At 50.6% G+C, this 70,754-nt stretch overlaps 3 protein-coding genes across 3 annotated transcripts; 2 read left to right on the top strand and 1 right to left on the bottom strand.

The window, feature by feature from the left end:
• The first annotated feature begins 37,705 nt into the window (after positions 1 to 37,705).
• On the top strand, positions 37,706 to 37,934 carry LOC117185062 (odorant receptor 65a-like). The gene has a single exon (XM_033384727.1). It carries the CDS (start codon positions 37,727 to 37,729, stop codon positions 37,904 to 37,906), a length of 180 nt encoding a protein of 59 aa, XP_033240618.1. The 5' UTR covers positions 37,706 to 37,726; the 3' UTR covers positions 37,907 to 37,934.
• LOC4814064 (odorant receptor 65a-like) lies at positions 37,934 to 39,094 on the top strand. Its single transcript, XM_033384728.1, has 2 exons — positions 37,934 to 38,488; positions 38,556 to 39,094. Exons 1-2 carry the CDS (start codon positions 37,965 to 37,967, stop codon positions 38,989 to 38,991), a joined length of 960 nt encoding a protein of 319 aa, XP_033240619.1. The 5' UTR covers positions 37,934 to 37,964; the 3' UTR covers positions 38,992 to 39,094.
• Positions 39,095 to 39,747: 653 nt separating this feature from the next.
• On the bottom strand, positions 39,748 to 68,118 carry LOC4814125 (serine/threonine-protein kinase minibrain). Its single transcript, XM_033383257.1, has 4 exons — positions 66,413 to 68,118; positions 42,727 to 43,420; positions 42,479 to 42,607; positions 39,748 to 42,297 (listed from the first exon to the last, which is right to left on the bottom strand). Exons 2-4 carry the CDS (start codon positions 43,178 to 43,180, stop codon positions 41,462 to 41,464), a joined length of 1,419 nt encoding a protein of 472 aa, XP_033239148.1. The 5' UTR covers positions 43,181 to 43,420; positions 66,413 to 68,118; the 3' UTR covers positions 39,748 to 41,461.
• Positions 68,119 to 70,754: the final 2,636 nt, after the last annotated feature.

Raw genomic sequence — 70,754 nt, 5'->3', positions numbered from 1 at the left:
TGTATTCGGGGGGTAATGATCCAATCGGTGCCAATTCCAGGGACATCTCCCAGGATTGAACCCCATCGAAATGCTTCAAAATGGGGAATACCCATTGAAAATTCGATTAATTTATGATGCAGATATCAGAGAGAGATCTTTTACCCTGTAATTCCCATTTGGCATTCCAGGGTATCTCTGACTTCGTTCACCCCCGCACCCAGCAAAGAAAAACCCCCCTCAATATTCCTTACAATTTTCTGTTCTTTTTTTTCTTCCCTGTTGAGGTTTTTCGGCGGGAATGAAATTTGCGTTGTATGTAAAAATGTTATCGCGTTTGCTGCGACGCTTGTCGGGAAATATTCGACATATCCCCACCCCCCTCTGCCACTCCCTCTGCCTAGAGACGGAGGAGAGGAGGAGGCGGGCAGCCACTCAATGGCCCCGTAATTGGGGCAACGTTCCACTGTGGCAACTGTAATTGTTTTGCTGTTGAATATTCTCGCTCAACCCTCTTGGCCTCCTTAATGGGTGGGGAACGTGGGGGGGCTTGGTGGGGGGGGAGGTGTAACTATAATTTTCCACTCTTTTGTTGAACATGGTCGAAAAACATTTGGTGCCTTGCATGTTGATTTTTCCGGTGAGTGAGGGGGGGGGGGGGGGAGAAGGGGTGAAATATCAACACAATGATTGACCCTCCCCAACCCCACCCCTCCCCTCCCCACCATCACTCAGGGGGCACACACTTTGCACTGATTGTTGTTTGGTCAGTGGATCGCTCTCCCTCCCTCCCTCCCTCTCCCTCTCTCTCTCTCTCTTGCCGTGTGTATCTGTATCTCTCGAATGCCGAATAGAGATACCATCTATCCATCCATCCAGGCACCTGTTTTAATAACTCAATTTTTATGGGCTACAGGTTGGAGCCGCAGCCGGGAGAGGACTCCAATTGGGACTCCTTTCTATCCTTTTGGCCGATGCCCGATGCCCGATGATTAATGCGAATTTCCATTTTCCCAACGAAGAGTGGCGTGGGGCGAGGGGGAGGGGGAGGGGGAGGGGATTCGCGAGAGCGCCCATTCGTTGCCCCCCGAAAGAAATTCATTTCATAATTCATCTGTAAAATCTGGGATTCTCTGGGACGGCGACTAAGACTCTGAGACTCTGAGACTCTGAGATGTGGCATAAAAATGTCCATAAAAACGTTTTATTACCATTTGCACAATCCATATCCTCATTCCCATAGACATTGGCCATTGCCATTGCCATTGCCATTCCCCCGCCTGAGGTTCTCTCTCTCTCTCTCCCTCTCCCTGTCTCTGTCTCTGATTTGCTTATTAACGTGGCTCGAGTGTGTCATAAATCTCAGACAGAAATGTGTGCCTCTTGTTTCAATTTCCTTGCAAGATAAAACAGATTTTCATGCCCCCAAAAAAAGGGAACACAAGAGGAGTGCGTATACGCAATCATCCAAGGGGATGGCAACGGAATGGCGATGGCCATGCAACAGATACATGCAACAGATGCAGACACACACACACACACACAGACACTCGCAAATCTCCGGGCAGATACGTCTCCCAGAGGTGCAGTTCTGCTCATCTCGAATGCAGAAGAGCAGAAACGAATGCATATCCATGGGCCATAATTCATTCAAACGATCGATCGATGACAATCGTTTGAGGGGACAGCGCAACAGCGAGCCAGAGGATTCGCCCCAGGAATGGGAATCCCAGAATCGAGAACGGAGAATCTCCAAAGCCAAAAGATCAATCGATGGGGCGATGAGGCGATGGGGGAGAGCGGAGCGGCGCAAATGTGCGATTGGGGATCAATCCACACACAGAGCAGCAGAGCAGCAGAGCAGCGGAGGATCTCTCTCTCTCTCTCTCTCTCTCTCTTTCTCTCGCTCTGCCGTTTGCGGGGCCATAAATTTGTGGCTGAATTTTTGTGTAATTTCTATTTTACAACCAGAGGCGGCGCAGAGTCGCATGCGAGTGATTCATGCGAGTATTCATTCATACGAGTATTCGTGAATAAAGTGGCATTCCATCTGCCTGCCATTCGTATCCATCAGATACGGCAATCCGTTCGATGCCCATCAAATGCTGCTTTTGCTGCGGCAGAAATCTAGAAAATATTTACAACGTACAACGCGTCGTATGAGCGATGTTTATTTAATGGACGGCAGGCGGGGGGGCAGGGGGGCAGGGGGGCGGGCGGGGCAGCCTTCTGCTGCATTTGCATTTTTCGGTGGCAGAGAGGGGCCGCCGCGGCCGTTAGATTTTACATTTTCCCCATTTTCCAGCCATATGTTGATGCATATATAATGCATATCCCCCCCTGCTAGCCCCCCTGCCCCCTGCCAGCCCCCCACTGCTGTTGCCATTTGAGTGATTCGCTGTGGGCGTGGCCTTGCCTCTCGGACTCTCGATATTTATGCATTTTTCAATGCCATTACTCAGCTGTTGTTCCCGCGGCAGTTTCTGCTGCCTCGACCCACGAATACACAGATCTATCCGGGTCTATCCGGTAGATCGATCGATCTATCCGATCGATTCTCCCTCTTAAATGCTACCAAATTTATTTCGAAAATTATGTCTATGGTCTCGGGGACCGCCATGTTCGACCGCCTTTTTATTGGCTTTTATGAGCACAAATTATTTATTATTTGCCGCTTAATTTGCTTCCGAACTACGGACTCTGCGAACCGCTTCGAGCGCTTTTCCATGCCACAGTCGGTGGCGGCGGCGGCTGCACGGAGGCCACTTGGCTCTCGATTGTTCGGTTTTCGCTTTCGTTTGCATGCAACAGGCACTGCCATTGGGGCGCCTCTACCTCTCTGCTACCAGGTGGTAATTGCCCCCAAATCGTGTCTAATTACAGCTGCTGCTGCTCCTAGGGGCCACATACTGAACGAATACGAATACGAATACAATTAGGAGTGCGAGTGCGAGTGCGAGTACAGTGCCTGCAAATATGTGGGTGTTTCTCATTCTTTGAACCCATAAAATGCCTCACAGGAAAGGGGTCTAGATCGCCTTTTTCTTATGAATAAGTCGGGAAAGGGAACGATATTCAGGGAGCATTCGTTGCCTTGGACAGTGCCTGAAAAAGCCCTCTGCCTTCTGTGGAAAACTCAATACTTTCAGTGGAGTGGATAAGGCCAAAGGGTTGGGGGGGGATTCCCCAAAATACTACCACACCGTCCGCCAGGAGTATCCCTTCTGCCATTCATGGGATTTCCATTTGTTTCCTCTTCGTTTTCTCCGGCCAAAAATTAAATTTCCGATTTCCCCAAAGACTGTGGCGCCTCGGGGGCACAGGCGGGCGGTGGGGCATTCAAATAACTATTGCACTGAATGTGTAGACCATTGGTAGGCACTGTACTCTACTCTCTGTCTGTCTGTCGTTTCTGCCTCGCTTTGCAGTAGTTCTTCGACAACAAACAAGATTTCTTGGCCGTTTTGTTCCGTTTTGCCACAGATCGAAAGCAAAAATTCAATAAAATTGCAACGTTTTTTGTTGTTTTTTGTAGTTTTTGTTGTTTTTGTGTTTTTGAGGCGCTTCCGGGCTTTTTGTTGCTGCCTTTTGTTGCATGCCTCTCCGGCTGTATGAGTGCTGTGTGCCACCAACTGTGGCAGTTGGCATTTTTATTGTTGTTGTTGTTGTTGTTGGATAGCCTTGTGATTTTTTCGGTTTCGTTTTCGCTTTTTTTCGAGAGAGATTTGCGCCGCTTTGTCGGCCCTGATAAATACACAAACAATTTTCAGGTTTCGTCTGCGGAGATCTTTGGAGCCGCAGGACACAGAAATACCAGATACCCAGATACCCAGAGAGGCCAAGAGAGAGAGACGGAGAGAGAGAGAGACGGAGAGAGCCTTGGCCATATTGCCGTTGAGTCAACACCGCGGTGGCAGCCGCCGCTTGCAACCAGTGGCTTCGTTCATTGGCACTCTGCCTGCATCCCCGTGGAAATATTTCACGTTAGAAGCAAACAGCTTTGACAGTAAACAGAAGGCAAAAGGGACCACACCTTGGCTTCATTGGGGCTCGGCTCCCCCCGCCGCAGCCCCCTCCCGGGGCCCGGCGACAATTCATCAAACAGCAAGACAGAAAATGAGCAACGGGGGTCGCCCGTTGACACTGACATACAGGTTGCCGCGTCGCCAACGTCGTCCAACCATCTCTCATCCCATCTTCGGGTCCAACTGCTGCTCCTGGCCCCCACCTGCCCCCCACCTGCCGCTCCTTCTTGCCTCTTCAAACTCCTCTCCTACTGAGTGATGACCGCGACAATGGCTGAAAACCGAAAGCCCCGAGACGGTGCGATCAAAACTTCCTGGAAATTAATTAAAGATCTAACTGCTGGATGGACACTTGGAGAAATTCGAGTAGAGTTTGCACTGCCAGCCTGGGATTTTTCAGGATTTTCGAACGAGATTTAATGACTCCTCCTGGAAGGGGCACAAATTTGACTTGTTTTCGTTGGAAAAAGGTGCTAGAAAACTTCAAGTGCCATTCGACCGGGAATTTGGATTAGTTTTCGGTCAGATTTGTGTTGATTTCCATTCGAAAAACCATCTTGCAACAGGAAATGGATGATATCTTCCGATTTTGAGTTCCATTTGAAAGAGAAGGGGTTTTAATGCCTCTTGCAGCTCTTTTCTCTATGGATAATTTATCTCTCTGTGTGGCTGTGTGTCTCTCTGTGCCCCCCGCTCCTCGTGGCATCAGTGTCCATGGCGGCTCTAACGAAGAGGCCAGGGCCTTGTGGTCTGGTCTTGTGGTCTGGTCTGCTCAATAATTATCGACGCTTATCAAAGACACCGTTACAGATGCTCGCACATGGAAACAGAAGAGGAGGAGGAGGGGGAGGAGGAGGCACTAGGCACTAGGCAGTGGCCGTAGACGATGGCTGGGGCCAAAGTCAACAGCCAACAGCCAACAGGCCACCAAGTATGGTCACTGGACACTGGACACTCCACTGGACGGTGGTGGGACATGTGGCATGGACTCTGGAATGCAGTGACTGGGAGACGCTTGCTGGATGCTAGATGCTGCTCCTGGAAGAGGCTTCGGCTATGGCTTTGGCGGCTGCTGCTGCCGCTGTTGCATCTCTCCCCCCTCCCGAAGCCTTTGTTCATTTCGGTGCGGTGCAATTAATATTCAACGCCGTTGGCTGATCATAATTTACGTGCTGAGTTTACGATGCGACTCCGACTGCCGCCTGCCGCCTGCTGCCTGCCGCCTGCTGCCTGTTGCTGCCTCGTACTCCCGATGGGGGCTGGGGCGCTGGGAGAGGAGGCGTTGCCACCGCCTGCCAAAAGGGGGGCGTTCACATCCATGGAAGAAGCAGGAGAAGGCTAGAGAAATAGCTCGACAAAAGGGCATACACGTGTGCCTCCTGCCGCCCACCTCCTACCGCCTGCCGCCTGACGACAATCGTCGATGCCACATGCGCTCACGTTCACCCTTGCCACAATGCCCCGAGGGCCTCAAACATTTTGGCCCTGCTGTGGAATTAATTTCCCGACTATTTACCCATATATCAAATTTTGTTGAACTCCCCGACCCCTCGGGGGCGGTGGCAGGGGCGGGGGGCGAGGAAGAGTCAATAAAAGTCATTCGATTGGTCATTCGATTCGACTGCAGTCGGATATTGAATGGAATTGAATGGACTTTTCGGTAATTGACAAACATTTTGGCAAGACAATAACTCCTCCAACACGGCTAATTGAGAGAAAGAGAGAGGGAGAGTGGGAGAGAGAGGGAGAATGGGAGCTCTATGGAGAGGTTGGAGATGTAATTGGGTTCACGAGAAGGGATTTGTATCTCCATCTGCAAAATCCCTCGAGCTGCATCCCAGGGAAGCCATCGAGAAGGTTCCTCTATCCATCAGAGCCTCAGAAGCAGCCATCGATGAGGAAGAAACCATCCAGAAGTTCTCTCTCTCTTTCTTTCCATGGGTTTCGATGGATTGGGTTCTCCTCTCTCTCTCTCTGGGTCTCTCGGTCTCTCTCCCATCTGCACCTCTCAGGGAAGCCCACCCATCGTCAAGATATCCGTCAGATGTTGTTGGCCCATTTATGAGGACACCGAAATAAGGTTAAGAGTGACACCCAAGAGACCTACATACGCGGCGAGAGTGGATGCGGAATATCTGAATCTCGAGACTGATTTGCATTTCGTCGGCCTAACGACTTGAGGCTGCCTGCCACAGATACAGATACAGAGACAGAGGCAGAGACAGAGCTCCTCGGTCTGTGCAGGGCATGGCTTATAGGACAGTCATTCAGTCTGTCTGGCAGTCTGTCTGGCAGTTGGATTTCACATGGATTTATGCAAGCCATTCGCACCGCCTTGCCATTTCATTTTTGGTTTTTGGTTTTTGGTTTTTGGTTTCTGCTTCGAGCCTCCTCCCGACTGCAGTCCGACTTCGACTGCTGTTGCGGCTATCAAAAAATGATCGTTTGGGGGGCCTCGGATCTGGGTCTTTGGGGAGCCAGAGAGGCAGACAGCCAGCCAGCCAGCCAGCCAGCCAGCCAGCCAGCCAGGAGAGTCATTAAAATATATGACACCCACAGATCCGCAGATCCGCAGATGTATCTCTGGCTCTCCCTCTCACCTGTTCTCCCTCTCCCTCTGTCTAATTAGACACACGTGCCTTCCCTTCCCCTTACCTTTCCCTTCCCCTTCCCCTTCCCTGGCTGGGCTGTGTCCCTTCCCTGGCTGAGGTTTCGTCGGGGCTGCTGCTGCTTTCTTCGTGTGGGGTCCAATTAATTTTTTGAGGATAGAGCAATCAACAAGTTTTCTTCGGTTTCGGCCCTCAAAAGTGGTTCCTCCACGATTCCGCGGGTCCGTTCCGTGGCGTCGCTGCCTTTATGGCTGTTTTTCAACATGTTGCAGGTCAATTTGTTGTCCTCTCCACAACAGACAAAGGCAGAGAGACAAAGAGAGACAAAGAGAGACAGAGAGAGAGAGAAACAAGATGTATAGAGTATTTCGACTAGAAAATGCCCCCTAAAATGGGTAAAATGATGGGAATGAATGTTGAAGGAGATTTCTGTTGGGTTTTCTGGTTCTTAAGAACGTTCTACATAATCTTATGAAATATATTGGTATTTGGGGTCTTTGAGGCAGTGGATGGATCTGGATGGATGATCATTGGTACCCCAAGGGTATAGTTACCCCACGGGTACCCTGTAAACCAAAGACACGACACCCTGTGTGACGTCAGGGCTCGTCATTCGATGCGTGTGGTCCTCCGATTAGAAGAGTGCCCTCTCCCTCCCTCCCTCTCCCTCTCTCTCTGCCTTTCGTTGCTCAATTAGTAGTGGAGCTCCCCCGCTCTCCCTCTCTCTTATTGTTGCTTGTGTAATCATAATCATTAATTAGTTAGTCGCCCGCCCCGTGCCCCTTCGCATTGACACTTTTTCCCCCGTTTTTCGTACAGGCAATTTTCCTTTTTTGGGACTGCTGCTGCTGTTTTCCTTATTTGCAGTTTTCACAATTGCATTTCACACACACACACAGTTCGTTGGAGTTTTCTTTAATTAATTCTGATGCCACATGCCACAAACACACACACACACACCAGCACCCGCGCCATCAGCGCACCGTGTGCCACTTGGCCTCCTGCCACGCTTTTGTTAGCCCAAATTTCGAGTTGAGCTAATTAGGAAAGTGTGCCTAGAGTGTCGCGCCACAGTTTGTGGCATGCCACGTAGTGCTGCTGCAAATGCAAATTGGCCAAGACAGAGCGCAAGGATTTTGGCCAACATTTCGGAGCAGGGCCTGGGCCACGGCTGGGCTTGATAATGATGTTAACCGCATGTCAATGGCTTAACTAATGGTTAAAATTAGCTGCGAATGCAATGCTGCCATAAAATGAACTCTTTTTTTCTGTGCAGCTCGGCTTACAAGGGCTCTCCACATCCCTCCAGTCCTCCATCCGCAGTCCTCCATCCCTCCATCCCTCCATCTGATGCACAGATCCGACTGTCAACTCGCGTTTCGTATCTCGTGAAATGGAAACAACGCGCCGCCGGATGCGCGAGTGTGTTAGATTTTCCAATGCAAGTGCAATGAGAACGTAAATGTTGCACGCACACAGACACACACACACACAGACAGACACTCCATGGAGCTCCACGGCGCAGATTGGGGCAGGTCCATAGAACAGGAAGAATGGTCTGGCCATAACATATATCTATGTAAATGCCGACAACAACGAGAGAGCCAGAGAGAGAGGGGTGTACCTATGGAATGTATTAGGGGGCCCAGCAGAACGAACCAGCGAGCGAAATAGTTTTGCAAATTTTATGCACGAGGAGGCGGAGGCGATGGCGGAGGCGGTGGCGGCAGAGGGGAGCTGCTGCAGCACCAGGAGGAGCAGCACTGGAAGCGACAACACCCGCTCGCTTTTGTTGGGGACACACATGTTGTTGTTGTTGTTGTTGTTGTTTCCAGCCGAAAGCCGAAAGAAAAATCAAATGAAATAAAACACTTTTACTCCCGCACAACTCCCCAAAGAGCCGCGATGCAACCTGCGAATACAGTGGAAGCTCTCAAGGAGAGTATTGCGACTAAAGGGTATCCCTTACCGAGAGTAGAGTACAGAAGAAGGAATACCCTTAGGAGTACGGAGTGTAGCATGCAACAGCTATAGAAAGAAGCTTCATTGTATTCTTCTGTATCCCACATGAAAGTATATCTAGAAAAGCTAAAGGGCAAGCCCCTGCACACTCGCCACGGAGAGAGGATATCTACTGAATGGTTTCCTACAGGTTCTCTGAGTTGATCGATGACCCAGCATACCCCCACATGATTCCCCACACATTCTAGGGTACAAACAGTAGAAAATAATCAAGGCTTGCAGCATTTGCCGCCGACGCCGCGTTGGAATAAATTTTGCCATGTTGTTACAATTTCTTCTGTTCTGTTGGCAGCATAAATTTCGTAGATGGCACAAACGGATGCAGCAGAAGCAGCAGGTTCCCATCGTGCCGGAGATCCTCCTGGCAGGCAGCCTGTACGCATCCTCCATCGCATCGCATCCCAAAATGGCATCCTCGAGAGAGAGGTGCAGAAACATGCAAATAATTAATAGCATTATAAGATGCACTCACGAAATCGCGCACAACATCCCCGAGTCTCGAGCGGTGTAATAACTCAACGGCAGAGAGCCGAGCATTGGGCATTGGGCGATGGGATATTGGGGGATTGGGGGATCTGGGATTCGGATTCGAGTGCAGGTCCAGGGTTCCAGGGTTCCAGGCCAAAGATTGTGTCGCCTTTAAGGACAAGGACAATAAATGTTTTTGGGAAAAGCCAAAGAGTCACGCTCTGAACATGGCCTAGGAAAATTACATAATCCAAAGGCGAAGGTGCAACGCGCAAGGCGCAAGGCGATGGCGATGGCTATGGCGATGGCTATGGCGATGGCGAAGGTGTTAATGCAAATCTCCAAATATGCTAATGAGTGCCTGTCCCTGTCCCTCTGCACCTCTAGCCGGGGCTGCAACATGAACTGTTGCCGTTGGCCAAACATAATTGCCACAGCACGTAGCACCACACTACAGGCTGATGCTGCCGCTGTTGCTGCCACTTTTGGGGTCAGCAACCGCCAGACACAAATTGAAGACAATCAATGCAAGGCAATGCAGCGGCAGTGGCAGTGGCAGCGGCAGTGGCAGCGGCTGCGGCAGCGGCTGTGGGCCCCTCTTGACATTGATTTATGAACTCATGGAAAATTAGGTAAGACCATTTTTGGTCAATGTCTTTCTTGCACTGAATTTTTCAATAAAAACAACAAAAGTAAAAGCCCAAAAACCAAAAAGCCACAAGAAATGCACTTCAAAAAATGTGACGTGACAAAAGTGAAGGGGGGAGAAAGGAGAGTGAGATATTGGGCTTTCCAAAAAGTTGAAAAAGCCTCGAAATACTGAATTATAGAAAGTGAAATATAGAGTTCCAGAAGAACGTCCCATTTTACCATCAAAGATGGTAATAGAACACATGTTCGTGGAGTGAATTCTGGTACTATCTATGGTCTGGTCTATGATGTTTAGTATTTACTAGGCTGGTATTTTTTATATGGGAATTATGGCAGTATTTAGAGACCTAAACCCCAAGAGATATGTATCCTATCTAGACATGCAATTCGCTTTTTAAAGCCCTTTTGGATCCAGTTCCCAGTTTCCTTGTACTATTATCTTACGATGTATATTACTAGTATTTTTCTATGATTTATTGTTATTCATTTGGTATTATTTCAAAAATGTTTCGGGTATTATTTACACATTTTTGCTAGTTTTATTTCTGGTATATTTTTCTAGTCATTTGATATTTCAGGTAATATTTATAAAACTTTTTTGGTATAATTTATAATATTTTTTTGGTATAATTTCAAAAATGTTTCAGGTATTATTTACAGATTTTTTCTAATTTTATTTCTGGTATATTTTTTAGAGATTTTGTTCTAGTCATTTGATTTTTCTGGTATTATTTCTAGATCTTTTCTGATATTATTTCTAGACCTTTTTTGCTATTATTTCAAACAATTTTCGGGTTTTATTTAAAGATTTTTTGTTTTTTTCCTGGTATATTTTTCTAGATTTTTTGTTCCAGTCATTTGATTTTTCTGGTATTATTTCTAGTACTTTTTTGGTATTATTTATAGTATTTTTTTGGTATTATTTCAAAAACTTTTCTGGTATTATTTGTAGCATATTTTTCTGGAATTTCGTCCAAAACTTCGTCGATTTGAAGAGGGATTTCTCGAACAGCTCGTCCTTGCCGCTCGCTGGGCACCTGGGAGGGAGTGCGGTACGAGTATGCATTCAATTCGAAGCAGAAACGCGTTATTTATGTGTTCTATAATCGCTGATTGTACTGCGTGTGCCGTGTGCTGTGTGCTGCAGAGTGCGGATAGCTCCCTGGATGGCAATCTGTAGGATGTGGGCGATTTAATAACCGCGATTCATTGCGGTTCAATAACCGCATGCGCATCTGCACTTGTCGTCCCATCCAGCCGCACGGCACTGTTCCATATATAGCGATCCAATGAGAGGAAAAATAAATGAAACCAGCATAAGAGGTAAAGTCCGATTCATTACCAAAAACGAGTTAAAAAATTGTGGTGAAAAAATTGCATAATTTGTGTGACATTGACTGCGGCCCCGACCGGCCCCCGACCGACCCCCGACGGGCCCCCGACCGACCCCCGACCGACCCCCGACCGGCCCCCGACTGTCCTGTCCGCCCAATAAAATGTCATTTTGCGAGCGGAATAAAGTGGAATAAATGTGGAATCCAGAAATGCATCCAGCGTCCTGCGGTGGGACATCCCTGACATCAATAAATATATATTCATTTTTGTATAAAAATGCACGAATTTTAATTAATTGATAAATTCGGTAAAGAGAACGAAATGCAGCAGCGAGCACAACAGTGACTGCTAAAAGGGTTCCGCCATGTGGGACAGAGCCGAAGTGCGGCTGTCAATTACGAGGATGTCGACGACTCCTTGGACTCCATTGGACTCCAGTGGCAGCCTCCGTCTTCCGTCTTCCGTCCTCCTCCATTCTCCTCTCATTGTATTCCCATAGCTGTGCAACTGCTCTTTTTTTTTGTGGCAGCTACGGTTCGGACGTTGCTGGGGCGTTAATATTCATGAATCGAAATAATTTGACAGTTTGGGGCAACATGCGAGTATGCTGCGGCTGCTGCTGCCGCTGCTGCTGCTGCTGCTTGTACTCGAGAGGAGAGTCCAGGGTCCGGCGGTGTCCAGGCAGGCTCTCCTCTGATCGATATTTATGTCTGCCGCATTTCATTCTGCGAGTGTTTTTTGTTGCCACAGATTGCTGCCTCCTGCCTCCTGCCTCTTGCCTCCTTCCTTCTACCTCTTGCTGTCAATGCACTGCGTGAGGCGTTGGTGAAAAGTACTCGAAATAATTGACAGCTGTGGCTGCCTTTTTTGTTACCGGTTACCGGCGCTTTGCTGCCACTGCCACTGCCACTGCCGCTGCTGCTCGTTTTTCGCTTTTAATTGTAGAATTTTTACAACTCCCGTGGATCATCAGACGTCTGTCGGAAGAGTCGGTAGAGTCGGTAGAGTCTGTAGAGACAGTAGAGCCGGTAGACTCGAAAAGTCAGGCTGTCAGACATTGTAGGCACGCGTGTGCTCATCCATTCGATGGCTCTCGGGGTCTCTGGTCAGTCATTAAGTCATCGCCGGAGATGGAGCCAGCATCTGAAGCTGAAGCCGAAGCCGAAGCTGTAGCTGTAGCTGAGGCCTGGGATAATCCCGAGATGAGGCTTCGCATTGCGACTCTTTTATGGGACGCCGTAAACTCTCCACAGGTTGACATTTATTGCCCTCGATGCGCGGCGCCTTCTTCCCCAGTGGATGTGGAATTTTGATTCGCAGTCTAATCAAATCATAAAAAATCTATCTATCTCTTATCTAAGGCCATCTTCGGCGGACTCGCGGATCTCCTGTGGCAAAAGCGCACTCATTAAAGGAGTAAAGACAACACTCTCTGTTCGGAATGTAATTGCATCACCAAGACCGGGGAATGTCGAGAGCGTTACTCTTTTACGATTATTAAGAGAGCGAAAGATCTGCAAATGCACTTAGATGAAACGATTTTCGCAGGCAGATAAAAGCCAAGCCGATGAGAGCATCTTTGGAGGGGCCACCAGAAGGAGGAGTATCTCTGGGGGAGTATCTAAAGGAGCATTAGAAGGAGGAGTATCTGATTCGAGGAAGGGGTATCTGTGGGAGAGGCATCTGCAGGAGGAGTATCTTTGGGAGTAGGAGTATCTGCAGAGGGATTATCGGACGAGGGAGTATTTGCAGAGAAGGAGTACCTGTAGAATAGTATCTAAAGAGTATTTGAAGGAAGAGTATCTGTGGGAGAAGCATCTGCAGGAGGAGTATCTTTGGGAGTAGGAGGAGTATCTGCAGAGGGATTATCGGACGAGGGAGTATTTGCAGAGAAGGAGTATCTGTAGAATAGTATCTTAAAGAGTATTTGAAGGAGGAGTATCTATGGGATAAACATCTGCAGGAGGAGTATCTTTGGGAGTAGGAGGAGTATCTGCAGAGGGATTATCGGACGAGGGAGTATTTGCAGAGAAGGAGTATCTGTAGAATAGTATCTTAAAGAGTATTTGAAGGAGGAGTATATATGGGATAAACATCTGCAGGAGGAGTATCTTTGCGAGTTGGAAGTGTATTTGTAGAGGGATTATCGAACGAGGGAGTCTCCAAAAAAAGGAGTATCTGTTGAAGAGTATCTTGTGGATTATTTGAAGGAGGAGTATTTGAAAAAGAGTATCTAAAGAGTATTTGAAGAAGGAGTGTCTGTGGGAGAAGCATCTGCAGGAGAAGTATCTCAAAGCATATACTTTAGTATTTTTTCTGGTATCTTTCTGGTACTATTTACAGTATTTATCTGGTATTTTTCTGGTATTCTTTTCAGTATGTATTTGTGGTCATATATATTGTATTTATCTAGTATTTTTTCAGTATTTTTGCAGTATTTTCTAGTATTTTTCTTGTATTTTTATTGTAAGTGGTCCAGAGAGATCTGCAAACGCACTTGGATGAAATAGATGAGGAAGAGGACTTTTCATTTGTAGAAGGAGTACATATCCCCATATTATGGAGGATAATTAGATTGAAAATAATTTCGTTTTCGTGTCAGATAATTGAATGAAATTGAAAGAGTTTCTGTTTCTGTTTCTGTTTCGTTTCCGTTTCCGTTTCGCTCCCCAAAACAATCCCATGACTCCACAGACACATCCATTATGGCATTATATTGCATTATTTTTGCATGGTTAACCCTGGTAATTGAAACTCGCCAATTAATTGAAAGTTTAGCCAAGAGTTTTGACAGACAGTTCCGTAAGTTTCGATCGGGGGACGGCCAGCTGTTGCTGCCTTCTCCTTTTGCTGCCTTGCTGCTTCTTTTGGTGGCTAATTGTTTTAATGAATTTGTTTGCGGTTTGCAGCAATTTGCATGCAACTTGTTCATTACAAAAGGCGCCCCAACAACAGCTGAACGCACACCGTGCCACGCCACGCCACACGTGTGTGTACTTGCAACAAGAAGGGGAGACGTCGAGCAATCAAGCAACACCACTGTTTGTCACTGAGATGGGAAGCCGGCAGCCGGGTAACCTGTCATGTTTTGAGGCTTTTCCTCCCGGACATGACATTACCGAACGAGCTGCCAAAACGAGCTGCACACGCAAATTGCTAATTGAAAATAAATTGCACTTTAATTTGATGAGCAGTCGGTCTGTCGGTCTGCCCGGCCCTCGGTCGGGATAGGATGGATGATAAATGGATGCAAACGCCACAGAATTTGTGCGCTGACCACAGAAATTGGTCCCCTCCTCGTCCTTCGATCGAGAGCAAATTAAAGATTCGTCATGCCACTTTCACTGTGCCATGACGACACTCCTGTGACTGTGACTGCAACTGTGACTGTGGCATGGGGTGGGGCAAGAGCAACAGCAACAGCAACGGCAACACCGAGTGGCTCATATTCATATTCACATACGCCTACGCCCACGCCTCCTGTGCGGCACTCATAAATTGCAACCTATTTAAAGTGGGGGCAACACACAGTGGCAGTGTGGCAACACAGACCCCTCCCTACCACCCTCCCTCTCTCTCTCTTTCTATCTGTGTTGCAATAATTTGTATGCCCTTTGGAGAGGAATCCACATCTTTTGAATGAAGCCACATTCGATTCCACCCGATATAACCCTTTATCCATAGTAATCTCACGGGAAAATAATCCGAAATTAAGTATTTCTAAAAAAATACCAAATTGTTGCTTAGAAACCAAAGTTTTCATAGGCTTTGTATCTGAAAAACATCAAAATGGGGCCATCATTTAGCGGAAAGCAGGCTTCCAGGCTCGTCTTTGGGGTAACAAACGATTCAAGCCATTGCAGAATAGACTTTGGCGGATATTTGATGCAAATCGGTGAATATATATGGGATATATAGTGGACTGCCACTGCAATCTTCGAGGGTAAGAATCTTGTTTCTTCAAAAGTATCCTAGAAATGTGTGTTTTCCCTTTTTGGGAGGGTATCTATGGCTTCGGCTGTATGGATAGCCCCTGCTTTCTTGTTGGCTCTAATTGCGCCACTATTCTGCAGAGCAGAGGGTGAGGGGGAGAAGCGAAGAGGGGGGGATCGAGACCATGGGTCCATGGGGGCCTGCGACTGAGACTACGTCTACGAGTGGTCGGTCTGGCTGGCAGTCAATTTAGCTATTTTTTGCGTTTATTTTTCGTTTAATGAAATTACAATAAACGCCCCGTCCGTCCGGCAGTCCGTCCGTCCGCCAGTCCGTCCGTCGTATGTAAAAGAGGGAGCACCGCATGGAGCAGTCTCCCCACATCTGCATGCACCACATTTAGTTGAACGATCAGAGCAGAGCAGAGCAGCGGCCGAGGAGGCACCGCCACAAAAGGCGCCCATTAGTGCGTTGGCGTCATTTCGTTTCGTTGGTGACTTGGGCTTTGGTTTTGGTTTTGGTTTTGGTTTTGGCTTTGGTTTCGGCTGCTTTGGCTTTTCTGGAAGGTCTAGAAGGAGGCTGGGGGAATGGCAGGTAATCCCCATTATTAGCGCAATTAGTGCACAACTGCTGCGGCTCTGCGGCTCTGTGGCTCTGCGGCTGGGCCACAGAATGGAGGAGGCATGCAGCATAGAGGCATAGAGGCATACTCGTAGAGGCTGCATTGCTGCCTGCCTGCAACCTGAGTTATGTGTATCCCACACTCATTTAGCGCAAATGCCAATGTGTTTAGCACTGATTGGAGGAGTCTATTGAATGTCTGAAAGGAACTGAAGCAACTGAAGGAACTGCCTGCCGGCTGCTAAAAGGAGCTAAATAAATTGATGATTGAAAGAAAAAGGTGCCTCTTGCGTGGGTCTAGACGGTAGTAGATGGTGTTTGCCTCCCCCCCCCCCCCCTCATTACCGCTTGATTAATTGCAGAGAAGGCCTCTCTTTCTCATTAGAAAGCACTCCCGATTACCCTGTGGAGTGCGGAGTGCGGAGTGTGGAGTGGAGTGGAAGTGCATTTATGAGTGCAAATTAGAGTAAATGTACGCTTAAATATAATAATCAATATTATATTCCATTAGGTTAATCGCAAGAGAAGTGATTTGACCGCCAGTTGAGGCGTTTAAGGCTGCCTTTCCATGCATGAAACAAACGAGCCATAATCGTTTATAATTCGCTCCGATAAGCCGCAGCGCTGCTCCACCACTCCACCGCCGATGGATGGATGGATGCCACACCACAAAAACAAACACCTGCTGAAAGGAGAATACTTTTGCGATTAACATTCCTCGCATCGCAGCGAAAGAGTCTCTCCTCGGGGATGGATGTGGATCCTCAGCCACATCCACATCCACATCCACCTCTGATGTCTGGAGGGACGGATTCGTTATAATCGCTGCTGTGCTGCACTTGAATACCAAAAGGCTAAGCCCCGTTGCTGCTGTTGCCGCTGTTGCTGTTGCAACCCACCATCTGGATGGCTGGCTGGCTGGCTGGCTTGCCACCTCAATTACAAGCTGCTCCTGACAGGCAGCGCTACGTGACACAACCCACAAGCAGCATGCCGCATCACCCCCCCTCTCTCTCTGCCAAAGGAGCGGCAGAGGGAGAGCAGTGGAAACACCTGTTGCGGTGGCTACTGTACCACCGACCGGCAGACCGGCGGACCGACCCACGCCGTTAATCGCCTGCCCCACCGCATAACTTGTTGGCGCTCGACACACACAACGCGACACGGCGCGACAACGGGATTTTCAAACACTGATAAAAAGCGACGTGGTTCAGTGGTTAGACACCGGGTGGGTGGTGGGTGGGCTGCCGCTTGCCGCTTGCCGGTTGGAAATCAAGAAAAACCATATTTAATAAAATGACAGTTGCTGTCAGACGCCGTCAAAAGAAATACCATTCTGTGCAGCACCAAGAGGGACGGGGACAGTGGCAGGGACGGGGATGGGGACGGGGACGGGGATAGGGACGGGGAAGGGGACATGGCTGCCCCAAGGCACGAGCGGCGGACACCCCCCACAATCGAATCAGAAACCACAGACGGAGGCACAGGCACAGTTTGAGGCATAGATATAGCCATACCCCCGACCCCTAGCCCCTCCCCCTCCCCCCCGGACAGCCGCCTGAGTCGCTCATAAACCACAAGTCGTCCCGTCCCGTCTGTGGCTTTGGCTTTGGAGAAATCCAAAACAATGCGAATGACAATCAACGAATGATTATTGAACGAACGAATGAACGAATGAACGAATGAATGCTGAATGTTGTATTCATACTCGTATCTGTTGTTGCATTTTGTCATTCTGTCTTGTCGCCTGTAGCCTGTAGCCTGCTGCCTCTTGGCCATGTCTCTCTCTCTTTTGCATTGGGCCGTATTCCTCCCCGTACTCCCGCCCGTACTCCTGCCCGTACTCCTGCCCGTACCCGTACCCGTACTCGTATTATGGCCAATTAATATTGGCGTGGGCGTGCGCCCATGTTATTTGTGTCTGTCTTTTTTTGCCTTTTCTTTTCAATCGCGACTTTTGATGAAGGAAATGTTATGCAAGACAGGCGACAGCAATCCCCCTCCACCCCCCCACCCACTTAGGCAGAAGGAGGCACTTAAGAAGAAGGTGTTCTACCCATAAACAGTGGAATGAATGGATGTGGCAGCCACAGAGGCAGCCACAGAAAGAGGACTCGTGCTTGTGTGGAGGAGATTGATTGGCGGGATAAAGCTCATTTGATGAATTTGATGACTGCGATATGCTAATTGAAACGGCAGGAGGGGTAGGGGGACGGGTAGGGGACGGGTGGGGGACTGCAAGGGGGGTAGGGGAGATGGTTCGAGAGTTATGGGATGGATATTTACGATTACAGACATATTATTGATGGGATATCCGAGTACCAGAGGATAAACGATATCCATTCACATTTCGATCTCTCTTTGTCGTGAGCCGTTCTTGCCGCTTTGTGGGTTCGGGGTTCGGGGTTCGGGGGCTTCTTAGAGGTGGAAACGGGAACCCTAGACCCTTCTTTACGGGTTACACAGGTATAGGTGGATGGATAGATGCTATATGGGTCTTTAAGGGTTCTTTGATTACCGCTATAATGGATTGTAGTTACTTGGGGAAAGATTCCCACTTAGGTAATGCCTTGGGGCTTATTTGCCTCTAAAAAATAATAATTACAATTGATATGCACTCAACAAAACGCAATGCCACTCCCTTTATTGCTCGAAACTTTCTCGAAGAAGCCCAAAAATATGCAAACGACCTACCGACATATTTAAGCAGCGGTTTAAGGATCATTTATAAGAAAAACATTGCTCGAAATCTTATCGAATAGCTCCAGATGGCTATAGATCGGATGCAGATGAATGGAGACACTTGTAAGAACTCCCAAAAGCCGTGAATATCTGGAGAATAAACTATGGAAAATCCTTGGGAAATGCTAACTTTAAACGCTATAACTAACCGCCGGATAAATGACAGTGAAACGGCGCGTTGAAGGGCAGCAATTTGCCGCATCGATTGGGGCTTTTAATGGGGTATTTCCATCTGTTGTTGAAAGATCATTCGAGACGCCTTTGGAGGTACAGCATTCGCTGCCGCCAATGTAGGTTAGATCCACAGATACGAGTCGATTCTGTGCTTTTGTGGCAGCAACTAAAAATTATCATAACCGAAAATTATGGGAAAAATGCAGCAGAGAAAAAGATGGAAATAGTACGTGATAGATGGAGGGGGGAGGCGGAGGAGCAGTGGGCAGTGGAGGAGGCCGCGTGGAAATGTCTAAAATTTTGCAACAAGCTGGAACCAATTGCTGTGTGGCAGCCACAGCAGCAGCACACACACAATGCAACACACAACAAAAGCAATAACAATGGCAATGTCAAAGCCAAAGCCAAAGCCAGAGCCGAGGCCAAAGCCGGGCCGCAGCGGAGTTGCAGCTATGAAAATTGCGTTAGAAATCTGCAATTTATATCGCAGAAGTGCCCCAGCCCCAGCCCCAGCCCCAAACACACACACACACCCCCCTTCCAGAGGGGCAAGAGGCAGGCATCGATCCAGGCAGAGGATGCCTTTCGAATGCTCTTTCTCCGGCGTACCCCAGTGCCGGCATACCCTAATTTTTGCGCTGTGTGCCCCTTGAAGGAGGCGGCTGCAGCATCCACATCGTTCGATAATCACAATTGTTTGTTGCAGCTTGCGACGCAGCAGCAGAGGGAGCCTCAACGCGCATTCCTGTCGTCGCCAAGAGGGGGGATCGGGGGGGGGGGCATTGGAGGTTCGTTCTGTTCGATGGAAAACACACAGGAAACATTGGAAAATTGAGCATGGAAATGGACGAAAGACGACGCCACACACACAAAAAAGAAGAAGAGGGAGAAGAGGGAGAGGGAGAAGAGGAGGAGGACGACAGAAAAAACGACGTAAAAAAGAACGAATGAATAAGAAGAATGGCCAGCAAATGTGCAACGGAAAACCTCTTCATTCAGAGGTCTCATCCTCATCCGTTGCTGTCTCTCTGGCTGTCGCTGGCTGCTGCTGTCTCATTTCGTATGCGCAAGGCGTTGGTGGCATGCCACCACAAGAGGTGGGGTAGGCAGGCAGCCAGGCAGCCAGCCAGCCAGCCAGCAGCAGAAAGAGGAGCCTCTTTCTAGAGTCTAAGACTACTGCCAATTTGTTGGCAGATCCCCCGAAACTGGAGCAATTATTGCTGCCTTTCTGTGGGGCAATGCATCATGCATGCAGCAAGCAGCAAGCAGGCGGGCAGCGGGGCAGGGTGGCAGAGTGGCGGGGCAGCATGGCATTCAAATCGATTTGGTACGCATCTTCCTGCAACATGTTGCGGAAACAACGAACCAAACGAACGACTTTTTTGTGTGTGTGTGTGCTGTGTGGCAGGCAGTCCAGGGACCTGGCCCCTGCCGCAGAGAGCGCGCAAAATTGATTTGTTGCCGGCTGAGTGTTAATTGCCACTCCACGACTCCCAGAGACTCCCAAGACTCGGCTCCAGGACGCCGCCTGCTCCTCCTCCTCCGCCAGCGAAAGAAGGAGGCGGACACACGACATGAACTAACTGTAACTCCTGCCGCCTCCTCCGAAGCCAAAAAAAAAAAGAAAACTGGGCCACTAGACTCGCTGTGGCATGGAGTGGAGTGGAGGGGAGTGGAGAGTGGGGGCGTGTCCAGTGCACACATGCTAGGGGCAGGGGGCAGCAGGGGACAGGGGGAAAGCTGAATCCTATGCCAATTTATGAGTGCACTCATACTCCCATTCGCGTTCGTACGTGTTTGAATGCGTTGAAAACTCACAAAAATTTCTAATGATGATTTATGGGCCATTGGCCATTGGCCATTGGCTGGCTATCAAATTAACAAGATCATCGCTTCCGGCCAGCAATTGCTAGTGCCACAGAGCATGTTGCAAGCAGCAACAACAGCAACAGAACATCCAAACAGATTCGATTCGATTCGATTCAATTGACTTGCGCATTAATCTCGAGTGTTTTCCTTCTTCTGTTTCTTGTGGCTGGCGGATGGGCCATTTCTCAGTTTGGTTTTGGCCAAAAGCGCAGCGACACGAGCTTTGATTTCACGTCAAAACTCATGGGTGTACAAATGCATCATTTTGATGGTCATCATCAGTCTCTGACTATCGGAAAACAATCGACAATGGCAGCGGGGAGCGGCAGGGGGATCGGCAGGGGGAGCAACATCTAACGGGGCAGAGACGTACGTACGTTGGCGTTGGCCAACAATTACCCAAGAGGCAGGGAGTCGCCGCTGCTGCCGCTGCTGCCTCTGCCGCTGCTCCTCTTTCTGTTGACTGCTACAAATTTCAAGCGTCTCCATGAGAGGCAGCCAACGACAGCAATCTACAGCTGAGGATCTAACAGCAGGAGCAACAGCCAGCAGCCAGCAGCCAGCAGTTGGAGGAATCAGAGCCAGAGCTGGAGCCAGAGCTGGAGCCAGAGCTGGAGCTGGAGCAAGGAAGTGGCTGCCAACCTGTTTGTGCAGCACTTGACCATGCAACATGTTGCCGAATTGACAATTTCCAGGCAACCAGCGGCAGCAGCAGCCAGCAGCAGCAACTGTTGTTGTCAATTGTCAGTGTGTGTGCCCCCTGCCCCTGCCACTGCCCCTGCCACTGCCACTGCCAAAGCCAAAGCCTGGTTTATGCAAATTGCAATGAATTTCCATGGCCATGGCCATGGCTCTCCTGTTCTCTCCGTTTCGAGTTCAAGTTCCAAGTGGGCGTTTGATTTCAATCGCAAAACATTTTCACATATCCCCATGGCACCCCCCCCTGCCCCCCTGCCTGGGGGGGGGGAGGCTTTGGTGTCGACACAAACGGATTCGCGTCCTGTTTTTTCTTTCTTATTTTTCGTTCGTTTTTTATTAACGATTTGCCATTTCGATTTTATGTTTAGTTATATTTTAGGCCGCGGCGGTCCCCTCGTTATTTTTCATTGGATTGTAGCTCATATTTGGCCTCTTGATCTGCCACCAATATTCCATTGGCACTCTCCCCGCTCTGCCCCTCCGTTGATGGCGATGATCATTAAGGAAAATCATTTTTCACTGCACGTCGCTTATTATTCGTCGATCGGCTGATCGGCTGCTGATCTCTCCCTGCCTCTCCCTCTCTCTCTCTCCCTCCCCTCCCTCCCCTCTCCCTCTCTCCTCGAAGCCCGCTTTCAATTTGTCGATTGCCATGTGCTGATATATCCACCCCCCCAACCCCCATCCGTCCTATCCGTTGACAAGACACCATTTCGGGGGCCCCATTGCCACTGCATTCCATTGGGCATTCTTCTGGGGCGGTGGCCTGCCTGCCTGCCTGCCTGCTGCCTGCCTGCCTGCCTGTTTATCTATCGGATGCATCGCCCACGCCTTGTATCTCCGGTCCTCGTCTCTGGTCTCTGGTCTCTCCTTATCGCGTAATTCGATCTTAATGCTCATCGTGTTTATTGTTTATATGCCCCTCCTGCCCCTCCTGCCCCGCAAACCCGAAAATTAATCTTTTCGTGCCTCAAGTGGAGGGTTGGAGGAGGCCAGGCATAATATTCCATCGATTTATCGTTCGGTTTCCCGCTTGTTAGCTGTCAAGTGCGTGTGTCGATGGCATTAGACACATCACATCATCAGCCACGATGTCAGCCGCGATGTCAGCCACGATGTGACATTTCCAATTGGCCACAGATTTGGGTACGGGCAAAGGCAAGGGCAGTGCCACTCGTACGGGTGTGCGTGAGCGGACTACCTCCAGGAGACGGACAGCGGACAGTGGACAGCGGACAGCGGACAGTGGACAGCGGACAGTGGACAGCGGACAGGAGTGCCAGACGGACAGCCAGAAGTGTGTGGGGGATTTGGTAATGATAAAAAGTGTTCAAAAACACGAGTACACATTATTTGTGGTCAAATTTGTGGGGAATGAACAAAGCAGCGACTGAGCGAATGGGGAATACACTTCTTCAAGGATTCCCATAGAAAATTATACATAATTAAAGGGTGTTTAAATTCTAGAAAGATCTGCTGATCTGGTTAGAAGGTTTTCAGCAGGAAGAGCCATCTCTTAGGCACGGAGTAACTTTGGAATTTAGGGAAACTTCAAGCAGAGAAGGGCAGTAGGGGTGAGTGGGGGCGGAACCTAAGAGGCTTTCGCCATGAGAGGGAAAACCTCCTTAAGAGATTCCCATTCAAAGGAGACGTTTCCCTGGGCTTCTTAACTGTGGAACTGCTCGAGAGAGAGAGAGAGAGAGGCCCTCTCTTTGCATCTTTTTATCGTTCGACATCGAGCAAGGCGCGTGAGCTGGGGGTTGGTCTCTTTCAAGGCTTGCTAGCTAGTAGATCCTCTAAAGATTCCTCGCCCAACTCCGATAGCCCCACCATAAATACTCCAAGAGCTCCTTCACTCTACAGGCTACTGCCCCTACTCTAGTCCCCCCCCTTGAAGCCCATCCAAAATCGCAGGGATACCCTTTCCTGCCGCAGGAGTCTGCCTCCCATCAGAGGTATACCCCGTCATATCCAAAGGGTAATCTCTATGGGGAATAATTATGCACTGGATCTACAGTTTCCACTGCAGCTCCCCCCCTGCCACCCCTGTGCCCCCTGTGCCCCTGTGCCCCCCTCCACTGGAAGATTCAAAGGCACTGCACGTCGCGCTCTGCAACTCCGTTTGGGATCGTTAAAAATCGAACACGCACTCGAACGAACAATCGATTCACATTGATCTATGTGCGTCCGCTGTGGCTGTGGCCGTCCGCCGTCTCCCGCCTGCCGTCCGCTGTGTGGCACATTGCATACGAGATATGATTTACGATTGAGCCATGAGGAATGTCACGATTTAATAGGCTTATCGGCACCACGTCTTGGAATCTTTCAAGCCCCAAAAGGCCCCCCCACCCCAGCCCCCCTGCCCCCGAACATGCCTCTGCCTCCGCCTCTGCCTCTGCGTGCGGTCTAATTATTTTATGACAATCTTTGAGTGGCGAGGCCCCCCACTGGAAGGGGGCGGGAGGGAGGTAGGGCTTGGATTTCCACGGGTTTCCACAGATTTGTTGCCTAATTAAAATTTCAGGCTTGTGGCTCTCTGCCACACATAAAAATAAACAAAAAACGAAACAACAATAAAATGCGCCGCTTTTGAATGTAAATTGAATTTTGATTTATACGAAAAATAATAAATAAATGTATAAAAAGATTGAATGCAACTCCCCTTCCCGTCTCCTCCTCCTCCCACTCTTGGGGCTCTGCAGGGGGTGGGGGGAAGGGGGGCGGCCCTCCACCTGACACCAACACTTGCATTTTTACGATATGCTGCTGCCCCCATCCTGTGGCAGGCTCTGGGGCATGCTCGTAGATCAAGTGGAGAGGCCAAAAGTTTATGGCACCCAAGCACCCATGCAGCATGCCACATGCCGTAGACAAAGGGAGGGCGGGGGAAGGAATCGTTTAACTTTGATTTCGAATTTTCTGATTTATTTCCCTCAAGTTTTCATAGAGCAAAGAGAGTCATGGAAGCGCCGTAGGTCATAAATTTCCCCTCCTGGGTGGAGAGAGAGGGGGGGGGGTAGGGTTTGCCGCCTGCACCGCTTTCCCCCTCTCCCCCTCTGCCCCTCTCTGTGGCCTTCGTTTTTGTCTCTTTTTTGATATGAACGGTAAAAACTCACCATAATTTTTAATTGCAGATATTTATGGCCTTACTGGGGCGTCGTAGCCCCCCCCCAGCCCCTCCAGATGATGGAGAGCCCCAGCCTCGGCCCCCTCCTTCCCTGGACGATCGATGACGGCGTTAGCGGTTCTTTTGTGACCATCAGATGACCATTTTACAGCCGATTTATTTGCGTCCAACGACAGATAAATAGCCAGAGAGAGAGGGAGAGCCCCAGAGAGAGCGGGAGAGAGTCAGTGCAGTGGCGTCCCAGGGTCCCCCAGTGCCTCAGGCCCCGAGGGCCTCAGTGGCTATTAAAATCAAATAAAATCAATGCCTTACAAAATTTCGACTCTTTAATGAATCGTCGGCTGTCATAAATCAGTAATCCCATACGATGCAGCCCACATATCACTGTATCTCCGCATCTGTATCTCTGTATCTGTATCTCCGCATCTGTATCTCTGCATCTGACAATGCTCGTAAAGGCGCCTGGCTGTGGCATTTATGTGTATAAAAATGTTGAAGCTTTTGCCTCGAATGCATCAAAAGTGCACGGGGGGTGGCAGGGGGGAGGGGGGCTGGGATGTACAATTAAATGCCAGAAAAACAATCAGAAATTTGTATAATTGCTCGGCAGGACTGGCTGTCGTAATACGATCTCCGGGGACGGCTTTCGCCTAACATTTTTAGATAAAAAAAACCAGCCAAAAAAGCCAAAAAATACGAGTATTTGCCGTAAACAAGGCTGGGAGAATGGCAACAGGAATTTCCTTTCAGCCGAAGCCCCCACCACCCCTCCCTTTGGGTCTCATATTTCAATTTCGATTTTTGAAAACGATGTGCGATGTGCAACAAAGCAACAAAGCAACAACAAAGCAACAAACAAGAAAAAAGCCAAAGCGGGCAAACAGATAAACAGGCAAATGCCACATCGAATGCACACACACACACACACACACACACAGACACACACATATGTATATGTATCTACAGTATATGCATAAAGTCTGTGTATCTATGCGTTGGACATGGGATGCGACACGGAATTGGAGCTCAGCTCTCGGCGCAGGGAGGCGGGGAGCGGGGGAGCGGGGGAGCCGGGACTCGGGATCCTGGACTGCCGTTCGCATAAGTGCAACGCAACATTCGGGGGCCCTGCCCTCGGCCCGTTGTCGCTCGATGTTGTCGCTGCTAAAAATGTCCAAAAATGAGGCACAAACATGCGCATGAATTTTGTAACTTGCCACAACGGCAGCAGCAGCAGCAGCAGGACTAACAAGCCCCTCATTCCCAGTATTCTGTCCAGCGACAGGCCCCTGTCCCCCCCCGCCCCCTGTCCGCCCCCCTGTCCTCTGTTCTGCTCTGATGTTGTGGCCAGGAAATGCAGCGCAAATAAATGAGGCAGCAGCAGCAGCAGCAGCAGTCTCTTGACCCTCGTCCGCCAATATTTTAGCCATTTGTAATTTTATATTTTGTTTGCAAAAAGAAGAGGCAGGCAGGAGGGCAGGAGGGCAGGAGGCAGGAGGGCAGGCGACAGGGACATGGCGACAAGGCAGAAGTGCGTTTGAATTTTAGATTTTTTGGCTTATTGGAAATTCTATATCAGAAACAGGAACATGTGTTCCCAGGGTTCCCCCTCTGTTCCCTCTGTTGCTTCCGGGGAGGGGGGGGGCACGAGCGAGCCCATTGTTGCAGCTGCCGCCGAGACATAGATGATTAGAGTGTGTGGCATGGGGCAGATTTGCATAAACATGCAACGTGTCTAATAGACAGCCTCGGCCTCGGCCGCGGCCACACTTCCGGCCCAAACTGGCGGCTAATACCGAACGAATCAAAATTCAATTAGCAGCCGCGATGGACACGAAAAGGGCGTTGCCTAAGCCCGCGCCGCATGACCTTGGCTTGGCGCAGGGCAAAGCATTCGAACTTGAACCTGGGCGAGGATCCTGGGCAGTCGCCTTTCTACCTACCGCATTTCGGGGGCACCCGAGGAGGAGGAGGAGGGGCAGCATCGGTTGTGGCGGCATCTCTCTCGCAAGTGGCGTTCTGTCAAATATTTTCGAACAGTTTCTCTCCGTCTGGGGATCGGAGGAGGACGAGGAGAAGGACGAGGAGGAGGACTGCTTCACGACTTTTATTTAATGAATTTCGCAAATGTTTTCAAGGCAGCATCTCACGCATGCGAATGTCTCCCAACTCCGACTCCGTCTCCGACTCCGACTCCTTCGATGCGATGCGATGCCATCGATGAAAACTTGTCCTCTCTCTCTCTGTCTCTCTGTCCTCTCGCTCTCTTTCGCGGGTACACAATGTGGAAATAATTGTCTCAATTCCTCAGATTCCTTTGGATCTGGAAAATGTTGAAAGAAACTCTGAATGGAGCCCAGGAGCCCAGCAGCAGCAGCAGCAGCAGCGGCGGGTGATTATCGGTATCTGGATGGAGTCTGGAGGCGCCTCTTGGGAGACGCGTTGCTTGAACTGTTTTGTATCTGATAGATACGCACGGATGGAGTATTGGGAGTATGGAAATTGATGTCATTTAATCTTCCTCATTCCTCCAGTGTCCCCCCCCCCCTCTCCATTCCATCAAAAATCAAAAGGGGAATACATATATTCCATTGATTTGCTGCTCTGCCGCCGGGTACAAGCGTAGTTCGTTCCTTGAATTCCATTCCCATTCGGATACCCATCCCCCGATGGATCCCCCGAAAGCAGCGGCTACGTAAATTACTAGAAGATGAGCGATGGAGGGGGGGCACGGGGCACGGGGGGCGGGACATTCCCCCGCTCGAACAGAATGAATTGCCAAACGCAGATGACAATGAACGGAGGAGCCCCATCGCCATCGCCAGACCCTGAACCAGACCCTGAACCAGGCCTAAACAGTGCCTGTACCTGTACGAAACAGTGCCTCAAAATACAGAAAATACAGAAAATACAGAGAAACAATCGTCGTCAGTCAATTCCAATGCGATTTGGGGTATGCGCGACAGGTATGCCTATGAAAACCGGGCTCACTGCCAGCGACAGAGCCAGAGATGCGCTCTCTCTCTCTCTGTCTCTCTTTCTGCGTTGATTCGACGGCTAAAACTCCTGGCGACAATTTTTCAATTGTCTGCCGCAACTTTGGCAACCATGGAGGTCGTCGTCGTCGTCGCTGGAGTCGCTGCAGAGTCGCTGGAGAGTCGCCACAGTCTTCGCTGTTGGCATCGCCATGGCATCGCATTGCTCACATAATCGACGAATGAAAAGCGCCGCAAAATTGCAACTTGCATATAAAAATCTGTTTTTGGCTTTGGACTTGTTAATTGCATTGCCAGAGGGGGGTGGGGCAGGGGCAGGGGGGAATGAATGGAGACCCAAGGCATTTAATTGTGCAACGGCTACTGTTTAGCCCGAAGGTTGCTGGCTGGCTGGCTGGCTGGCTGGCTGCCACCTTGAACCTGACGACTCGCCAATTGTCTGGCTTTGTTTGGGGACAGGGGACTGGGGACTGGGGCGGGGGGCCTGGGCTCCCGGGTCTCTGGGTCTCGCATGTGCGTGGGCAGATCCAATTACGCGTACGCGTACGCTTTCATACAATAACAAAACCCTAACCGCCTTGACGCCTCCCTCCCGCAGCGTTTGCTGCCTCGCCGCCCTCCTCTCACGCTTCGGTGCGGCCCCTTTCGGAGGGGGAGGAGGGGAGGGGGGCGCCCGCACCTGAAGAGCCCCGAAAGCGAAGCCGAAGCCAAACGTCTCTTGCCTTCTCCCTCTCGCTGGCAAAACAAAAACAAAACTAATTAATAAATTAATTATGCCATTACAATAATACACACACACACACACACACACAGAGAGGCAGGGGCAGAGAGAGAAAACCCGTAGTCGTACCCCTAACCGTGGAGGAGTCCAATCTCAATCCCAGGCCTCCTCCTCCGCTCACGCACTTTAATTATGAATATTTTCATGCTAAAATATGCATGCACTTGCCGTAGGAACAGGCCAGAGATGTGGCAAGGCAAGGGGTACCACCAGGGGTATGCTGGAATATCGATTAAAGCAGACAAACAGAGTTCCATTTAGTTATTGGTGGAAGGAAAGCATCAGAAGGGATTTTAGTGGATTGTAACCTCCGTCTCTCTGGTTTTTCTTGCAGAAAACTCGACGAATTTCCATGGAATTAAGGGCAATGAGTATTCACCACAAAAACTATCATTGCTTGTTAGTTTTTTTAATATTTCATAGCTTTAAGATTAAAGATTGGGAAATCAATGAAAATCACCTCTGAAAAGGCGCCACTCCCTCTCCAGTGTCCCCGGAATATAACGACTGAGATCAGATGTGGAAGATTCACCCACCGAAAGAGGATATAAAGGGCTGTGCCAGGCATATCTGAGCAGGTCCAAACTGATCACCCTTTCGACCCCTCTTCGTTTCGTCCTACCGGAGGTACCCAGTCCTTGGACCTCTTGTCAGATATCCAGATCATGGATTGTTTAGGGACATCCTGTGGTAGGCAGTGCAAAATCTTGGTGCCTCATGGCCCACTCCTGACGAGAGTCTGCCCGTAGGATTAGTGGGAGTCCTGGCCATGATCCTGTGTGCACAATATCCCATTCATCGAGGTACCAATGGGTATCATCGCCTCGAATCCAATCCCCCTAGTCGGGGCATACATATTGTAGTTTTTAGTTGTTTCGGTGGTGGCTCGGTGGCTGTTGTTCCTCCAAACGGGAGTTGACTTAATTAACCGCCCCAGGTGAGTCGAGGTGAGTCGAGGTGAGTCGAGGCGGCTGCTGCTTGCCACAGCACTCGATTGGTGGGGGATGGAATGACGGGCAGGGCAGGGCCAGGGCAGGTTGCTTCGTGGCTTCGTTTTGACATGGCTCTGCGTTTTCTTTTATTTGGCAGCTAATTAGTGACATTTGAATTCATTAAAAACAACAAATATGGGCAATTTTATGGAAATTAACCCAAAGAAAACACAAAAAATACGAAGCCCGAAGCCCAGAAAGGGATTCAATGGAATCTCTATTGCATTTTATTCCAAGTTTATTCTCATGTTAACAGTTCTATTATCCTTGTGGCGATATCTGTGTGGAGCGACAGGACGGAACCCTGTCCCTCCCCTCCCCTCGCCGTCTCCGTGGAACCTGTGGAACCCCTGGAAATGCGGCGCTGCTTGAATGATAAATCGCACCATTTACGTGTGTGCGCCCAGGCAAATATATCAGCCGGTGAAGGTCATAAATATTAATTGTGTTTCGGCGAGGGGCACGGGAGGGGCGCACCAAATGTATAGATAGGCCGGGCATAGGCCCGGCATAGGCCCAGCCCCAGCCCCATGGCAGACCACAGCAGACCCCGGACCGGTGCTTATTTTGCATGTCTATCCCTCTCTCACCTGTGTTGTTGTTGTGCCTGTGGCGAATCGAGTGTTTGTTGTGTTCCCTGTGAAACCGGGCTCTCCCGTTGCCGCCCCCCCGCCGTCCCCCCGCTGTCCCCCTGCCATTATCAATCGATCGAACGCGAGCTGCATTTGCTTAGCGGTTTTTTCCTGAATCGAATCACAAAAGGGGCGCTGTGGCAGGGGGCAGGGGGCCAGGGGCGGGGCAGGGACTGGGGCACATATTCGCTAATAAATATTCAACATTCGTGGAAGTGGATTATGTTTTTGTCGTATGCCGCAGAGATGCTGCGGCCATGATATCCCCCCCCTCCCCCCTTCCACCCAAAACATAAACAAGTGACAAAATGTATCTAACAAATGTCTGGGATCTCGGGGGATGTCTGCTCTCCATCGATAGACGACTTTCATTAGGTCTCTCACCTCTCGGCCGCCTCAACTTTGGCCCACAAGACGGAGAGCCACGGAGCCGTGCAGCAAGTGGCCTGGAGTCAAGAGTTATTCATAAGCGTGGATTGGTCTCGAGTCTCGAGTCTCGAGTGTGGAGTGTCGACTGTGTGGAGTGTCGACTCTGTCGAGAGGGAGCGCTCTATGCGCTGTGCTCTGTGCTGTGATTAATATCCCAGGAATGCAGTTTATTGTTGCGCGACGACAACGACGAGGCTGCTGCTGCTGCCCCTGTTAGACGCTGGGCGTGGCAGACGGGGCGGAGGGTCGCCTGTTGGGGTCAGAGCAGTAAAGCCATAACCATTGTGGCAAGGCGCGATGCCCTCCAAAGACCGCGAGGCGACGCAAATTTGTGTGCATTTTGCGTGCATTTTGTTGCCGTTTCTTCCTCCTCTTCTGCCATACCCTGTAAAAACGAGCAAAAACGAATCCCGTTAGATCTGCTGCCCAGCAGAGGGTGCCTGTGGCATCTACAATGGGAGTCGTGGTGGAGTGTGGCCAGGGTTGCCACATTGTCTTAGAGGAGACATTCCTAAGAGGGTATCCCCGAGTCGAGAGACGAGACGTGTGTGCTTTCTCATGGAATTTCTATTTTTTTATTTTATTTTCGTTTTTTCCTCAGATATTTTTGTTCAGTTATAAATTACATTGGCCATGGGCATATGTATGCGTTGCTGTGTGTGTGTGTGTGTGTGTGTGTTGCATAATCTGTATGCTGAAATCTTTGGCATCCCAAAGGGAGGGAGAGAGGGCGAGGGAGGGGGGAGAGTGTGCCCCATCTCTAGAACAATAGCAGAGGCTCGCTCGCACAATGGAGCCAAAGCCAAAGTCGAAGCTGGTGGTTGTGTGGTTGTGTGGCAGGAATGACCGCCACTCTCATAATAGAGTCATAAAATTTTAGTACGCCGCTTGGTGGATCCCTCGATCGGGAAGCCGCTGCCGCTGCCGCTGCCGCAGCAGCACCCCCCGTGGCGCCTCCTCTTGAGGCCACTCCAAAGTCAAAGTCGTTTCGCTTTGTTGGCCATTGTCCCGGGCCATTTACTCGGACAAGCCATAGAGACAGAGCGAGAGGGAGGGCGAGAGAGGGAGGGGGAGAGGGGGAGGGGGAGAATATATATAATTGTGATTAATTATACGACATAAAAATGCCTTGGATTCAAAATGCAACATTTTGATGCATTTATTAACCGCAAAAATCACTCGAAATGAGCGCCAAGCAAAGTTAAGGGGCAGCCGAGAGCCACAGAGCCCACAGAATCCACAGAATGGAATGCTCCATCCCGATTTGCCGATCCTATTATCAATTGTAATAAAGGCAGGTATTCGGGGGCGTGGCCGGGAAGGAGCCCACTGGGTGGACGGAGTTATGGGATGCAAAATGCAAAAAACCACATATTTAGCTGAAAATTGCCGATAGTTTCGATCCCCCATTATCCCCCGTCGAGGGGCTGCGGAGTGCTCTCTCCGGCCTCTCCGGCCTCTCCGGCGGAGTGATCCGCTGCTTGATATTCCAGGAGTATTCCCTGCTCGGGGCAGTAGGAGACCTTAATTGAGTTCATACGGTGCGCATTTTTGATTGTCAATCGTTGTCGAGGGGGGGACACGGGGGGACACGGGGGGGACAGGCGGAAAACATCGAAAGCCAAGTACAGAGGAGCAGCGAGAAGCCTCTTCTGGCGGCGACAATGCTGCACTTGAGGCACAGAACTGTGGCTGCTTCGTTATCACACGGAACATGGCAGCACATGGGAATTGTAGCCCCAGTGCCGTGGCGACCAAAGGCGGCGGCCGCCTCCTGGGCCGCCGCAAACAATGAATGGGGAGGCAACAAAGCCAGCAGCAGCGCGGCAGCATCAGGGGAGAACGAGGAACAAGCCTTGACAAGAGCAATCCATCCGACCATCCAAGTCCAACTTGCAGCTCAAGTCCTGGGCAAAAGGCAGAGGCTGTGGCTGTGGCAGTGGCTGTGGCAGTGCCAGTGGCTGTGGCATTTCATGCTCATCAAATGCTGCGTTGACATTGAACAATTGCGCGTAATGTTGTCGTACACTTGACAAGCGCGCAAATTGTAGTGCTGCTACCTGTAGCTGTAGCTGTAGCTGTAGCTGCCACCAGGTACCTGCATCTGCAAGATACAGATACAGATACAGATACAGATACAGAACTTTGAACCGAAATCTTGCTCAAAGCGAAAGCTACAGACGAACAGACGAGGCTTCAGCTCAATGACGTTAGCCTCAATATCGATCTCTGTTTGGTTTCTGGCCGAAAAAGAAACGCTGGAAAGGGTCTACGGACTGGAGGATACCCCTCTATGCCTCCGATAGACTTGAGCCCCAGAGAAGAGGCCCCATCCAGGTCTTTATTCTTTGCTAGCGCCTAATAGACCTTATGCCAGCCCCCCTGCCCACCGAGCACACCCCTTGGCTGTCCACAATTACAGGGTATGCGAAACAACAACTTTTGATGGAAATTGGCAGAGTTGTCCGACTGTCTTTCCACTGATTGTTGCAACGTTTGTCTGCTGTGCGGCCTTAATGAAGCGAACGACATTCACCGGACAAGCGGCAAGACAAGCTCCCCTCCCCTCCACTCCGCTCCCCTCCACTCCCCTCCTAAGCTTCGATGTCAGATCAGAGCCCATTCGCCAAATATGCAGCGAGACAAGTCCTCTCTGCTAAATGCTATCCAGATTAATAAGTCGCCCGCCACATGTGGGGGCAGATGTGTGTCTGTGTGTGTTGCATGTGCCGCCGCTGCCATCGATGCGATTGTAAAAGTCAAAAGTCATTCTAGAACCAGCGAGAACTCTCTCTCCCTCTCTTTCTCTCCCTCTCGCTCTCTCGATCGACGGCTGGGGCTGGCTACCAAATTTGGACAGGGCAATATTTTGTTGGTTTGGCAGGCCGTTAGAGATTTGCAAAAAGGTAAAACTGTAAAATGCATTTCGGCCTACCTTAAATGGAGCGAGCGAAAAGCAAGCAGAACGCACGATAACGAAGAAAGAAAAGTGCAAACATTGTTGCATGCCTCAGCCCAGAGAGGAGGCACAAACAGACAGAGAAGACAGGGGAGACAGGGGAGACAGAGACAGAGACAGAGAGAAGTGTGCAAATTTGCCTTTCAATGCCACTGGATGCAAACTAGAACGGAGCAAAAGAAAAACAGGCCAAGCTCCAAGCTCCAAGCTCCAAACAGACAATGAAGGAAATGTTGCACATGTGACTTGAGTGCCAGCCACCGCCTGATAATCGCTTGCCCCCTTGCCCCCTTGCCCCCTCGCTTGCCCCGGCCCTAAGTGGACGGGCAAACGGGTATTCGGAATGTATTTCCAATAATTGCAATGGCCAATGCCATTTGAAATGAGACTCTTTTCCTCTGTTTTTTCCCAGAGAAGAGCCCCAAAGGGGTGGGGGGGAGCAGCAGCTGTGAAGTTCTCGCCGCAAAGGCAGCAGGCAGCAGGCAGAAGGCATTACGTGTTCTCATATTAATAGACAATTACCATATCGGCCCTAATGGCGAGCCCCCGCCTCACTCTTCTCGGGGATCCAAAGATTGATATTCGAGTATTTGGAGGCACTTCTGGGGCATCCAACCCCCTCCCCCACCCCTGATCCGGCCTGGTCTGGCCGAAATTATATCGATTCCGAAGGAAAGAAAGTTTCTGCGGCTTGGAACGAGGCTGAATTTTATGCATGCGACCCCGAGAGGTCGACAGGCCTCGGCAGTAGCGCTCCACTCGAGCTCCATCGATCGGTGGGCAGAGGAGGGGCGGGGGGAGGGGCAGAGCGTTTCAGGCCACTCATAAATTGCATTTGTGTGGAGGATCGGATCGGATCGGATCGTGGCTGCTGCTCGAACTTGGGAGCGGGACTGCCGCTGCTGCCGCTGCTCCGTCATTAGCTTGATTGAATCTTATTGTTGGCAATTAACCTTCGCAGCTCTCGGGGCAAGCGCCTGAAAGGTCTCCGGGGGCCTAGCACTGCCAGTGCTGCCTGTCGCCGTCGCTGCATTCTGAATAGCTTCATTTTGGCCAATAACATGGCCATAACGTGTCATCTCCGGCGTCACTAATTGCCAGCAACAAGTCGTCCCGTCCCGTCCCGTCGATTAATTAGCAAACAAAAACCAAAAAAACCAAACAAGCCCGAGATTCGATTCATTTGCATGCACCAGAAAGCCCACAGACTGCGGCTGCGGCTGTGGCACAGTGGGTCCTGCCACGGGGAGGACCCTGCTCTGCTGCTGCTGCGACAAAGCGATTTGTCAGACGTGGCAGATGTCTCTGCGGCTTATAGTATTTGTGGCTCATTTGAGACTCCACTTCCTACTTACGTTTGAATATTCACAGCATTCATGGCCATAGACATTGCATTTAGCTTTGCCTCCTTGCCGCACTCCCCGTGGCACGGCACGGCACGGCATGGCCATCTAAATTGCATGCAGCGCGCCTTTGTCATGACATGACAGCAGCCTAATTCATCATTATGGCTACACAGCCCCAAAGACGACGGCGACGACGACTGAGGGGGGGCCGCGGATTGAGAGAGTTTGTGTGTTTTTTTTGTCGCGACTTTCGCTAGACGTTTGGCATGAGATGAAGTTTGCATCTGAGGAGCGATCTCGTTAGTCCCAGACTCCAGCGACGGCTCCTCAACGTGATTCATTCATGCGCAGTAGTTGCATGCAACTTCGACGACGACGACGACGACGACGACGACGACGCTGGCAATGATGATGATGATTATGATGATTATGCCCAAGAGTTGCACTTGAAGGAGTTGCAGCAAGCACTCTGTCGATGGGCTGATGATTCGCCCGCCGTCTCCAAGAGGAGAGGCCAAAGACGACGACAACGACGACATTATCGCCAGGCAAAAGTCAAGTCAGGGATGTCAGCCCCCCGCCCCTGCCCCCGCCACAGCCCCTGCCGCAGCCGTGGCAAGATGTTGGAGTTGCAGTTGCAGTTATTTGTATGGTTTATTATCGGCAGCATAATATCTATCGCCTCTCCACCTCGCCAAAGGAAAGTTATTGAAAGGCCCCTCCAAAGGCCCCCCCTCCCCTCCCCTGAAACTTCGTGGGGCTGTCGAGTGTTCGAGTCGGAGATTAATTCAAGCATAAGTTAATTCCATCTATCGCATAATGACATCTTCACTCTTTGCACTGATTCCTGCTGCCTCATGCCGCATGCCTCATGCCCCATGCCTCATGCCACAATCGTGTGACAGCCTGCCTGGGTCGGGCGACCCAGTTAGCCAGCAGCAGAGCCGGAGAGCTCTCGCGGCTACCAATTTGCTGACATGCGCCAATTCCCGCGAACAGCGAAAAGGTGTCAGACATTCAGGCAAGCCAAGAGCCAGGCAAGAGCCAGCCAAAAGCAGACCAGCAGCCAGCAGGCAGGCTCTTAATCATCGAACCGTTGAGGACAAATGCCATGCACGACTTCATTATTAGGCAACCTCATATGCACATCATCATCGTCATCCCCATCCGCATCCTCATCGTCATCCTCATCATCTGTTTCTGTTTCTGTTGTCTGGAACTAGTACTGGTAGCTCGTGACATGAGGTCCAGATTGCCGGCCGACTGTGGCACAAGGCTATCCTCTGATTAGTTTCCCCCCTCCGCCCTCCGGTGCCCCCTTTACACCATTCCGGGGCTAACTTTCATTTCCTTCTCATCAGGAGCGGAGCACACGAAAATGTCCCTCAAATTTGTTTGTCAACCGCAGCACATAAAACCCGAGCCAGCAGCAGGAGGAGCAGCGGCACTAGGAGGGGGTGGGGACAGTGGGGACAGGCGGGGAGGGTGCCTTTGGAGGGTCCATTAAATTCCTCTTCGGCTGTTGGCTGTCGCTAATGAAGTCATAAAACCGCATGACATTTTCGCTACCTCCAAGGAAAGCCCCATGGATCTCACTTTTTGTCAGACGCGGGAGATCTTTCTTTCAGTTGGGTTCGCCTTCGCCTTCGCCATCGCTTCGCCTTCGATTCGGCTCAGTCGCTGTCCTACACACACAATTGTCTGGTGCTGTCCGTCTGGGGCATTTCAATCGTTCCAATATGCAAATGGACCTTCGCCCGCTGCCACCCACAGACCACAGACAGAGCGACGACAACGGCAACAGCAACGAGGACCAACAGCAGCAGCGGCAGCAGTATGAGTCCTCCTCCTCCGACGACGACGATCCATATGACCATATGTTCATACTCGTATCGGGCATGAAATCTTTCGCTTTCGATTGGGGGACAGACGGACGGACGGACGTCTCTTGAGAGGTGCCCCAATCTGCGACGAGGCTGCTCAACGGAGCCCCCAATACCAATCCCCAATCCCCAGTCCCCAGTCCCCTTTGCTTTATCTCCTTCGAGTGGATTTTCTGCATTTCATTTGGTTTCGCTTGCCACCGCTTCGCCGCTTCTTCGCTTCGTGCCGCAAATATGCAAAAATGCTGCAATCTCTGGGGCACGTTCGGAGGGCCTTTCGTGTCATAAATGGCATAAATATTCCTTACTTCTTTCTTGACCGAACAACCTAAATATTTTAGCCTCTCCTTCGCTTGCCTTCTGATTATTTTTCTTTATTTTTTTAACAATCCGAGTGCCTGCTCTCTGCTCCTACTTTCACTTTTCGGTGGAGATCTCGTATGAAAATGAAATTAAATCGTTTCTCATTTTTATATATTATTATTGCCGGGGATTATTAATGTTGGGAATGGGGGAGTGGGGGAGGAGGGGAGGAGGGTTAGCGGGCTGTGGAAGGAGAGAAATCGCATTGCAAATCGTTGGAATTTTAAGTGGTTTCGTTAGAGAATTACTTGTATTTGTAATTGGAACAATTGCAACAATTACCACCGACCAAACGGATTCCCAGGCGTCGGTGAGCAGCTGTGAGTTTCTCGTCCTGCAATTACGACAAAGGGCTCCAAGTAGAGCCAGGAAGAGGCACAGATACTCCAGATACCCTTTCGGAGAAGGCATCCATCCGTCCATCCATCCATTTCGTGGAGATGTCTTGTAAAAACCAGCTCTTGTCATTTGGTTACTCGTTTGGGATTATCTTTAGAAGGAAAAGAAGTTTGCCATCTACTAAAATCATCTATGGGTTGGCATAGTTCTCTCCAGGCAAATCAATCAGAGGAGTGTGCCTCGTCATGCACATGCATGCATTTTGTTTTCCCAATACCCTGGACGAGTCTCTGTATGCATTTTGCTATTGGAGGGGCTATTCTGGGGCCTGAAAGGTATCTCAAACGATCGTCTGTAGGTGCTTCCACCCTCGAAAGGGTAACAAAAGTTGTGCATTGCCTATGCATGGCGGATGCATGCCACAATGCCGCAAGTATGCATAATAAAATGGCGCCAAGTGGCCACCGGTGGCCACCGCACCACTCCGGCACACGTTCAGCATTCAGTATCCATTCACTCGGCAAAATGGTCGAAGGACCACGGGACCGCCACGGCGCATTTGGCCTGAAGAGCTATTGGAATCGCTTCGTCGGAGCCTTTCTGGACGCCCGGGGTCTGTTGAGGGATCCAAAAATGGTCAACAGGCACAGCATCGCGTACTACAGTCGGGATCAAATGAAGTCTGTCGTGGAGGGCAAAAGTACGCTTGAATCTGTGAGAACTTACCTGATTTTCGCACCTGATTCAGGGTTATGGGACTCTACATCAACGCCGAGGATAAGGGACAGCCTCTGCGAAGGGCGTGGCATGTGTTTCTTCTCGTGCAGTTCTCCGCCCTGTACGCCTCGATGTTCTACGGGTTGCTGAAGTCCTTGGACGATATTGTCGAGACGGGTCGTGATCTGGCCTTTATACTTGGGGTTTGTGATTGAGAGAGAGAGAGGGAGAGGGAGAGCGGAAGTGGAAGTGGAATATTCTCCTTTCTTACAGATGTTTTTCATAGTCTTCAAGATGGTTTTCTTCAGCCTGTATGCGGATGAAGTGGACGTTTTAATAGACATCATGGAGGACTCGCATCACGCAGAGGTCAAAGGTCCAGGCACTGAGACCTGCCGAGCGATCAAGCGCCATGACTTCTTGCTAAATGTTGGCCTGGACTTCGTGTGGGTCGTCGCAGTCGTCGTCTTTGTCGTGCTCCTGATTGTGACGCCCTTCTGGGCCGATCAGAGCCTGCCCATCCATGCGGTCTTCCCGCTGGAGCTGCACGACCCGGCCAAGCACCCGATTGCCCACCTCGTCATCTACGTCTGTCAGAGCTTCAGCATGGCGTACCTCAACATTTGGCTCGTGGCCACCGAGGGCCTGTCCATCTCCCTCTACGCCCAGGTGACGACTGCCCTGAGTGTCCTGTGCGTGGAGCTGCAGCAGCTGCGGCACTTCTGGGGCGACAGCAGCGAGGATCGGCTGCGACTGGAGCTGACTCGTCTGGTCAGGACTCACCAGAGTATCATTCTGTAAGCCTTCTCCAGATGGAGTCGGGTCTGCCTCCCCCAGTAACTGGCAGCATTGTCTCTTCTCCAGCACTGTCGATCGCTGCAATCAGCTGTTCCACGGACCCCTCATCATGCAAATGACTGTCAACTTTCTGCTGGTCTCCCTCTCGGTCTTCGAGGCCCTGATGGCCCGCCACGAGCCCAAGGTGGCAGCCGAGTTCATGGTCCTGATGATCCTGGCCCTGGGACACCTCTCGCTCTGGTCGAAGTTCGGCGACATGATGTCCCAGCAGTCGCTGGAGGTCGCCCACGCCGCCTACGAGGCCTACGATCCGAGCGTTGGCTCCAAGCGGATCCACCGGGACATTGGGTTCATGGTCCGCCGCTCGCAGCGTCCGTTGATAATGAGGGCCAGTCCCTTTCCCGCCTTCAACCTGAGCAACTACATGGCTGTGAGTGGCTGCGTCTCGGACGAGCTGAGGGGCTGGACTATCCTCTCTGACGCATATCCTTTCAGATCCTGAATCAGTGCTACGGCATCCTCACCCTCCTGCTGAAAACCCTGGACTAGATCGGAAGAATCTACCGTTGGATTTCCCCTTGAAATAAAAACAAATTGAATTTTTATTTTTATTGTATTTATATTTTATTTTTATTATTTTTTTGTTTTGTTTTTGTTTTCATTGTCGTTTTTGTGTTTTTTGTGTGCCTAAATTAGTTCTGCACAATTAAATTTGTAATTTGTAATTTTTTTAAATTTTTTTTTAGCGAAAACTATGAACTGGATTTACAATATTTGCTTTTCCGCGTAATTAGTTGGCTTCTTCTATTCTAAACATTTTTTGGAACATTTTGAGTTGCTCGTAGTAGTACATACATACGCATATGCATATGTATATGTATATGTGTATATGTATATGTGTATGTGTATATTTTTGTATGTTTTTTCCGCTCATTTTTTATTCATTTTTTTACCCATTATAAATGCTAATTACGATTATTGTTATTTTGTGGCAGGGAAGAAAGGTAGATGAGGGGTGGAGAAGGGGGTGGAGAAGGGCCGTGTGTGCACATTTAATGAATAAATATTTAAAATACAATATTGCAGTTGTTCTTTTTTAATTTCGTAAAACTAATAAATGCCCCTCCCTCCCCCGTGTCCCGATTGGAATGCATTCCATAAATCGAATTAATGAACTCGCTTCAATATATACTATACTAGTACCCCCCTGTCAGGGGGTGGGGGGGGGGGGGTAACCCTACTAATATTCATATTTATCTTCTTTTTATTTTGTACATAGCAACATTTCCACTTAAATGACTAGTCTTTGGTTGGTTTATTCTCATTTTTTTTGTTTTTCCTTCTGTTGTCTATTTTTTAAATTAGTAAATTGCTTAGTGTATAAAAAAAAAAAAAAAAATTCTAAACTTTAACCTTTAAAGAGAAAGAGAGAGAGGGAGAGCGAGAGAGAGAGGAATGCTTTTGTCGATTAATGCGATATTTAGTCGTAGAAACTTGCGGCTGAATGCTCTCCTAGTTAATTGCTAATTGGAGCAACAAATTCTATGTACAATAGTTGTTTTTGTTTTTTGTTTTTCTTTCCTTCTATTTGTTGTTAGTTTTAGTTTTGATGATTGTTTAAGTACGTTTTATGCGGGGCTTTAATTTGTTTGTATTTTTAGTTTGTGTTTAAATCTGATATGCTTGTCTATATATATTTATTTGTTTGTTTTTTGTTTTCGTTTAAAAAATGCAAATGCAAATGCAGAAATGCCTATTAAATGCTTGATTTTGTGGATATCCGTATTCTTGCGAGTATTTCCGTTTTTTTCTTCTTTTTTCTCTCTAATTCTTTAGTACCTTTCGGCTGGACTTTCTCTGGCTTTCTCTTGCTTCTGGCCTTCCTTTGCCTTGTGCCTTTTTCGATATTTACACTGTTTTTAATGATTCTGTTTCTTGTTAGTGGTGGAATCTATTTGCTCATGTCATTTGGAATGAAGTGAAAAGCCACAAAGTGGTCGGGGGGTGGGGGGCGGGCCGCCCCGTCCCGAGAGGCTACACCACAAAACACACACACACACACGCACGCTCCCAGGCATACACACACACACACTCACACAATCGTGTAACAGCTTAAGTCCCGAAAAAAAAACGAAGCGAGTAGGAAATATCCCATTGAGCAACTCGACTGAGGCTTACCCTCTACGGGTCGTATTTTATATCCTATTTGCAGCATGCATCTGGCAGTGGGGCCAGCATACCCTCAGCCTCCCCCTGCCCCTGCCCCTGCCCCACACACAGGGCACACAACGATTTAAACTTGTGGCATCCATCGCCAGTTCGAATGCGAATGTCGGGTGCAAACAGAGGCCACACGCCCTTTATTTGCTTTAATCTGACAAAATCCCTGTTCTAATGCCGAACGGCAATAAAGGATGAAACGTGCATGGCATGTAAAGAGCGAGAGCGGGGTAGAGAGAGAGCATCCTGCTTTGGCAGAGCATCCTTCTCATGCTGGCGGTGCCACACATGCCACACACCGAAATGTCTGCCTCCTGGCTGCCCTGGCTGACTGTCTGGTTCGATAGTTTGCAAAACGGAAACGGAAGTGACACTAAATTCGTTTCGGTTTTCCCAATTGGGAGACACACACACACGCACACAGAGACACAGAGGGACACACACACACACAGAGACACAGAGGGAGACGGAGAGATACAGCTTTCGGTAGTGTATCCTTTAGATGCTTATGGACTTGACAAAATTGTTACGTGTAATCCTTTTTATGATCTGCACCAGAATATGTGCGCCGCATCTTAAGCATCTTAGGCAGCAGCATTGCCACCGCCACTGCCACCGTTGAAATGTTGTTGCGGGGCAACATGTCACTGCCAGATCCAGTTGCTGGTGCTGGTGGTGGTGGTGGTGCTGGTGGTGGTGCCTCCTGGTGCCTCCTGTGGCTGCACCGTCCAGGAGCAGCCGTCGACCGACTCTCAGCTGGCAATCACCATCGTGCTGGCAGTGGCCTGCGGCCAGTGGCAGGCGGCAATGGCTGCCGCTGCCGCCAGTCCGGCGGAGGAGGAGGCCTCGGTGGGCACTGGCGAGGAGGGGGCCGAGACCGAAACCGAAAGCGAGGCCGACGATATGGAGGAGCAGCTGTGGGCCGAGCGCAGCTGCTGGGGCTGATGGTACTCGGGCTCCTCGTAGGCGGCGTCCTCGTCACAGTCATGCGGGTAGAGCGGCACATGATGATGCAACGACTGCTGTTGCAACGACTGCTGCTGCTGATGATGCGGATGATGTGCATGCGAGTGGAGCTGATGCTGATGCTGCAGCTGGAGCTGATGATGGGGATGCTGTGGATGCTGCGAGTGCTGTGGATGCTGTGGATGTGCATGTGGATGATGCTGATGCTGCTGGTGATATGGATGGAAGTAGTGCTGGCCCGGAGGCGCGCTGGCTGCTGCTCCATTCGCTCCTGCTGCCGCTGCCGCTGCTGCTGCTGCTGTGGATGATGATGATGGGGACATGGTCATGGCCATGACTGTGCCCCCCAGCGTGGGCGATGACGAGGATGGTGGCAGTGGCAGTGGCAGTGGCAGCGGCAACGGGCATCGTATGCTGTCCGCCGGGTGTGCCGTATAGATGTTGCTTCGCCGCAAATGGTTGTTGTTGTTGCTGATGTTGTTGTTGCTCCCATTGTGGGGGTGGTGGTGGAGGTTGGCGCTGCTCCCGGCACTGGCACCGGCCCCACCACTGCCGCCGCCCGCTCCACTGAGGCTATTGCCGTGGGCGCGCTTGTTCCGGGACCACCACTGCACGTGCGTGTCTACAAGATGCCACAAGAAGGCACACACACACAGAGGCAGGGAGAGAGGGTGGGAGAGAGAAAAAGAGTTGAAAATGTGAGACACAGATGCGAAAACACAGTCGGCAAATGTTGTGAGAGTCAACACGGTTGCAGGTACAGAGAAAGGAGAAAGGAGGAGGGCGAAGGGCGGAGGACTCACCATTCCGATTGTTGGAGGACTTTTTGCGGCGACATCGCACCACAGCAATCATGATGATGGCGCCCAGCAGCGCCGACAGCACCGACACAATGATCAGCGTCAGCGGCCAGCCCAGTTCCGTGGCCTTTTCTGCAAAAGAGCGAAAGAGACAGAGAGAGACAGAGAGAGAGAGTGGGGTTACATATGTATCTATGTATCTTTGTATCTGGTGGTAGCTAGTGGATGTGCTATCGTATGGGAACACTCACCTATCGTACCCTCAAACATGAAGGTGTTCTTCGTGGGCATGGCCCAGGAGCATAAATCACACGTGGTTAGGCCATCGCTCAGCACCGGCTCGTCGACGAAGAAGGGGGGACGCGGCGGCGGCGGCACGAAGCGGCCGTTCCACAGGCCCTGCTCGGTGGCATCGAAGGCCATCGGTGAGCCGAACAAATCGTCATCGTCGTCGAAGATGTCGAATGTCACGTCACCGAAGCTGCTCAAGTCCTGCTCCGCAGAGCTGGCCACCAGACTCTCAATCCGCGGCGGACTGAATGTGGGAAAGGCGGAGGCGGAGGCAGCATCGAGGGCGGAGGATGTGGTTAAGGATACGGATGAGGATGCGGATGCCGTTGAGGATGCCACAGGATCTACAACGTAACTGAGACGCGCATCGTTGGCAGTCAGGAAGTTGCTGCTGCTGTTGGCTATGGATGGCATCTTTCCGTGGGTGGTGGGTGGTGCGGGAAGCGGGAAGCGGAGGGGGGGCGGGGGGTCCTGCCGCTGCTCTTCTGGTGTGTCCTTTGACTGGTTCTTCCTTCCTTCCTTCCTTCGTTCGCTCGCTCGCTCGTTCCTCTGCTCGGTTGTCCAATCGCCGTTGTCCTTTCGCTGCTCCGTTTAGCGCATGATGAACGGCCACTGGAGTCTCCCTCCGGCTCTTATCCGGCGAAAAAACTGTAGCTGCAAAAATCGGAAACAGAAGAGAGCAAGAGTTAGTCCTGGGCTTTTGCCAATTAAAGTCTTGATTGTGCTGTAAGGAGAGAGGAGAGCAGATGGAATGTCTGACAGAATCCCCGAATAATTCTATTACTCCTTGCGACTGCCGTTCGCTCGAATCTTCTATTTCTGGTGCTAATCCTGGGCCCAAGACTACCTTCCGTGCCCCCACATGTTGTCAGAGAGACAGAGACAGACAGCGGGAGAGGGGGGAGAGGGGGGAGAGGGGGGAGAGTCGAGTCGAGTCGAGTCTCATGTCAGCAATCGTTTTTCAATGACTTTTTTCTACCTATTTCCAATTTGTATCTTTCCTGGCAGTCAATTCCTGCCCCTCCCCCCAGTCCCAGCTCCACGATTGATGCTGGTGTATCTTTTCAGCTGGAAATTGAATTTTTGAGCAGCAGATACTTCCACTGAAGTAGCAACTCCGCACACATCCCCATCGAGAGGGGGGGCAGAATGGGAGGACATATCACACACATGGCAGGCAATGCTAACGAGAATTGACAGCTTGACAGCCTGATATCTGTCTGGAAGTCAGCATTAGTTACAGTTCTGTTCGGAGAGTGGGAAGCGGAGTACTCCGGGCATTATTAAAAGCAACCTACAGCCGTGCTGCACCCTCCTCCCCCTCCCCCTCCCGCCCCGCGCTGGTATTGTATCTGCCAGTTAGCGACGCTCGAAACAAACTCAATTTACGGATAACATTGCAGGGCAATAATCATGATAAATTAACACTAATTTGCAAGCGCCAGAAAGCGGAGATCCCAGATCCGAGCACGGAGACTCCCAGAATCGAGACTCTGCTAATCGGCAGGTGAAATGCTGGCTGGATGGCTGGCTGGCTGGCTGGCTGGATGGATGGGCGCTCCCTGGGTGGGATGTTTGGGAAAAACTTCGATTCCTTTCACAAAGTTTTCCTCTTCTGCTGCTGGCAGCTTCTGTGGCATCCTCCATCCTCTGGGCCATCCTCTGGGCCATCCATTCAATCCTCTATCGTTACCATCCCATAAGCGGCCGACACGTTTCGGGCATTAGCAGCAGCGGCAGCAGCGGCAGCCGCCGAAAATTTCAACAGATGAAAAACTGCATCTGCAGCAAGAAAAATGCTGGCCCATTACCTTTGCCACTTGCCACGTGGCATGCCCCCCAGCCCCCCCACCCCGCCGCGGAAGGCAGGCAAACAATTGCATATCAAATATATGTAGTATGTTTTACTTTGCCTTGTTTTTGGTGTTTTTTTGGTCTCTTGGAATGGGAATGGGAATGGGAAAAGTTTAATTAAACTTTTGGCTAAGACGGAAGGCACTGCACACGCAGCAGAACTGCATCCACGAGATACATTTATGGCAGGAAAAGCACCGACTGGCAGGGCGGCAAGGAGTTCGTTGGGTGTAAACGATATTTAGTCATTCTTGAAAATGGGAAAACGTGAGGCGCATAAATTTCGAGGCGAAAACCCGAGCCCCAACCCGAGCCCCAAAGAACTCTTTTTGGTTTCACGCAAAGCGAAAATTGCGAATGCGACTCCCGACTCTGCGAATCTCTTTCTCCTTGACTGAATGAATGAATGAATGAATGAGCACAGACCCCCGCCCGCGCCCCCGCCACCCCTTGCGAGTGCTGAAGAGCTGGATGAGTGCCGTATTGAGGACTGGTAAAGGGGGGATCGGGGGATCGGGGAAGCAGATACATATATCGTACAGCGGGCTGTGTGGGTGGCAGTAATTCCTTTTCTTCTGCGGAGTCGCGCGGGCTATTAATAAATTTATTTTTGCTGCATGCTTGAAATAAATTGTAAAGTCACGTGAGCTTTGGCTTCCCCCTCCCCCCCTGCACCACCCCTTGCCATCCCCCTTTGGCTGCCGCTGTTTGATTTGCCTTTGATGACTGCTCATCGGGTTGCAGCTGTGTGGAGAAAATTTCGGAGTCGGAGTCACGGAGTCGCGGAGTCCAAGTTGAGTCTTTGGCAATGTTGCGACAGCTGTCAGGCCGCCAGGCTGCCAGGCCGCCAGGCTGTGAGGCAGCTGCCAAGTGCGTGGGCCGCCTCCGTGCGAGGCGCTCTTTCAATTGAATGTCCGACCGACCCAGAGCGAGGAGTGGGGGGGGGGGGGGGAAACAAAAACAAAACCCACAAAAAAAAAGCCACAAAAACGCGTCTTCAGTTTCAATCGTTGGCAGCAGCTTTTTGCGTGGAAACGTGCCCGCCGGCGGCTTCCTCTGTTTGCCATCCGAATGGAGGTGCCCGCACACGCCCACGCGTGGTGCCACGCCCACCCAAACCCAACCAAAATCAAACAAAACGAAACGGTAAAACGCAAAGAAGAAGCAAGCCAACGGAATGGAAATTCGCGACTTGAAGATACTCTCTACTGCGGTGGGGGTGTGTGGGTGGGGGGAGGGGGGTTTGCGGATGGAAACCCTCTCGAAAATGGGGCTGGTTCCCTGATTGTTCCAGTGGCGTTCGTGGCGAGTGTGCGGGGAGCCCACTAGGCCGGCTCTACCCCTCTTCCGGTGCTCCCTTTACAGGGTATGGAAGCTGTGAACAAACAGAGTTGCTTGCTACATCAATAACTGGACAATCGACAACAATCGATATTCGCCGCAGCGCGGGAGGGAAAAGCAATTACACATGTCCCCCCAGCCCCCCCTCCCCTGCCCCCTGCCATGCCACGGAACGGCAGACCCCTCTATGAAGCGGCAGCATCGGTTCAATATTTATATTTCCACACCCATTCCCCCCCCCCCCCCCTACCCCCGTTCCACCATCCAACTGAGGGAAGGACCGTGAGGCAGGGGGGGGGGGGGACTCATCCCGGCTGCCTTTTTAATTAGTGCGAAATGTTTGAACATTATTTTCATTTATATATTCCTCGTGCTCTTTTATTTGCCATCAAATATGAGCGTATAGAAATTAATATTGTATGACGGCGACGGGGAGCGGGGAGCGGCGTGGGGTGGGTTGTGCGTCGAAACATAGTGTTTTTCCCCACCCCCCACCACCCACCACCCCATCCATCCACAAAACACAGTCGGAGAGAAATTGCCAAAAATGTTCTCTGCTCTGCTCTCAAATTAACACAGAAATTCGCCGTAAACCGCCGCCACTTTTGGGCTTAATTACCTAAATATTTCACTCTCTGGAGTTTATTTGAATTTTCATTTCGATTTGCAACAGAGAAAAACGAGGGGGAACGTTGCGAGTTGCTGCAGAGACCGCCACTCTACATTTATACCCGATACTAAGTCAGTATCTCTCCTCTCTCTCCTCCGGCAGACGGCGCAAGAGAGACAGAAAATCAGTCTGAGCGTGACGTCACGGGCGCTGCGTACGGACGGACAGACGGACAGACGGAGAGACGGACAGACAGACATGGCTCAATCGACTCGGCTATTGATGCTGATCAAGAATATATATACTTTATGGGGTCGGAAACGATTCCTTCTGGGTGTTACACACATCCACTTTTACCACAAATCTAATATACCCCAATACTCATTTTGAGTAACACTGCAGAGTCGGTATTTAATTACCATAAAGGCTGCTGTAATCTGGGGAATTATTTAGAGTTTATTTCGGAAAAACCAGCACGAAAATATCCTCCGATAAGAAGTGGAAAAATCAAATTAAATTTTAAGTCCAGGCCCGAAAACTAGAGCAAAAGGTCAGGCGGGGTGGCCGAAGGGTCGAGGAAAAGGGCATGGAATGGAGTGGAATGGAATGGAATGCATCTCAAGTCGTAATGTCCATCGGAGGAGTAACGGAGTAACGGCCCTGCTCTTTGCTCCTCAGAGGAATATTCAGGGCTGTCCAGGGCACAGGGTGTACGTGTCTGGCATTTCTGTTTGTGGGCATCAAGAAGGACCTAATTTGCACTAATAATAGGAACAAGAAGGATCGTCTTCTGGACACTGGCACAGTGCCAGTGCCAGGGAGGGGAAAAGTGTGCGTGTGTTGGGTAATTGAGTTTCCCCGCTAAAACACTCCACACTCCACAAAACGAATCGAATTGATGGAAACGAAAGCAAAAGAGCAAAAGGCAGGCCCATTTTACCGACAAGGGAATGCATGAAAATTGAAATTTTATTCAAATGTAACCACCCGCCACCCCCCTCCCACATCTCTCCCCTCTCCCACCCTCACAGATACACACGGAGAAAAAGGCACTGAACCGCGAATATTTACACTTTTATTTCATTTGGATCGAATATTGCAATCGGTAGGGACTATTGAGTATTGCTTTTCACCATTAGCTGAGATTGGGCCCATTTTCAGGGCCATTTGTTCTAGATTTGTTAGCGCACCTTTGAGGAGAAACTTTTCTCAAGAAAATAGCAGAGGAAAACAGGACTAAATACAGGCAGAGGTGAGCTATGGCTTGTTCACATCAAAGACTATGAAATTATATGTCAATTAAATATAAAAGAAAATTTAATAAAATTTATTTTATTTTTTATATATAATAAATTTAATTTCTTTGGTTTTTCTCTCAGTGTGGAGATGGAAATTGACAACTTTTGTTAGATTTACATAAATTATGAGGACAGAGAAAAACGAATCGAATCGAATGTTTTCGAGTGCAGCAGAGAGAGAGAGTGGGAGAGAAGAGAGAGTGGGAGAGAGAGAGAGGGAGAGAGTGAGTGAGAGATTTGGCTGGATTCGAAATTAGTGGATTTGTATGCGGCAGCGACTGGACAAAAATGAAAGAAAGAAAGAAGAAACTAATAGAGTTGTATAACGAGTTGGTTGCAGTGTTGAGCAGCCCAGGGGGAAACTGCCCTGGAAACTGGATAACTGGAAAAGCCGCAGCCGCAGCCGCAGCCCATCCGATCCGATCCCATCCGATCCGATCCCATCCGAGCCATCGGCAGCTGATAAACTTGGAGTTTTATTGCCAATTCAAATTCAAATTCAAATTCAAATTGAAATTGAAATCTTTTGAATGTGGAAATCAACGAATGACAACGAGTATCGTTGCTGGCATTTCTTTCTTCGATCGAAACTACTAATGAAGCCCAAGGGGAATGTCGGGGAGATAAGATCTCAGCGAGAGAGAGACGGAGAGAGAGAGAGAGAGAGAGAGAGGGGCAACCATTGTTGGGAAACTGAAATGTGGCCTACAAGATACGAATAAAAGACTCGCAGTAAAGATTAGGCAGAAAGCGAGAGAGAGACCTGTCGCTGTCTCTGTCGCCGTCTCTGGGGGACAACAGTTAGTGGATGCCTAACGATGGGCTCCCCCCCCCCCCCGTTTGAGATAAGTAAATTTAGCCATTATTTGGTGGAACGTTTCTCGATAAATACCCCCTAAAGCCCCTGCCTGACAAAATCAACTAGTAAATGCTGTCAGAAATTGATGAAACTTGCCTTTCCCCCTCTGCCCCTTTGCCCCTTTCCCCCTTTCCCCCTTTGGACGAAAGCCAAGAGATTTGCTGGGAAAACTGCTGCCCAGAGTTCTGCCTTGAGCCACACACAGCGTGTGGGAGCCGCTACCCGATTGACTGACAGACGGAGACTCTCTGTGTTCCCAGATTCATAATTTTCGACAAACAAATCGCTTTATAATCCCTTTTCAAACACACACAAAGACTTTTCAAACTCGCCCGGGCTGCCAGGCACTTCTGGTTTTAGCTCTAATCCCGAGCTGTCAATAAGACATTAATGCTCCCACCAGTTTCGGCTTTGGCTTCAGTTTTGAGCTAAGAAAATGGTGCGAGATGGTGGGAGGGGCGGAGGGGGATGGATCGTGTTACCCCCGAAAACGCATTCTGATGATGAAAGAAAAGGATGAAAGGGATGCCCAAGCCACACGCAGCCATACGCCACTTGAGATATGTATATCCCTCGACACACACACACACACACACACACACACAGACACAGCACTTGTTGAAAGAAGGGAAAAGACTGCATGCTGCATGCCACTCGAGATATTTGGAAGATAGAGGAGCAGCACTCCTTCTCTGCCCCTCTGTGCCTCTCTCTCTCTCTCTGTGGCTTCTGCATATGTGCATAATATTTATGATATATGTATTTTTTGTTGAAAATTTAATTTCAAATTTGCTGCCGCTGCCGCTGCACCGCCACCGTCTTGTGGCAGCACCTACAAGACGCCACAAACGCCAAAGTTATGGCTCGAGCATAAAATCGTTGCTGCCCCGGAGATTCCCGGTGCTAGATTTTCTCCAGCTTTTCTGCTACACGCTACACGTGGCCTTTCATAGTCGTACTTTTTGTTGCCAAGTGTCTAATGCAATTTGCTGGCGAACAAACTCAATAAAGGCAGCCCTGAACAGAGCATCGCAGGATGCAGAGAGGCAGAGAGGGGGGCAGATGGGGGCATCCCCGCAGATGGAGGAGCAGCGGCAGCGGCAGTTGATAGATTTGCCCGGGCAGCCGCGGGCCACACACGCGCAAAAAGGAGGAGAAGCAGAGGAGAAGGGAATGTTGGGAGGGGGGGGGACTGGGGAGAAGAAGGGCTTCACCTTTGGCTCTCGGGCCACTTTGCTTTTGCAATCATTTTTCTTGGCAGCCAGAGGACGAGGGCGCAGCGCAGGGACCACAGTTCAGAACAGTACAGTAGATGCTCGTTAAGGCTAACCAGCTTATGAGGGATTTGCCGCCCAACCCCGCGCCCTGGACGGCCTTATCGAGCGGCTGCTGTACCTGGGGGGCGGCTCCAATAGAAATCATCAGCAGGAGAGGCGGGGGGGAGGGGAAAAGAAGTAAAATAAATACGAAAATCAATATGTAGGCGTAAGCAGGAGCTGGAGCAGGAGCTGGAGCAGGTCAATGTATCCCCCGTGTATCCATAAGATACAGATACACAGGAAGCATAAAATGAATTAATTCCTGAATGGAGCAGGAGGAGGGCTGAGGGCGGAGGGCGGAAGTAAGCAGCACATTCTAATCGAAAAGCAAGTGAAAACAGCCACTCCCCCTCCCCCTTCTCCCCTCCACCTCTCCCTCGACAATTGCTAGTGTACTGTAGGCGGTGGGCGCGGGCGAGGGCGTGGGCGTGGCTGGTGAAAACATGTTTAGGGCGGCTGCAGAACAAAAAAAAAACCCAAAAGCCAAAAGCGAAAGCGAAAACACAGACAAAGACACAAATCTTGGCACATAAAACAATTAGCAGGCGAGCAGGAGGGGGCGGGGGGGAGGGGTGGCCAATGGGGGGATTTGGAGAGGCTTAGTGGAGGGTGCGGCGAGAATAAATGACAACAGTTTTGGGCTCTAGAAATTAGTTTAGGTCCCACACCAACGAACCCCCCCCTGCCCGCCGAACAGGACGGAGGAGGAATCCCCCTTATTTGATACCCTGTACGGGTCTGGGGAACGGCCTGTGGTGGTCACAATAAAGATATGATCCATCGAAATACCAAAATTCATAACGACCCGACGAGCATTACGATCGGGGGGGACTTCCCCTTCTATGAGAGGGGATTTTCGTGGGTTTTTCCCCGTCTAGAGGGTACCTTTGAAGTCACTTTCCCACTGGTCTTTGTTGTGCGGCAGACGATGAATTTATGAATATTAAATGAGAAGTCAGAGAGCTAAAGCTGAGCCAAAGTCAGAGCCAAAGCCAAAGCCAAAGCCAACAGCAATTTATGGCACATGCAAATGCCTCATATATCAAAAGGCTCTCCGGCTCTGCTGCTCTCCGGCGCTCCTGCTCTCCGGCTCTCCTGCTCTCCGGCTCTCTGTGTGAAGTCATAAAGCACCGAAACGGACAACAAACAAGAGCTAAAAAGGACAACTGTCTGGGCAGCCGAGGGATATACGATACGATGCGATAGGACTCTGTCCGGCCAAGAGGACACTGGGACAAGGGGACACGGCCCAAGAAGACAAACAAATTTCCAATCGCAAGCAAAACATTTTCCCTGACATTAATAGCAAAATAGGAAAACACACACAGACCAGGGACCAGGGACCACGGACCAGGGACCAGAGGAAAAAGAGACATCTCTCTCCAGCCCCAGCCCCAGCCCCAGCCCCAGCCCCAGCCCCAGCTCCTCCTCCACTATACACAATATATATAGTATAGTATATACAGTATATAGAGTATATACATTCTTTATGTTGCGATAATACCAAAAGGGGGGGGGGGGCTGGGGCTGCGGCTGGGGCTGTGTGTCATCGTGTCTGCCTGCTGCTGCTCGACTGCCAAAAACAATAGATTAACGTCCTACCCAGAGCCAAGGCAACAACCAGCCAACAAAAGGTCAAAGCTGCCAAGAAAAAAGAAGCGAAACAAAGGCAAACTCCCCCCCATTCCGCCCCCCACCCACCGAAAGAGAAATTAAAATAATAAAGAAATTGCTGGATGTCGGACTGAGAAGATTGAAACTGAAATTGAAATCTGTATAGACTGCATAGAGGTTCGTTCCATCATGTGGCGGTCATTCGGGTTACCAGGTTACCTACCCAGCAGCACATCCGTCCCTCCGTCTCTCTGTCTCTCCCTCTCCTACCAATTAGAGCCGTTCTAGCCCTCCTAGACATCCTTCCTGCCCGTCTTTCCTTTCCTTTGGCTGTAACTTCAATCGCATTATAAACAAATAAATATACTTAAGCCGAGGAGAGGAGAGCTCATAAAACAGACTCCGACTCGACTGCGACTCTCGACTATATCAAAGCCACTGCCACGGAGTCAGAGCCGGAGACGGAGACGGAGCCGGAGCGGAGTCAACAATATTGGCCAAGAACGACGCAAAATGGCCATCAACTTTAATTGAGTTGAAGAACAAAAAACATCAACAACAACATCATCTGAAATAGACGGCAATCCGAGAAATACGTAGAAACAGAGTCTCGGGCAACGGTACAAATGTCTTGGCCAAAGAGACAGCAAGAGAGACAGAGACAGAGAGAGAGAGAGAGAGAGAGGGCGGAGAAAGCTGGAGCTGCGATGAGCGGAGCGGAAGGAATTTTAGCAAATTAGATTGTTTTCCACTTGAGTTCGTTTTAACGCTTACGAGACGCCCAGCCAGAAACCAGCCAGAACCAGAACCAGAATCAGAATCAGAATCAGCCAGAAACCACCAGCCAGAGCTGAGAGACGAGAGAGACGAGAGAGGGGAGACGAGAGACGTGAGCTCTGGACTGCGGATGGAATGGGGTGGAATCGGTGGAGTCTTGTAATCTCATGCCCCATTCTTTGGCTGCTGCCTCTGCCCCTGCCCCTGCCTCTTCCTCTTCCAGTTGTGGCAGTACTTGTCTTGCTGTTGCGATGTTACCTTTTCTCTATCTTTGAGGGGCAACTGCAGCCAAGCCGCCGAGCCAGCCACCGAGCCAGCCACCGAGCCACCCACCAAGGCAACAAAAAACCCAGCAAAAACCAGTAACAAGAGCCAGAGCAGCCAGCAAGAAGAGGCGATGGCTAATCTCCGACGGCAGAGATACCCTTGGAGGAGCATTGCCTGGAAAGAAGATGAGATGAGTAGTGGAAGAGCGACCCCCGGCTCACTCGCTTGGCTCGCTTGTGCGCGCTGAGACGAGCCATGGATGGAGTGTCTTTCCGAGGATCGTTTCTGACCAGAATACATACAGCGACCCCAGGCTCACTCGCTTGGCTCACTTATGCGCGCATAAATGAGTCGAATATCGGACGACCCATGGATGTCTCTTAGAGTGTCTTTTAGAGGATCTTTTCTGACCAAAATACATACATTTACATACGGCGACCCCAGGCTCACTCGCTTGGCTCACTTGTGCGCGCAGAAATGAGTCGAATATCGGACGACCCATGGATGTCTCTTAGAGTGTCTTTTAGAGGATCTTTTCTGACCAAAATACATACATTTACATACGGCGACCCCAGGCTCACTCGCTCAGCTCACTTGTGCACGCAGATATGAGTCGAATATTAGACGAGCCATGGATGGAGTGTCTCTTAGAGGATCTTCTGCACGATTTACACCCAAATTGGATTCGAAAACTTTTTGTCTCTGCTTCTATGGCTCTTCGAAGGGCTATGGCTATGGCTATGGAGACGTCTCTGTAGGTCTCTGTAGGTCTCTGTAATCGTAGTACCCGCTCGGAAGGAAAAGAAGAGTAGAAGGTTTCCGTTGTCCGGGGACAATCATCACTCACTCAGTCGGCAGAAAATTGATGATAATAATCGCACGTACTGTCGGGGCCAACAATTGTGTGGCGGAATGGAGTGGGGGGGGGAGGGGGGTGGAAGGTGCGGGTAAGCTTGATGGCTGCTCTGCTCTGTTCTGCTATGAAATCGCAGTAATACCAGGGCTTACACGCAGAACCACTGCCGTGGCATGCCACTCCAGCTGATGGCCAACAGCTGCTCCTCCTCCTCCTCCGGCACAACTCTCTCTGCTTTCTCCTTCGCCTTTGGGCACCAAAGGGACACCTTGCAGCGTTGTCATTAAAGCCAATAAAGTGGTCGCCAAATGACATTGTCAGCGACGCGGATTCGAGTCGCGTCGCGGAGTCGCAGCGCGTCGCTTGCGTCGCTGATTGAGCACAGAAGGCAGCTGCTGCGGCACTAGACCAAATCCCCCGCCACCACCCGCCGCCCTAAACCACGTAAAGCTCCATTTCACCGCCTCCTCCAAAGCCAATAGCCTCCCCCCTCCCCCCCTCCCCCCATCCCACTTGTTCCCTTTCCTTTCTTTTCCTTTTTTTTTCGTTGTTGTTTTTTTTTTTATCAGCGACAGCAAAAAATGAAGCGAATTTATCTCTATTACCGTTAGCTGCTGCTGCCATGCCACGCCCACATTTGTTGACGCTCCCATCATTTGTATTGTCGACATGCTTCCCTCCCCTCCTCTGCCAAAGAGGGGGAGTGGCAGTGGCAGTGGCATGCGATATAGAACAGATACAGATACAGATTTGAGGAGACAGCTGGAAGGATGAACGACAAGCGGGCGGAGGGGGTGGGTGCGGCGGCAGGACTCTAAAAGCAAACTCGAGTTGAGCCTCGTTTTTGGACAGAGACAAAAATGATTGATGGTCGGCCCTAAAACGATTTTGCCGCACTTTAAAATGCCCGCGAAAATTGCACGAAGGCAGCCGAAAATAATGGAAAAATGTTTAGCATTACTTGAGATGATCTGCTATACGGGGAGGGGGTTGAGGGGGGGGATGGAGGGATTGGATCTTCCCACAGAACCCACAAGAGACATTCCTTCTCTTAGTTTCGGGAGGGGCGCAAGATGTAAATATCATAAAAGATTGTTAACATTAACTGTCTAATTTGTTGTCATTTGGATGTTGGAAGAGCTTCTTCAGCAGACACGACACACACGAGCTGGCCAAGAGAGCTGGAGAGAAGGCGGCTAAATGGCCAGAAGCCACCATCCACCAGCCACCAGTCAGAAGTGGAAAACGTGTTTTACCCGCACGCTAATAACTCTGCTTTTGACGTTTTTTACCAGCGGTTGGAGGATGGAAATTAATGACAGCCGAAATCATTTTAGCCAGGCTTAAATCACGGGGAAGACAGACGACAGACGACAGACGACAGAAGATGAAGTAGCCCAGAAGATAGGGCCACGGACACACTTAAGTTTTGTTTGGACAAACATTAATAAACCTCTGGCTTTAAGGGGGGCTTTTAAGCGAAGGAAACCGCTCCCCACCCCGCCACACCCCTCTCCGCCCTCTCCACCTCTGTCTTTGCCGCTGAATGCATAATTTCGGGAGGGAAGGGGGAGGGGGTGCAGGTTTCCACTAAAAGTTTTCGGTTTAGTGGAGCCCGCGATGAAGGTCTCAGGTCTACCTCTGAACTACCGTTTTCTTGTCTGCGACAGAGACAGACAGACAGACAGAGAGGGAGAGGGGGGGGAGAGATGCATCCCATGGATGGTCTGTGGTGGCATGACCATGACCATAGCCATCCCATTGCTTTGGCCATGAGAATGAATTTCAAATGGAGAGACGACGGACATGAAAAACCTTTTATCTAAAAGTGCTTTCTGCTTTCCCCACCACATCTCTGGGCCCGCTCCCCGCTCCCCCTCTCTTTTCTGGTGAGATGTCTGTATTAGCCAAAGAAGCAAATGCAACTGGAAATTAAGCAACAGACAACAACAGAAAGGGGGCAAGCGGCAAGAGGCAAGCGGCAACAAGCGGCGGCCCGAATGAACAAAGCAAAGAGGAGGCCAGGAGACACTGCGACTCTCTCTCTCTCTCTCTCTGTCACTCTCTCTCTCTCTCTCTCTCTCCGGCTGCAGTCGGGAGACCAAATGCCGCTAATTTAGTTACTAACGCGCTTCTCTCCGAACCGAACCGAAAAAAAAAACCCCCGAAAACCCTCATGTACCTGCGGTTACACAGCAGTTTCCGAGCCCCCCTCCCCCCTCCCCCGTCCTTCGTCGATGGATTGGCGGGGTGCAGTGTTTAGTGTTTGGTATTTTTCGGATGGAAATTGTGTAGCCGCCGCTGCTGATGATGGCTAATTAGTTGGTAGTCAGCCCTCCCCTGTCCCTGCCCCCGCCCCTGCCCCTCTATCATATCATGATGTCTTTATAGAACACACAACAATTGTGTGGCAGTGGCGGAGAGTGGAGAGGGGGGGACCTCTTTTGTTGGGTGCAAATGACTGCACCATTAAATGGCAAACAAAAAACCAACGAAAAAACTACCGAAAAACTACAGAAATTTCTATACGCGGTATCCGCCGAGTATTTGTAGCTTTTCAGCTTTTGCTGACCGCAATCTAATTGGTCTAATAAAAGTTGGTAACAGACAGTGGCGAGGGGAGCACAGAGGATGGTGGGGGGGGCACAGAGGAGGCACATATATATATTTTAATGCTAATGTGCACACATTTGTCCGGCAATCGCCCGGGCAATCCACATTAATCAGCATTCGGCATTCGGCGGAGGCCGCAAAGCCCGCAACGGCCCCCCCCCCCTGGCCCTACCCCCCGGAGGGACCCTTTGTAGTGTGTGTGCTCTGCGGTTTTCGGTATTTGGGGATTACGAATCGCCACAAGCTGTCTGGCGGGGAAAACTAAACTTTTAATTATGAAAGGTGGAAAAAGGCTTCAATTGAAAGGCGAAACCGGGAAAGCGATCCCGGGGCACCCCTTCCCCCCCCCCGCCCATAGATCCACGCTTGTTTCCACCCTTTTTTCGGGGCACATTCCGGGGATACTCTTGCCACTTGCCTCGGGGCTTGCCACAGCAGAGCCTCCCTAACACCTCCCCCAACTAGATGGGTATTACCTTTCCTTTGGCCGCCCCGCCCGCCCCCTCCTCCCCTCCAGGCACCTGTCTCTCTGTTTTCTGAAATTAAATGCCAACTCTAACACCTTGCCCCCTCGTGGCATATTTGTAGGAATTTTAAACCCAGCCGCAAAGTCGAAAAGTTGCACCCACGCCCCGCCGCTGCCCCGCCCCTGCCCCGAGGCATTCCCCTCCCTTGGACCCAAAGCCAGAGCCAAAGCCAGAGCCAAAGCCCGAACTGAACTCAACCGAACCCTGGGCCCAATGATGCGTGAAATTCAATACAGTAGCCGGCCCCGCCCCCGCCCCCGCCCCTGCCCCAGCCCTCTCCCTGTCTCTTTGGGTCTGCTGGTATCCTGAGTCCTGAGTCCTGAATCCCCCAAAAACTAAAGGAAGGACGATGATGGGCTGACTAAGTGTTTCTTGAGTTCTTTTCCTATGCTTCTTGGTGCGGGGGTGCCCCGGTCCGGGGGGGGGGGGGGGGTGCGGCGTTGCGGGGCCATGGGAATGGGTTCTTGTGTTTGTTTTACGCTTTTGCCGAATGTGTGAAAAGGCATCAAATGGCGTTAAAAATGTTTAAGTACACAAAGCGAATAAGCACTACACACACACACACACACACACACACACACACACACACACACACACACACACACATGGCAGTCAGCTTTAAGAAGGGGGCTCGGGGTTCGGGGTTTTTGGGTCTGGGTTTTGGGTTTTACCCTGGGATTCAGGCTCTGACCATAAATTCCATTGATTGTCGCAAAAGCGTTTTGTATGACAAGTTCGAACGTCTTGTATTGTCTGTCTCTCTGTCGCTCTCTCTCTCTCTCTCTGTCGCTTTCTGTCTCTCTCTGTCGCTCTCTGTCTCTCTCTGTCGCTCTCTGTCTCTCCGTCCTCGTGTCTGTCTGTTGTGTCGTTTGTCTTCTGCCCCGTTTTGTCTTACGTTTGTATGACTTCTGTTGCCTGCACCACTGTACAGGGGTACACCCCCCCGGGCCCCGGGCCCCCCGCCCGCCCGACTGGTTGCCACTGCCACTCACCTGCCAGCATTCGTTTGTTTGCTGCTTCTTTAGTTTCCCGGGTCCCGCATGTCACATAAACCGCAGTGTTACCCATCGAATCCCCCCCCCTCCCCCGTCCCCCCGCACCTTCCACCTGGGAAGTGTGAAGCGGAAACCAAACAAAAGCCGCCTAAAACAACTGCAGGTACGAGAGGCAAGCGGCAAGCGGCAAGAAGCAAGACCCCTACCAAAAGACGACCAAGAAGCCGCAGATAAGATGTCGGGCTCTGTGTCTCCAGTCCTTTTGGCATAAGCGAATTTTAATATTGTATATACACAGAGACAAAACACACTCAGAGGACAACAAAAAAAAAGGGAAGAGGGGGAGGGGACAGGGGGCAGGGGGGGATAGATATCTCTCGGGAATCTGAAATCTCTTCAATCTCTGCGGCGCTTGCTTTTCTCACTTTTAGTTTTCTGTTTACTTTCCGACCCCATAAAACTTTTCAAGGAAAAATCTCTCTCTCTCTCGCCGAGCTTTGACGGGGGGGTGGGGGTGGGGGTGGGTACTGGACCCCACAGTACCTTTTTCACACCTCACACCGATCCGAGAGGCACTCCACTGCCGAGTAGCACTCCCCGAAAAACTAGCCCCATTCCGGCCGGCCCTTTATTTGAGTTTTCTGCTGCTTACTTAACAACTTGTCGCCCCGTGTCGTGCCCCGCGTGCCCCACATGCCCCCTCCCCCACACTGCCTGCTCCTGCCCGTGGTCCTCCTCTGTTTGGGGACCAAAAATTGCTGGCATGTCCTTTGGCCAAAGGCTGAAAAAGTTGACACGGGACACCCCGCCCGACCATTTCTTTTTTTGGGCCCTCCTTTTTTTCTTGCCGCCGATGCTGCTGTTGTTGACGGTTTGTTTGCTGGCCTCTTTTGCATAACTGGCTACAAATTTGGCCCCTAGTGCTGGCTCTTAGCGCCTCTAAAGTTGGCCAAGTTCCCTCTGAAGAGTTTTCGTTGTGATGGAAACGGGGCGAGCAAATTTTCACACGCGCTCTGAGAGCCCGAAAGGTAAGGAGGATTTTCACTCTCCGCGAGAGGGAGTGAGGGTGAGAGGGAGATGGGGAGGAGAGCTTTTCGAGGGGGAAAACTTTTCGGATTTGCACTTTTCCATCTTTCCATTGCGTTTCGAAGAACTAGTTTCGGGGCTAACTGCCAGTTAAATGTGCAGCAGATTCCATTTCAATTTCGGGCCATTCGAAGGAGGAGCCTTTTTCGAATAATTTTTGCAAGTTTTTCCCATTTTGTCACCGAAGGAAAGTTTATCCTTTCAACCACATTTGGCCATCGTTTATTGTTGCCACTGCCACTGGCACAGCCACATTTTCCCATTGCCATCGAACTTTTGGGACAAAACTTCTTTTGCAGACAACCTGGCAGATCCTTTGGCCAGAAAAAGAACAAGGACCGGGAGGACTTGGAGGTCCGGGAGGACCCACTGAAGCCAATCTCTTTTTAAGCTGTTCAACGGAGAAAAAAAAAGAAAATGGAAACTTTCACTTTGTTCCGTCCAGGACCGGGGGACGATCAACGCCAGAAGTTTTTGGTCGAATGGAAAACTTACTCGCAAATGGGGAGAGAAAAAAGTTCTCAAAAGTTCCGGTATTAAGTCCATTTAACCCGCCATTGAACTTTACGCCTCAACGAACGGCCCGAACGGACGGCTAATGCAACAACAACCACAGCCCCAGCCCAAGCCCCAGCCCCAGCCCCAGCCCCAGCCACAGCCACAGCCACAGGCACCACAGAAAAAAAGGATGCAAAAAGGACCACAGCCCGAATCTGCAGCAACAATAACAAGAACGATAGAAACGATAGAAACTTGAACACTTTCTACCAGCAACAAGGGGAAGGGCAGGGGGAAGGGGAAGGGGTATGAGGATGAGGAAAAGTAACAACTATTGTGGCAAGGACCAGGCGACAAGGACAACAAAGTAAATGAGCAGCCCGTGTGGCTGCTTCCACGTGGAAGGAGGCAAAAGGAGGACGGAGTATGGAGTACGGAGTACGGCGGAAGGAGGACGGAGTACGGAGTCGAGTGACAGGAGAATCAAGCAGGCAAATGTCCAAGAAAAAAACCTGCAAAATGTAACGAAAAAACTTTTGTGGCAATAGAATTTTCACTGTTTTACCAGCCCCTCCCCACCCCCCACACACACACATCCCCCCTGTAATACACTGCCTGGTGGGGTAGTGATGATCTGAGATAGTCCTGACTGAGTCCTTTTATCGAGCACTGATAATGATCATAAGATATGGTGGATCCTTCATGCTTCTTTGAGATATTTGATTGGTAAATACTGGAGCCCCAGCCCCTCTAAGGCGTGCGATCAGTAGGAGTCCTGCCTTCAGTCAGGACAATCCGAGAATCCGAGACTGTGAAATGTCCCAAAACACACAATACGGAGTTCGTGTGACCTCGGCTCTGCACATTCGGCCAAGACATTCCCTAGTTATCTCGGAACCCTAGTTTTTTTCAGTGTAAATCACAAATGCTGGCTTATTCTCTCCACCAGAGAGTGAGCGAGAAGAAAAAACCGAAATTTTCGGTTCCGACCGGTTGCCTGTTGCCATGCGGGGCTCTAGTAGGGGATCGAGGGGCTTGTAAGGGTATCCGGAGCGTCTCCCTTTCTTATTTTGTTGCTATCCTTAAAAGGAGAGCAGAGAAAGCGAAAAGAATTCAATAAAATAACGCTTTCCATCTGGTCGAAACTAAAATAAAGTTTTTGCCACATCTCCAGCCTCCCCCCCTCCGTCCTCCCCAGCCCCAGCCCTAGCCGTAGCTATGGACAATTTTCATGAAATTTGTAATGCCACGCCCCGCCCCTGCCCCCAGCCCCTTGGGACGAGTGCTGCCGGCTCTCTCGCCATTTTGGCGTTCAAGTTTAACAATGGACGCTGGCGCGAAAGAAAGAACTAAAAGAAACCGCAAAAGTATTCCAAGAAGAGGAAGAAGAAGTGGAAGGAGGGGGGGGGGGGGATGGTGGGGTGGCGCATTTGTACGTACACTGATCTATTGTTGTTCTTGTTCCCGTATATCCCGTACATCCCGTACATCCCTCTTCTTCGTTATGTCCCCCCCTCTTTGTCCTTCCCCTCTCCACCCCTCTCTGTGCAGGCATGCGTTTATCCTGCTTACAGTTACACAGATAAACATTTTTGTTAGGGACAAAATGCACGAAAAAGTCGCAGCAGCCAAGACGAAGACGAAGACATGGCCAAAAAGGGAGCGGCATGGCGGTGGGCGGTGGGTGGTGAAGGGTTAAGGCTACTTTGGTAGAGGATTCAAGGAACATCCTTTTGGAGGGGGGGGGGGGCTTCCCTTGTGACTTGTTTGAATGCATACATTGTCGGGCGATAGGAGGAGCAGCATATGCCACAAAGACGGCACCCAGCAGCCAGCAGCCAGCAGCCAGGACACGGGCTTGGGCTTGGGCATGGGCATGACAAAGGGGGTGATGCGCCCCCGAGAAGAGGAAAGAAATGCATTAAAGATGAGCAGCAGCAGCAGCAGTAAACCAGATCAATATTCTTTAACCATAATCACACGACAATTCCAATTACTTTTGCTCTAATATCTCTCAGTAAAACCCCTTCTGCGCCCCCCCCCCCCCTGTAAGCCCGCCCATTTACGCCTCTGTAGACGCTCCTGATGGGCTTTCAAGCACAACTTACTATTATCGCAGGATAAATGCCAGTCGCACATAACTAAGACTTACTCGGGAGGTCCTTGCTGGCTGCAGCTGCTGGCTGCCGGCTGCTGGCTGGCTTTTCCTTGAACGAATCCTACAAAACTGCTAAGCCGCCAGCAAGGATAAGCACTGAAGAAGGAAGAAGGATGGCAAGCAGACAGAGAGACAGAGAGAGAGATAGGCAACCTGCATAACTGATGGCTCCTCCACTTCTGCTGCCACTTGCCGATGCCACCCTGCCACCCTGCCACATGCCACCACCACTACCGAATGCAGCAGCACAGAGAGTGTGGCATCCGCGGCATCTGCTGCACTGTCGGAGGACAAGGACTGGCACAGGGAGTGGGAGTGGCACCTCCTGCCACGGCATAACTGTGTCTTGGAATTTTAATAGAGCAAATTTCCACGCAAACACCAACAAAAAAAAGTAGAGAAAAAAAAGGAAGGAAAAAGAAAAACTCACGAGAGGAAAATGGGAAGAGAAGAAAATGCCTTGCGTTTTATTCCGCGCTGGTAATAAAACTTGAAAATGAAGTTTAGAAAACTTTTTAAATGCCTTTCTCCAAAGAGACGATGGACAGTCCTCCTTGGCCGCCTCCTCCGGCTCCTCCGCCTCCTCCGGCTCGCCCCCGCGCTCTCCTGGCCCACGCACTTGTTATGCCAAAAGAGAAGAAAATAAATAAAACAGGCCATAATAATGATGATGACGCCTACGAACACGAGCCACACAGCGTGGCACGGCCTACGCCCAGCGACCACGCCCCCGTCTTAGGCATTTCCAAGAGCCGCGCAAAATGCTAAACGGACCCCAAGGAGTCCTGCTCCAGCCACAGGACGCACAGGACACGGGAGCCTCGGCTCTGGGGCAGGCTTTTTGCAAATTTACGATTATGATTATTACAAGTCAACGTTTCGTGTTCGTTTTCTCTTGAGCAGGAGCAGGAGGAGCAGGAAGGAGGGGGGGGAGGGGGAGGGGGCATGGCCATTGGAATGGATCTATTCATGGGAATGGGGAAGTGAGTCTGACATTTGGACAGCTGCTCGAAGGAACAAGTGCAAAAGAATGCGTCAAGGCATTTTAGCACTTTGCCACACGCCTCCTCCTCTGCCTCCGCCCCCTCCCACACCCAGTCCCAGCTGCTGCTGGAGCAGAGAAAGATATAGATACGATAGAGGGGCGTGGGCGGGGCAGGACAGAAGAGAGACATCAGGAGGGCTAACAAAATGTATAAGCAAAAAGTTGTGCAAAAGTTATTACAACTCTTAAAGATGCCAGCGGGGTGGTGGGGAGCGGCAGGGGAGGCTCAGGGGAGGGGGGAGTTTACCCAGGACTAAGCCATAGAAGGATGTGCTGGCTGCGTTGTCTTCGAGTGTGTCTCGAGAGGGGTGGGAAGACATTGACCTCCAGTCGTTGGCCCGGACCAGGGTGGGAAGGGGGGGGGGGGTGTGGTGGGGTGGCGTTGGACAGCGTCTGGAAATCGGCAAATTCCATGGGGCATAATAAACGTAAGATAAAAGTCAAAAAGGGACAAAAATTATATAATAAACTGTACAACCAAATGAAATTATTGCAGCAAGGGGGCGGCAGGGCTTAGGGGGAGGGGCCATGGCTTACTAGGGGGACGGGGAGGGTTACGGGGGAATCCTGGCTGAGTCTCTCGTTAAAAAGTTTGATGCGCCAGCATTTCCCGATGTTCAGCAGAAAAAGTTTGCTTTCGAGGCTAGTTTTCGGATACCCTATCGAGGGAGCCGGGAAGAGATTTCTATAGTGCTTTGGGACCCATAAAACCTTGAGGGATCTGCCCTCAAGAGCTCAAGCAATAAACTGGAAGATATATATGGTTATTCCCGTCATACGATCCAATTATATGCGATACCTTCCAGACTGGACTCCTCGAGTGTGTTCTATCCGTAAAGTATTCGGCTATGCCCCCCCATGCCACTCTTGGTCCCCACTGTTATACGCACGGAACATTTCTCTCGGTTTGATTTCGAAAAACTTTGTACATTTTGATGTTTTAAAGCAAAAACGAAAATAAAAGAACAAAAGAAAAGAATAAAAATAAAAATCGCTCTTCTGTGGGATACTGTAGATGCAGATACTCGTACTTTGTGTGTTCTGGAGTTGTTTTTTGGGGATGGGCTGTCGGGAGACACACCTACACACGGACACATTCGTAGGGGGGGAAAAGGTACAACAATAAGTGGAGGCAATGCATGGACGGGGGGGCGGGGGAGAAGGGCGCTTTGGGCTTATCAAGAAGAGCGCATCAAATTCTTCTCCCCAAAAATACCAACAGAAAATAAATACCAAATCATAAAAGCATGACGATGAGCAATTTACCAAATACCAAAAAGCGGTGGAGGGAGGAGGGAGTGAAGGGAGGGAGGAGGAGTAGCAAAAGAAAGATTCAAATCAAAAGAACGTGCCCCCGTTCTCCTCCCCGCACCGCAGCAGCCCCAACCCAAGCCGTTCTTGAAAATTGAAGGTAAGGCCTGAAAGTCAAGTCGATTATTCGTACACACACACACACACACACACACACACACACACGCATATACGAGGCATGTACATGGGTACCTTTGTACGATTATATCCAGGGCGTATAAATAGGCAAGGTATACTTTCAGTTGCGTTTGTAAAAACAACAAACTAAATGATTAATGATGAAATCCCTCTCTTTTGTCTGCGACGAGCATTTCCCCACCCCACCATCCCCTCCCCCGCTTCCCCCTCCCCCACCCCTTCGAAGCGGCTGCCTCAGAGGCAGAGCAACACAGCAGCTCCAGTGGTGGACTGTGGAGTTATCTATCGCCTCAATTGAAGATTGAAAATTGAAAATGTTATTTTTCAACTTGAACTTCGATTGCTTGTCCCCGTCCCCTTCCCCGTCCCCGTCCCCTTCCCAGTCCCGTTTCGGAATCCCTCGCTCGCTTTCTATGGCAGGCAGTAATCACTTTGTCATTGCCATCATTTTTCAGCATCAATTGTTTAGCGGCTCGACATAAATTCACTTTTTCCACGAGCTGCAGAGCCGCAGAGCCGCAGAACCAGAACCAGCTTTCTGTCTAATGGAAATTGAGAGACAAACAGAGCGACGCGACTCCAACTCGAATCCACATCTAGGAGTCATGCAGTCTACAGAATGGAGTGGAGTGGAGTGTCAGTCTCTGGCCGCATATGTGGATGGGTTTCGATGGGTTTCGGGGTCTGGCTAAGTGGACTTCCCTGGAATTGGCTGCGAGCCCCACTTTCATGTGGCCCCGACAGACGACAGACGAGCGGCCCCGTCCCTTGGGACCAGCATGTGGCGAGTAATCGGTTGCGTTATGCTAAATAGATTAGATATCCCCGCCGATCCGTTTAATTTCCAGTACGAAAGCGAGCCCAAGCGAAGCGGGAGGCGTGCAAATGTCAGGCGAATCACAGATTCTCGACGGGCAGCACTTGCACACGGACACGGGCCACGGGACACGGGACACGGCATATATTCGGCTATTCCGACCAGACAATATGAAGTGGTTCCTCCTTTGGCTGCAGCTCATCTGTGGCATGAGCACAATGGCCTTCAACAAAAGCGATAGTCGCCCGTACCCCAATTCGTACAGACCCGCTCCGCCGTACTCGAATGCACCTGTAAACCAACCGCAATATGCACCTGTGCCCGGACCGCCCTGGCAGCTAGGTGCGTCTGTGGGCAGACCATCGCTGGGCAATGCCTGGCCTGCGGGCAGACCTCCCCAGTACCCAAACCCAAACCCAAACCCAAACCCACCCGTGCACCATCCGCCTCCGTCTGCAGTCGGAGAGAGCTCCATATATGTGAAAACTTCGACGTCGGACCGTGACGGAGCCGCGGCCAGCGCGGAATCGGATCTGCCTGGACTGATAGCCAAGGGCGAGACTGGACGGTGGCCAGTGGGCTCGGGCGGCTCCATGGGGCCCCCGCCCGTCTCCAGCGGAGATGTTTCCATCACCAGCCAGAGCGTCCAGGGCAATAACGTGCACGAGACCGTCGCCCAGGGCTCAGTCGTGTCCCGAAATAAAACCTCATCCGTTCAGCCAGGCCCTCCGTATCCAAATCCGTATCCACCCAGGTGGAACTCGCCTCCGCACTTAAAGCCACCCAATGGCATGCCTCCGATGGGTAATTCTCAATATCAAAATAAATTTGGTTAGCAGAGCCTCCTCCTTCGAGCCCAGGTGGTGTCCAGCACCATTACCATGATCTACGAAAGTCTTTTCTAATCTATGTAACGAACTGGAGATTCATATGTACATAAAGGAAGGTGTCCAAAGTGCGTTTAGTTTATTCTAACCGATACCCGGAGATACTGGGATCTGTGTGGAAGCCACAGAAGGAAGCATTGCCGAACCCATAGAGTATATAGAGCTCTTGATCGGCCTAGATCCCAGAGACTAGAAGAGCTAGAGCCACCCCCACAGAGGGCGACCATCTGTGGCATACACACTTTTGTGGAGAGAGAGATTCGCCCAGAGAGAGATAGAAAGATGGAAGATGGACTGGTTTCTATAGAAATCATAAGCTCACATCGGGCTTAATAGTAGAGCCGCAGCCCTTGCCGCTTAGATATCGATATCCCTCTTGTGGCAGAGATCTAAGACGCAATGCCAAATGCATTGGTCATCCCCTTTGAAATCAAAGCGTGCTAATTGTGGCATGTGGCATACCAGGCGACATTTCGGTTTCCATTTCGAAAGGGTTCTTTAGTCGAATCGGAGATTCTCGACAGGCAGCCAGTCCTGATATCAAGATATCAGAGTTCCCATTGGGAAGGTCCCATTATGGTCCAAAGGCAGGGCAGGCACACCTGAGAGCCGCAGATAGGCCGTTGCATCAGCTGTTTTAAGAGCGGAAAGCCCTTGCAGAGGGCCAGGCAGATCCCTTCTCTTCAGTAGAGTACCCACAAACACTTTCCCCTCCCCTCCCGTCCCATCTCATTCCGAGCTATGCCCCTCGTTCGATTGTAACTCCTAGAACTCACCTCGTTTTGAGATACGCAGTGTGCCAATTAGCCCGTTTCCGATTGGAATGTTTGCTTGACGACGACTTGGCCTTGTCTTGGTCTGCGTACGGGATGGTGGGGCTGGGGCAGGGGATGCGGATGGCTATGGCTATGGCGATGGCGATGGCGATGTCGCTGTGGTTGTCCTTTCACACAGCGGGGCGACTGCGGGGCGTAATCGTAGTCCCCAACTTGAGTACCGTTTAGTTGTTGCTTGTGTTGTTGTTGCTGTGCAAGGATAACGGTAATTAACTCGCAGGCTGGCCCGTTGGGGTCGCCTCGCCGCATTGCATGCCTGCCACAAAATGTCGTTGGGTTATTGGCCGAACCGGGAATAGCGAGGAGAGAGTCGAGTCGAGGCGAGTCGAGGCGAGTGCCGTGCCGTGCCGCGCCGCGCTTTCCGCGCTTGACACTTTTCAAACTTTTTCTTTTAGTTGTAAAAAAAAAAAAAAAAAATACTGCACACACACACACGCGCACACACACACACACACACAGAGAGAGAGATACACTTCAGTATGCGCTAATTTTTTTCCTTCTGCTGCATTTGCTTGCCTTTTACACTTTTTGCTGGCTCTGGCTCTGGCTCTGGGTTTGGGTTTGGGTTTGTGTTTGGGTTCCGCGCGTTGTAAATCTTAGCGCGTTGTTTTTGCTTTTTGCTTTTTGCTTTTGTTGTTTTTAAGAAAATTCTTTCGGCCAAAGACGAAGACGTTGGCCAAGACGCAGCGACGACGACGACGACGACGACAACAGCAAAGTTGTTGTACTGTATTCTGAGTGTGTTTTTTGTTTTTTTCCTTTTGCTCTCCTCCTTTTTTTTTTGTGCCGGGTCTGGCGCTCCACCGGCACGGCGGCTGCTCTTCCGCAGAAACAAGCTTCCACCAAGCAGGTTGACCAAGCGGCAGTGGCAGTGGCAGTGGCAGGAGTTCCAGGTGGAGGTGGAGGTGGAGGTGGAGGTGGAAGGTGGTGGCTGGTGGCTGGTGGCTGGCAGCTGGAGTGGTGCACGGGGCGCGGCTGCAGGTTACAATCTGCAATCTGTTTGTGGCATTAAATCAGTGAACCAAGACGCTCAAGCGAGATTTGTTTATGGCTTGCTCTGCTCTGCTCCTCTGTGCTCCTCTGCTCCTCCCTTGCCGTTGCTGGATGTCCTCCTCTCTCGCTCTGTCGCTCTGTCGCTCTCCTGGTTATGCAAATTTGTACTACAGCTGTAAGTACAGCTCAATTAACGCGAATATTCTCGGTAAATCTCTGGCGTTTCGGGAACTCCTCGGAATCGAACGGATCGAACGGATCGGATCGGATCGGATCGGATCGCCGAGCAACAAAAAAAACCGCTGACCACTGATCGATCGATCGAGCACGCACACACACACACGAATCACTGGAACACCGTACTATATAGTCGCATCGATCGTTTAGCCATACCGATATCCATACCGATATCCATATCCAAATCCAAATCCACAAGATGCATCTCTCTCTTTCTCTTTCTCTCAATCTACGGCTATTGTTGTTGTTGTTGTTGTTTTTTGTTCTTTTTGTTGTATTTTAGTTCTTGTTGTTTGTGTTTTTTTTTGTTGGTATTAAAAAAAAAAAACGTTTCGGTCCGCTTTCGGTTGGCAGCGTCTTCGCGGTGTCAAGTACGAATGTGGCACGCAATGGGAACAGGTTCGTGGATGCCACAGAAATGCCACGGCGGAACGTAATGGCAACTGGAACACTCATTCGTTCGAGTGGAGTCACTCACTCGACTCACTCGACTCGCTCGACTCGCTCGACTCACTCGCTGGCCCCTGGCTCATGTCGTGAGTGGAGGAGTGGCGGAAGCATTCCGTTTTACGGTTTTTGGAATTGAAATGCCGGGTAAATGTTTCGAGTGAAACTCCAGCGATGGACCCCACTCACTCGGGCACTCACTCGGGCACTCACTCGGGCACTCACTCGGGCACTCACTCGGGAATGTTTCGGAGGCAAGTCGGTCAGGTGTTTAAGCCGCTGCCGCAGTTGCGTCCGCATCTAATTGTGAATGATTTATGTGGGTCGTCGTCCCCCCACCTGGCACCGGGCACCGGGCACCAGTGGCCGTGGCACTGCCAGTACCATCAACTCTTTTGGTCTTTTGGTGTGTGAAAGAAAGTACCATAAGCCGCTGCCACTGCCGCTGCCGCTACCGATGTTGCAGTTGCAGTTGCCATTGCCATTGCCACAATTGAAATGAATATTCATGTTGCCAAAAGAGTGCAGCAGCGGCAGTGGCAGCGGAGAGAGAGAGTAAATGTTGCCATTCGGCTGCCTTTAATCCTTTCAGGTCGTTGGCTTTAAATTATCAACGGGGGCACAAAGGACACGCCACGTCGCGGCACGGCAAGGAACAACCTGCCACCTGGCGCCTGGTCAACTCCCAGCTGGTGGCGGCTTGCCCATAACTAAAACCGCCAGCACATTAACGGTTCAGAGGCGCCCGCCCCCCGTGCCCCCTTGCCCCCCGCACAAATCGCCGGTCAAAGCCGAGGGGTCAGACAGGTCTGCTGCTGTCCGACAGATTGGAATGGGAGTGCTGTGGCACAGACCTCCCCCAGAGTGCACCTGTTTTACGAGTGTTGTGCGGCAGAAGTTGTGCCAACTTCATGGAATATACATTTAGAATCATCTCTCCGTAGAGTCCATAAGGTCAAAGAGAAAGCCTTTTCAAGAGGGGAGCGGGCAGGAGGCAGGAGACAGGAGGCCCCTCTATTAATAACTTAAATAGGAACAAAGTGCCGCAGAGCAGAGCAGAGAGAGCGAGAGAGAGAGAGAGAGAGAGACCTTTTCACTTTGCTACCAACTTTTATTCAAAATTAAAAGTTTAGATTCGAAAGCCTTCCCCTGCTCCACCGCTCCCTGGGCATTCCTTATCCTTAATGCCTTTCGACTGGCAACTAATTCAAGACGTGGCTTGTCGCAGAACACTCACTCACCCCCGGCCCCCGGCCCCCGGCCCTCGGCCTTCGGTGCTAGACAAGTTCGATGCCATGGATGGGCATCGCAGATGAAGAAGGAGGAGCTCCTTCTGACAAGACATCGCGGACGTTGTCGCTGATGCAATGCCCGCCAGAGAGCCTTTCGAATGATTTATGAGAAATGCGCCAAAGCTGTTCGTTCGTTTGTTCCGACGGACGGTGGGGCGAAGGAGATGGGGATGCTGTCTGTGAAGGAAGACGCTCGGTCGACGACGAAGGCAGAGCGCCAAGCCAAGACAAACAATTGACATTTGATGGATGCGTAACTCGTGCATTCAAATGCGACTTGCACTTGCCGCTGCAGTTGCCGTTGCCGTTGCAGTTGCAAGATGGAGCCACAGACGCGGGCCCACATTTATTTGACAGGCCATCGATGGGTGCCGTGTTCCTAGCCCTGAAGAGATGGTCTCGGGCGTCGGCTAATTGTTATTGATAATCGCGCTGCCATGCCCTGTTATGTCTCTGTTTTGATGCAGGGCCCCAGCCCAGCCATCGATTAATTAGTCAATTAATGAACATGATTTTGTGGAGCAGCGGCAGCGGCAGCGGCAGAACTCCCCGACTCCCTCGAATCGGGACAGGCGCATCCAATTGCAATTGAAGTTGCAGTTGCAACAGCGGCAGTGGCAGCAAAGAGGTCTCCTCCTGGGCCGCTAATCAGATCCCGGTGCCAGCTTCCACACGAAGACCTTTACCTTTAACTTGAATTATGTTTTGGCATACTCATTGTCTGCAGGCTGGTTCTCCCCCCGTTCCCCCCCGTTCTCCCCCCCCGTGCTGCATTCCCCTTTCCCCCTGGAAAATCACGGCTCCATCCTGCGCCTATCCTCCTCCTAACTGCAAACAAACTTCTCTATTATTGATTTATACCTTTCAACGATTCTCTGTATTTATCATGAGTGCAAGCCACATTTATCATTAATAATGCCGCGCCAGCCTTGCCAGCGTTAGCAGCCGCAGCGGCAGTGGCAGTGGCAGCAGCCGCACAGCCATCAGCGGAGCAGAGCAGAGCGGAGCGGAGCGAAGCGGCAGCCCCAGACGCAAAGTGGTAGCCCAAACGAGCATCAGCGGCAGCGGCAGCCCCGAGCATCCGCATCTAGGCAGCTGCCAGACTCTTGGCAGACACAGTGGGTGTGAGGCCTGGAAAGGAGGAACATTTCAAATGGCATTCCAAGTAGACTCGGAGTAAATTTAGATCACATTACACTAGGAGTGAGTTCGGACTAATTTCGGAGTAGCTTTAAATTGAATTCGGACTAAATTCGGACTTAATTCGGAGTAAATTCGAACTAAATTCGGACTTAATTCGGAGTTAATTCAAA

This window comes from Drosophila pseudoobscura, chromosome X (assembly GCF_009870125.1).
Source record: "Drosophila pseudoobscura strain MV-25-SWS-2005 chromosome X, UCI_Dpse_MV25, whole genome shotgun sequence".
NCBI classification, from domain to species: Eukaryota; Metazoa; Arthropoda; class Insecta; order Diptera; family Drosophilidae; genus Drosophila; species Drosophila pseudoobscura.
Note: the sequence above shows the minus strand (reverse complement) of the source record. Positions and strands in the feature narration are given on the sequence as shown.

What these genes read in the sequence shown, in the direction of transcription:
- LOC117185062 (XM_033384727.1), top strand. Translation starts at nt 37,727, where the DNA reads ATGGGACTCTACATCAACGCCGAGGATAAGGGACAGCCTCTGCGAAGG.
- LOC4814125 (XM_033383257.1), bottom strand. Translation starts at nt 43,180, where the DNA reads ATGCCATCCATAGCCAACAGCAGCAGCAACTTCCTGACTGCCAACGAT. An exon ending in CATGTTTGAGGGTACGATAG is followed by an intron (nt 42,608 to 42,726) that starts GTGAGTGTTCCC and finishes GCTCTTTTGCAG; the next exon opens with AAAAGGCCACGGAACTGGGC. An exon ending in GTCCTCCAACAATCGGAATG is followed by an intron (nt 42,298 to 42,478) that starts GTGAGTCCTCCG and finishes GGCATCTTGTAG; the next exon opens with ACACGCACGTGCAGTGGTGG.
- LOC4814064 (XM_033384728.1), top strand. Translation starts at nt 37,965, where the DNA reads ATGTTTTTCATAGTCTTCAAGATGGTTTTCTTCAGCCTGTATGCGGAT. An exon ending in ACTCACCAGAGTATCATTCT is followed by an intron (nt 38,489 to 38,555) that starts GTAAGCCTTCTC and finishes TCTCTTCTCCAG; the next exon opens with CACTGTCGATCGCTGCAATC.